Raw genomic sequence first — 72089 nt, 5'->3', positions numbered from 1 at the left:
CCTGGAAAGGCAAATCAGCGCTACAAAGAAGTCTCGCTTCCCATCGGTCAAAAGGGCCATGCTGAATAAAGTGTCAAAACCAGAAATGCAAAACAGGCCATGGAGAAACGGGAGCCTGGCTACGCTGATGGGCGGGATGTAAATTGCCAACAGCCACTCTGGAGAAGTGCACGGTGTGTCCTGAAACATCGAAAAAAATCGGCTTAGGGAGCATAGGGCACTTCCACTCATGGGCGTATAAATTGGGAAAACTAAAAATCAGCAAGACACAGGCACCCCAAAGTTTAGGGCTGCTCTGTTGACAAGAACCTCCACTTCGTTACACCTTAAATATCCCAGGAAAGAGAAAAATGGATAAAGAAGTTGTGGTCCTTATGTACAATGGAATATCACTCAGCCATGAAATCAACGTCATAAGGCTAGTAGCAGCAAGATGAGTGGATTTAGGTAGGACGATTCTAAGTGAAATAAGTCACACAGAAAAAGATACTTATCATAAGATATCACTTATAGAGGGAATATAAAAACCGCTACCCTTGAACTGAATTACAAATCAGAGCAGGGTCACACGTTTAGAAAACACACTATGGCTGCTTAACGGGAAAGGTGAGGTGGGGTGATGCATAAAACAAGGGTTTCCAATTAGCTCAGATACCGTTCCATAAACCCAATAGGTAATAGACAAGACCTACTCCTTGCTCAGTGAATTGGACTCAACACCCCCTATTCACCGCCCAAGAATATATCTGACTAGTAAGAATCTTAAAACCTATGCATTGATATCTCTCTGTAAGTGAGTCAAGTGAGTGTAAAGCGGCAAAAACACAGCAGTGAAAAGCAGGTAAACCCCATTATAAAAATCAATTACTTTTAAAAACCCGTGAAACAAAGACAGTGAAAGAGAGAGAAATTCTTACAAAATTCGTTCAGGGGCTGTGATGCCACCTGGATTGACCATATCTAGACCCACAGTTGATTGAGACATAAGGGTGGACACTCTTGGGGCTGAGAGGTTTGGTGAGGTTGGGTGAGCAAACGCAGACCCTTTAAAGTAATACTGCGTGGTACCCATCCCATGGGTCCCAAATCTCCAGGTTCAAGGGCATCTTCCTACATCGAAAGCATGCATGAGAAACCCAGAAGATGGTACACCGTGTGATCCGGAAAGGTTTTCAAAACGCACCTCATTTCTCATCTCCTTGTGCTCGGGTTTGCCATTCCAGCCGCTTTACTAGCAATCTCCCTCCTTGGAGAATCAGCACCTTTAACCTCCTGTTCCGTACAGGTTGCAATTTGTCCTGAGGATGAACGGGAAGAGGGGGAACCAATGAGAGACTAGCTCTAGGTGTTGGGACAGGCACAGGTCACTCTATTTTCCCATCAGGAAGAAGAATTAACCACAGGCTCAGCCTGCCGCCCGGGACCAGAATAGGGCCTGAAGCAATCCTGCGCTTTTGCGGCCAGCTCCCAAGAAAGCGAGTTGAAAAATGGAGCTCAGGGGCACTGCAATTCACAAACCTGCAGACTTATAAATGATGACTCTCGTCCACAAATATACTGAGGGAAGGCAACGAAGAGGATTGGAAAGCAAGGCAGAATTGCAGGAAACAGATTTCAGGAGGGAGATTCGAATCGCCTTTAAAGCACAGGAAAAGCGGCAAAACCTCGACAATGATGCCCTTGGCCAAAAAGGGCGTATGCGTTTTTTCCTGAATATATTCAGGAAAAAACGCATACGCCCTTTTTGGCCAACCAAGCAACCTGGAAAGGCAAATCAGCGCTACAAAGAAGTCTCGCTTCCCATCGGTCAAAAGGGCCATGCTGAATAAAGTGTCAAAACCAGAAATGCAAAACAGGCCATGGAGAAACGGGAGCCTGGCTACGCTGATGGGCGGGATGTAAATTGCCAACAGCCACTCTGGAGAAGTGCACGGTGTGTCCTGAAACATCGAAAAAAATCGGCATAGGGAGCATAGGGCACTTCTACTCATGGGCGTATAAATTGGGAAAACTAAAAATCAGCAAGACACAGGCACCCCAAAGTTTAGGGCTGCTCTGTTGACAAGAACCTCCACTTCGTTACACCTTAAATATCCCAGGAAAGAGAAAAATGGATAAAGAAGTTGTGGTCCTTATGTACAATGGAATATCACTCAGCCATGAAATCAACGTCATAAGGCTAGTAGCAGCAAGATGAGTGGATTTAGGTAGGACGATTCTAAGTGAAATAAGTCACACAGAAAAAGATACTTATCATAAGATATCACTTATAGAGGGAATATAAAAACCGCTACCCTTGAACTGAATTACAAATCAGAGCAGGGTCACACGTTTAGAAAACACACTATGGCTGCTTAACGGGAAAGGTGAGGTGGGGTGATGCATAAAACAAGGGTTTCAAATTAGCTCAGATACCGTTCCATAAACCCAATAGGTAATAGACAAGACCTACTCCTTGCTCAGTGAATTGGACTCAACACCCCCTATTCACCGCCCAAGAATATATCTGACTAGTAAGAATCTTAAAACCTATGCATTGATATCTCTCTGTAAGTGAGTCAAGTGGGTGTAAAACGGCAAAAACACAGCAGTGAAAAGCAGGTAAACCCCATTATAAAAATCAATTACTTTTAAAAACCCGTGAAACAAAGACAGTGAAAGAGAGAGAAATTCTTACAAAATTCGTTCAGGGGCTGTGATGCCACCTGGATTGACCATATCTAGACCCACAGTTGATTGAGACATAAGGGTGGACACTCTTGGGGCTGAGAGGTTTGGTGAGGTTGGGTGAGCAAACGCAGACCCTTTAAAGTAATACTGCGTGGTACCCATCCCATGGGTCCCAAATCTCCAGGTTCAAGGGCATCTTCCTACATCGAAAGCATGCATGAGAAACCCAGAAGATGGTACACCGTGTGATCCGGAAAGGTTTTCAAAACGCACCTCATTTCTCATCTCCTTGTGCTCGGGTTTGCCATTCCAGCCGCTTTACTAGCAATCTCCCTCCTTGGAGAATCAGCACCTTTAACCTCCTGTTCCGTACAGGTTGCAATTTGTCCTGAGGATGAACGGGAAGAGGGGGAACCAATGAGAGACTAGCTCTAGGTGTTGGGACAGGCACAGGTCACTCTATTTTCCCATCAGCAAGAAGAATTAACCACAGGCTCAGCCTGCCGCCCGGGACCAGAATAGGGCCTGAAGCAATCCTGCGCTTTTGCGGCCAGCTCCCAAGAAAGCGAGTTGAAAAATGGAGCTCAGGGGCACTGCAATTCACAAACCTGCAGACTTATAAATGATGACTCTCGTCCACAAATATACTGAGGGAAGGCAACGAAGAGGATTGGAAAGCAAGGTAGAATTGCAGGAAACAGATTTCAGGAGGGAGATTCGAATCGCCTTTAAAGCACAGGAAAAGCGGCAAAACCTCGACAATGATGCCCTTGGCCAAAAAGGGCGTATGCGTTTTTTCCTGAATATATTCAGGAAAAAACGCATACGCCCTTTTTGGCCAACCAAGCAACCTGGAAAGGCAAATCAGCGCTACAAAGAAGTCTCGCTTCCCATCGGTCAAAAGGGCCATGCTGAATAAAGTGTCAAAACCAGAAATGCAAAACAGGCCATGGAGAAACGGGAGCCTGGCTACGCTGATGGGCGGGATGTAAATTGCCAACAGCCACTCTGGAGAAGTGCACGGTGTGTCCTGAAACATCGAAAAAAATCGGCTTAGGGAGCATAGGGCACTTCCACTCATGGGCGTATAAATTGGGAAAACTAAAAATCAGCAAGACACAGGCACCCCAAAGTTTAGGGCTGCTCTGTTGACAAGAACCTCCACTTCGTTACACCTTAAATATCCCAGGAAAGAGAAAAATGGATAAAGAAGTTGTGGTCCTTATGTACAATGGAATATCACTCAGCCATGAAATCAACGTCATAAGGCTAGTAGCAGCAAGATGAGTGGATTTAGGTAGGACGATTCTAAGTGAAATAAGTCACACAGAAAAAGATACTTATCATAAGATATCACTTATAGAGGGAATATAAAAACCGCTACCCTTGAACTGAATTACAAATCAGAGCAGGGTCACACGTTTAGAAAACACACTATGGCTGCTTAACGGGAAAGGTGAGGTGGGGTGATGCATAAAACAAGGGTTTCCAATTAGCTCAGATACCGTTCCATAAACCCAATAGGTAATAGACAAGACCTACTCCTTGCTCAGTGAATTGGACTCAACACCCCCTATTCACCGCCCAAGAATATATCTGACTAGTAAGAATCTTAAAACCTATGCATTGATATCTCTCTGTAAGTGAGTCAAGTGGGTGTAAAGCGGCAAAAACACAGCAGTGAAAAGCAGGTAAACCCCATTATAAAAATCAATTACTTTTAAAAACCCGTGAAACAAAGACAGTGAAAGAGAGAGAAATTCTTACAAAATTCGTTCAGGGGCTGTGATGCCACCTGGATTGACCATATCTAGACCCACAGTTGATTGAGACATAAGGGTGGACACTCTTGGGGCTGAGAGGTTTGGTGAGGTTGGGTGAGCAAACGCAGACCCTTTAAAGTAATACTGCGTGGTACCCATCCCATGGGTCCCAAATCTCCAGGTTCAAGAGCATCTTCCTTCATCGAAAGCATGCATGAGAAACCCAGAAGATGGTACACCGTGTGATCCGGAAAGGTTTTCAAAACACACCTCATTTCGCATCTCCTTGTGCTCGGGTTTGCCATTCCAGCCCCTTTACTAGCAATCTCCCTCCTTGGAGAATCAGCACCTTTAACCTCCTGTTCCGTACAGGTTGCAATTTGTCCTGAGGATGAACGGGAAGAGGGGGAACCAATGAGAGACTAGCTCTAGGTGTTGGGACAGGCACAGGTCACTCTATTTTCCCATCAGGAAGAAGAATTAACCACAGGCTCAGCCTGCCGCCCGGGACCAGAATAGGGCCTGAAGCAATCCTGCGCTTTTGCGGCCAGCTCCCAAGAAAGCGAGTTGAAAAATGGAGCTCAGGGGCACTGCAATTCACAAACCTGCAGACTTATAAATGATGACTCTCGTCCACAAATATATTGAGGGAAGGAAACGAAGAGGATTGGAAAGCAAGGCAGAATTGCAGGAAACAGATTTCAGGAGGGAGATTCGAATCGCCTTTAAAGCACAGGAAAAGCGGCAAAACCTCGACAATGATGCCCTTGGCCAAAAAGGGCGTATGCGTTTTTTCCTGAATATATTCAGGAAAAAACGCATACGCCCTTTTTGGCCAACCAAGCAACCTGGAAAGGCAAATCAGCGCTACAAAGAAGTCTCGCTTCCCATCGGTCAAAAGGGCCATGCTGAATAAAGTGTCAAAACCAGAAATGCAAAACAGGCCATGGAGAAACGGGAGCCTGGCTACGCTGATGGGCGGGATGTAAATTGCCAACAGCCACTCTGGAGAAGTGCACGGTGTGTCCTGAAACATCGAAAAAAATCGGCTTAGGGAGCATAGGGCACTTCCACTCATGGGCGTATAAATTGGGAAAACTAAAAATCAGCAAGACACAGGCACCCCAAAGTTTAGGGCTGCTCTGTTGACAAGAACCTCCACTTCGTTACACCTTAAATATCCCAGGAAAGAGAAAAATGGATAAAGAAGTTGTGGTCCTTATGTACAATGGAATATCACTCAGCCATGAAATCAACGTCATAAGGCTAGTAGCAGCAAGATGAGTGGATTTAGGTAGGACGATTCTAAGTGAAATAAGTCACACAGAAAAAGATACTTATCATAAGATATCACTTATAGAGGGAATATAAAAACCGCTACCCTTGAACTGAATTACAAATCAGAGCAGGGTCACACGTTTAGAAAACACACTATGGCTGCTTAACGGGAAAGGTGAGGTGGGGTGATGCATAAAACAAGGGTTTCCAATTAGCTCAGATACCGTTCCATAAACCCAATAGGTAATAGACAAGACCTACTCCTTGCTCAGTGAATTGGACTCAACACCCCCTATTCACCGCCCAAGAATATATCTGACTAGTAAGAATCTTAAAACCTATGCATTGATATCTCTCTGTAAGTGAGTCAAGTGGGTGTAAAGCGGCAAAAACACAGCAGTGAAAAGCAGGTAAACCCCATTATAAAAATCAATTACTTTTAAAAACCCGTGAAACAAAGACAGTGAAAGAGAGAGAAATTCTTACAAAATTCGTTCAGGGGCTGTGATGCCACCTGGATTGACCATATCTAGACCCACAGTTGATTGAGACATAAGGGTGGACACTCTTGGGGCTGAGAGGTTTGGTGAGGTTGGGTGAGCAAACGCAGACCCTTTAAAGTAATACTGCGTGGTACCCATCCCATGGGTCCCAAATCTCCAGGTTCAAGGGCATCTTCCTTCATCGAAAGCATGCATGAGAAACCCAGAAGATGGTACACCGTGTGATCCGGAAAGGTTTTCAAAACACACCTCATTTCGCATCTCCTTGTGCTCGGGTTTGCCATTCCAGCCCCTTTACTAGCAATCTCCCTCCTTGGAGAATCAGCACCTTTAACCTCCTGTTCCGTACAGGTTGCAATTTGTCCTGAGGATGAACGGGAAGAGGGGGAACCAATGAGAGACTAGCTCTAGGTGTTGGGACAGGCACAGGTCACTCTATTTTCCCATCAGGAAGAAGAATTAACCACAGGCTCAGCCTGCCGCCCGGGACCAGAATAGGGCCTGAAGCAATCCTGCGCTTTTGCGGCCAGCTCCCAAGAAAGCGAGTTGAAAAATGGAGCTCAGGGGCACTGCAATTCACAAACCTGCAGACTTATAAATGATGACTCTCGTCCACAAATATATTGAGGGAAGGAAACGAAGAGGATTGGAAAGCAAGGCAGAATTGCAGGAAACAGATTTCAGGAGGGAGATTCGAATCGCCTTTAAAGCACAGGAAAAGCGGCAAAACCTCGACAATGATGCCCTTGGCCAAAAAGGGCGTATGCGTTTTTTCCTGAATATATTCAGGAAAAAACGCATACGCCCTTTTTGGCCAACCAAGCAACCTGGAAAGGCAAATCAGCGCTACAAAGAAGTCTCGCTTCCCATCGGTCAAAAGGGCCATGCTGAATAAAGTGTCAAAACCAGAAATGCAAAACAGGCCATGGAGAAACGGGAGCCTGGCTACGCTGATGGGCGGGATGTAAATTGCCAACAGCCACTCTGGAGAAGTGCACGGTGTGTCCTGAAACATCGAAAAAAATCGGCTTAGGGAGCATAGGGCACTTCCACTCATGGGCGTATAAATTGGGAAAACTAAAAATCAGCAAGACACAGGCACCCCAAAGTTTAGGGCTGCTCTGTTGACAAGAACCTCCACTTCGTTACACCTTAAATATCCCAGGAAAGAGAAAAATGGATAAAGAAGTTGTGGTCCTTATGTACAATGGAATATCACTAAGCCATGAAATCAACGTCATAAGGCTAGTAGCAGCAAGATGAGTGGATTTAGGTAGGACGATCCTAAGTGAAATAAGTCACACAGAAAAAGATACTTATCATAAGATATCACTTATAGAGGGAATATAAAAACCGCTACCCTTGAACTGAATTACAAATCAGAACAGGGTAACACGTTTAGAAAACACACTATGGCTGCTTAACGGGAAAGGTGAGGTGGGGTGATGCATAAAACAAGGGTTTCCAATTAGCTCAGATACCGTTCCATAAACCCAATAGGTAATAGACAAGACCTCCTCCTTGCTCAGTGAATTGGACTCAACACCCCCTATTCACCGCCCAAGAATATATCTGACTAGTAAGAATCTTAAAACCTATGCATTGATATCTCTCTGTAAGTGAGTCAAGTGGGTGTAAAGCGGCAAAAACACAGCAGTGAAAAGCAGGTAAACCCCATTATAAAAATCAATTACTTTTAAAAACCCGTGAAACAAAGACAGTGAAAGAGAGAGAAATTCTTACAAAATTCGTTCAGGGGCTGTGATGCCACCTGGATTGACCATATCTAGACCCACAGTTGATTGAGACATAAGGGTGGACACTCTTGGGGCTGAGAGGTTTGGTGAGGTTGGGTGAGCAAACGCAGACCCTTTAAAGTAATACTGCGTGGTACCCATCCCATGGGTCCCAAATCTCCAGGTTCAAGGGCATCTTCCTACATCGAAAGCATGCATGAGAAACCCAGAAGATGGTACACCGTGTGATCCGGAAAGGTTTTCAAAACGCACCTCATTTCTCATCTCCTTGTGCTCGGGTTTGCCATTCCAGCCGCTTTACTAGCAATCTCCCTCCTTGGAGAATCAGCACCTTTAACCTCCTGTTCCGTACAGGTTGCAATTTGTCCTGAGGATGAACGGGAAGAGGGGGAACCAATGAGAGACTAGCTCTAGGTGTTGGGACAGGCACAGGTCACTCTATTTTCCCATCAGGAAGAAGAATTAACCACAGGCTCAGCCTGCCGCCCGGGACCAGAATAGGGCCTGAAGCAATCCTGCGCTTTTGCGGCCAGCTCCCAAGAAAGCGAGTTGAAAAATGGAGCTCAGGGGCACTGCAATTCACAAACCTGCAGACTTATAAATGATGACTCTCGTCCACAAATATACTGAGGGAAGGCAACGAAGAGGATTGGAAAGCAAGGCAGAATTGCAGGAAACAGATTTCAGGAGGGAGATTCGAATCGCCTTTAAAGCACAGGAAAAGCGGCAAAACCTCGACAATGATGCCCTTGGCCAAAAAGGGCGTATGCGTTTTTTCCTGAATATATTCAGGAAAAAACGCATACGCCCTTTTTGGCCAACCAAGCAACCTGGAAAGGCAAATCAGCGCTACAAAGAAGTCTCGCTTCCCATCGGTCAAAAGGGCCATGCTGAATAAAGTGTCAAAACCAGAAATGCAAAACAGGCCATGGAGAAACGGGAGCCTGGCTACGCTGATGGGCGGGATGTAAATTGCCAACAGCCACTCTGGAGAAGTGCACGGTGTGTCCTGAAACATCGAAAAAAATCGGCTTAGGGAGCATAGGGCACTTCTACTCATGGGCGTATAAATTGGGAAAACTAAAAATCAGCAAGACACAGGCACCCCAAAGTTTAGGGCTGCTCTGTTGACAAGAACCTCCACTTCGTTACACCTTAAATATCCCAGGAAAGAGAAAAATGGATAAAGAAGTTGTGGTCCTTATGTACAATGGAATATCACTCAGCCATGAAATCAACGTCATAAGGCTAGTAGCAGCAAGATGAGTGGATTTAGGTAGGACGATTCTAAGTGAAATAAGTCACACAGAAAAAGATACTTATCATAAGATATCACTTATAGAGGGAATATAAAAACCGCCACCCTTGAACTGAATTACAAATCAGAGCAGGGTCACACGTTTAGAAAACACACTATGGCTGCTTAACGGGAAAGGTGAGGTGGGGTGATGCTTAAAACAAGGGTTTCAAATTAGCTCAGATACCGTTCCATAAACCCAATAGGTAATAGGCAAGACCTACTCCTTGCTCAGTGAATTGGACTCAACACCCCCTATTCACCGCCCAAGAATATATCTGACTAGTAAGAATCTTAAAACCTATGCATTGATATCTCTCTGTAAGTGAGTCAAGTGGGTGTAAAACGGCAAAAACACAGCAGTGAAAAGCAGGTAAACCCCATTATAAAAATCAATTACTTTTAAAAACCCGTGAAACAAAGACAGTGAAAGAGAGAGAAATTCTTACAAAATTCGTTCAGGGGCTGTGATGCCACCTGGATTGACCATATCTAGACCCACAGTTGATTGAGACATAAGGGTGGACACTCTTGGGGCTGAGAGGTTTGGTGAGGTTGGGTGAGCAAACGCAGACCCTTTAAAGTAATACTGCGTGGTACCCATCCCATGGGTCCCAAATCTCCAGGTTCAAGGGCATCTTCCTACATCGAAAGCATGCATGAGAAACCCAGAAGATGGTACACCGTGTGATCCGGAAAGGTTTTCAAAACGCACCTCATTTCTCATCTCCTTGTGCTCGGGTTTGCCATTCCAGCCGCTTTACTAGCAATCTCCCTCCTTGGAGAATCAGCACCTTTAACCTCCTGTTCCGTACAGGTTGCAATTTGTCCTGAGGATGAACGGGAAGAGGGGGAACCAATGAGAGACTAGCTCTAGGTGTTGGGACAGGCACAGGTCACTCTATTTTCCCATCAGGAAGAAGAATTAACCACAGGCTCAGCCTGCCGCCCGGGACCAGAATAGGGCCTGAAGCAATCCTGCGCTTTTGCGGCCAGCTCCCAAGAAAGCGAGTTGAAAAATGGAGCTCAGGGGCACTGCAATTCACAAACCTGCAGACTTATAAATGATGACTCTCGTCCACAAATATACTGAGGGAAGGCAACGAAGAGGATTGGAAAGCAAGGCAGAATTGCAGGAAACAGATTTCAGGAGGGAGATTCGAATCGCCTTTAAAGCACAGGAAAAGCGGCAAAACCTCGACAATGATGCCCTTGGCCAAAAAGGGCGTATGCGTTTTTTCCTGAATATATTCAGGAAAAAACGCATACGCCCTTTTTGGCCAACCAAGCAACCTGGAAAGGCAAATCAGCGCTACAAAGAAGTCTCGCTTCCCATCGGTCAAAAGGGCCATGCTGAATAAAGTGTCAAAACCAGAAATGCAAAACAGGCCATGGAGAAACGGGAGCCTGGCTACGCTGATGGGCGGGATGTAAATTGCCAACAGCCACTCTGGAGAAGTGCACGGTGTGTCCTGAAACATCGAAAAAAATCGGCTTAGGGAGCATAGGGCACTTCCACTCATGGGCGTATAAATTGGGAAAACTAAAAATCAGCAAGACACAGGCACCCCAAAGTTTAGGGCTGCTCTGTTGACAAGAACCTCCACTTCGTTACACCTTAAATATCCCAGGAAAGAGAAAAATGGATAAAGAAGTTGTGGTCCTTATGTACAATGGAATATCACTCAGCCATGAAATCAACGTCATAAGGCTAGTAGCAGCAAGATGAGTGGATTTAGGTAGGACGATTCTAAGTGAAATAAGTCACACAGAAAAAGATACTTATCATAAGATATCACTTATAGAGGGAATATAAAAACCGCTACCCTTGAACTGAATTACAAATCAGAGCAGGGTCACACGTTTAGAAAACACACTATGGCTGCTTAACGGGAAAGGTGAGGTGGGGTGATGCATAAAACAAGGGTTTCAAATTAGCTCAGATACCGTTCCATAAACCCAATAGGTAATAGACAAGACCTACTCCTTGCTCAGTGAATTGGACTCAACACCCCCTATTCACCGCCCAAGAATATATCTGACTAGTAAGAATCTTAAAACCTATGCATTGATAACTCTCTGTAAGTGAGGCAAGTGGGTGTAAAGCGGCAAAAACACAGCAGTGAAAAGCAGGTAAACCCCATTATAAAAATCAATTACTTTTAAAAATCCGTGAAACAAAGACAGTGAAAGAGAGAGAAATTCTTACAAAATTCGTTCAGGGGCTGTGATGCCAACTGGATTGACCATATCTAGACCCACAGCTGATTGAGACATAAGGGTGGACACTCTTGGGGCTGAGAGGTTTGGTGAGGTTGGGTGAGCAAACGCTGACCCTTTAAAGTAATACTGCGTGGTACCCATCCCATGGGTCCCAAATCTCCAGGTTCAAGGGCATCTTCCTACATCGAAAGCATGCATGAGAAACCCAGAAGATGGTACACCGTGTGATCCGGAAACGTTTTCAAAACGCACCTCATTTCTCATCTCCTTGTGCTCGGGTTTGCCATTCCAGCCGCTTTACTAGCAATCTCCCTCCTTGGAGAATCAGCACCTTTAACCTCCTGTTCCGTACAGGTTGCAATTTGTCCTGAGGATGAACGGGAAGAGGGGGAACCAATGAGAGACTAGCTCTAGGTGTTGGGACAGGCACAGGTCACTCTATTTTCCCATCAGGAAGAAGAATTAACCACAGGCTCAGCCTGCCGCCCGGGACCAGAATAGGGCCTGAAGCAATCCTGCGCTTTTGCGGCCAGCTCCCAAGAAAGCGAGTTGAAAAATGGAGCTCAGGGGCACTGCAATTCACAAACCTGCAGACTTATAAATGATGACTCTCGTCCACAAATATATTGAGGGAAGGCAACGAAGAGGATTGGAAAGCAAGGCAGAATTGCAGGAAACAGATTTCAGGAGGGAGATTCGAATCGCCTTTAAAGCACAGGAAAAGCGGCAAAACCTCGACAATGATGCCCTTGGCCAAAAAGGGCGTATGCGTTTTTTCCTGAATATATTCAGGAAAAAACGCATACGCCCTTTTTGGCCAACCAAGCAACCTGGAAAGGCAAATCAGCGCTACAAAGAAGTCTCGCTTCCCATCGGTCAAAAGGGCCATGCTGAATAAAGTGTCAAATCCAGAAATGCAAAACAGGCCATGGAGAAACGGGAGCCTGGCTACGCTGATGGGCGGGATGTAAATTGCCAACAGCCACTCTGGAGAAGTGCACGGTGTGTCCTGAAACATCGAAAAAAATCAGCTTAGGGAGCATAGGGCACTTCCACTCATGGGCGTATAAATTGGGAAAACTAAAAATCAGCAAGACACAGGCACCCCAAAGTTTAGGGCTGCTCTGTTGACAAGAACCTCCACTTCGTTACACCTTAAATATCCCAGGAAAGAGAAAAATGGATAAAGAAGTTGTGGTCCTTATGTACAATGGAATATCACTCAGCCATGAAATCAACGTCATAAGGCTAGTAGCAGCAAGATGAGTGGATTTAGGTAGGACGATTCTAAGTGAAATAAGTCACACAGAAAAAGATACTTATCATAAGATATCACTTATAGAGGGAATATAAAAACCGCTACCCTTGAACTGAATTACAAATCAGAGCAGGGTCACACGTTTAGAAAACACACTATGGCTGCTTAACGGGAAAGGTGAGGTGGGGTGATGCATAAAACAAGGGTTTCAAATTAGCTCAGATACCGTTCCATAAACCCAATAGGTAATAGACAAGACCTACTCCTTGCTCAGTGAATTGGACTCAACACCCCCTATTCACCGCCCAAGAATATATCTGACTAGTAAGAATCTTAAAACCTATGCATTGATATCTCTCTGTAAGTGAGGCAAGTGGGTGTAAAGCGGCAAAAACACAGCAGTGAAAAGCAGGTAAACCCCATTATAAAAATCAATTACTTTTAAAAACCCGTGAAACAAAGACAGTGAAAGAGAGAGAAATTCTTACAAAATTCGTTCAGGGGCTGTGATGCCACCTCGATTGACCATATCTAGACCCACAGTTGATTGAGACATAAGGGTGGACACTCTTGGGGCTGAGAGGTTTGGTGAGGTTGGGTGAGCAAACGCAGACCCTTTAAAGTAATACTGCGTGGTACCCATCCCATGGGTCCCAAATCTCCAGGTTCAAGGGCATCTTCCTACATCGAAAGCATGCATGAGAAACCCAGAAGATGGTACACCGTGTGATCCGGAAACGTTTTCAAAACGCACCTCATTTCTCATCTCCTTGTGCTCGGGTTTGCCATTCCAGCCGCTTTACTAGCAATCTCCCTCCTTGGAGAATCAGCACCTTTAACCTCCTTTTCCGTACAGGTTGCAATTTGTCCTGAGGATGAACGGGAAGAGGGGGAACCAATGAGAGACTAGCTCTAGGTGTTGGGACAGGCACAGGTCACTCTATTTTCCCATCAGGAAGAAGAATTAACCACAGGCTCAGCCTGCCGCCCGGGACCAGAATAGGGCCTGAAGCAATCCTGCGCTTTTGCGGCCAGCTCCCAAGAAAGCGAGTTGAAAAATGGAGCTCAGGGGCACTGCAATTCACAAACCTGCAGACTTATAAATGATGACTCTCGTCCACAAATATATTGAGGGAAGGCAACGAAGAGGATTGGAAAGCAAGGCAGAATTGCAGGAAACAGATTTCAGGAGGGAGATTCGAATCGCCTTTAAAGCACAGGAAAAGCGGCAAAACCTCGACAATGATGCCCTTGGCCAAAAAGGGCGTATGCGTTTTTTCCTGAATATATTCAGGAAAAAACGCATACGCCCTTTTTGGCCAACCAAGCAACCTGGAAAGGCAAATCAGCGCTACAAAGAAGTCTCGCTTCCCATCGGTCAAAAGGGCCATGCTGAATAAAGGGTCAAAACCAGAAATGCAAAACAGGCCATGGAGAAACGGGAGCCTGGCTACGCTGATGGGCGGGATGTAAATTACCAACAGCCACTCTGGAGAAGTGCACGGTGTGTCCTGAAACATCGAAAAAAATCAGCTTAGGGAGCATAGGGCACTTCCACTCATGGGCGTATAAATTGGGAAAACTAAAAATCAGCAAGACACAGGCACCCCAAAGTTTAGGGCTGCTCTGTTGACAAGAACCTCCACTTCGTTACACCTTAAATATCCCAGGAAAGAGAAAAATGGATAAAGAAGTTGTGGTCCTTATGTACAATGGAATATCACTCAGCCATGAAATCAACGTCATAAGGCTAGTAGCAGCAAGATGAGTGGATTTAGGTAGGACGATTCTAAGTGAAATAAGTCACACAGAAAAAGATACTTATCATAAGATATCACTTATAGAGGGAATATAAAAACCGCTACCCTTGAACTGAATTACAAATCAGAGCAGGGTCACACGTTTAGAAAACACACTATGGCTGCTTAACGGGAAAGGTGAGGTGGGGTGATGCATAAAACAAGGGTTTCAAATTAGCTCAGATACCGTTCCATAAACCCAATAGGTAATAGACAAGACCTACTCCTTGCTCAGTGAATTGGACTCAACACCCCCTATTCACCGCCCAAGAATATATCTGACTAGTAAGAATCTTAAAACCTATGCATTGATATCTCTCTGTAAGTGAGGCAAGTGGGTGTAAAGCGGCAAAAACACAGCAGTGAAAAGCAGGTAAACCCCATTATAAAAATCAATTACTTTTAAAAACCCGTGAAACAAAGACAGTGAAAGAGAGAGAAATTCTTACAAAATTCGTTCAGGGGCTGTGATGCCACCTCGATTGACCATATCTAGACCCACAGTTGATTGAGACATAAGGGTGGACACTCTTGGGGCTGAGAGGTTTGGTGAGGTTGGGTGAGCAAACGCAGACCCTTTAAAGTAATACTGCGTGGTACCCATCCCATGGGTCCCAAATCTCCAGGTTCAAGGGCATCTTCCTACATCGAAAGCATGCATGAGAAACCCAGAAGATGGTACACCGTGTGATCCGGAAAGGTTTTCAAAACGCACCTCATTTCTCATCTCCTTGTGCGCGGGTTTGCCATTCCAGCCGCTTTACTAGCAATCTCCCTCCTTGGAGAATCAGCACCTTTAACCTCCTGTTCCGTACAGGTTGCAATTTGTCCTGAGGATGAACGGGAAGAGGGGGAACCAATGAGAGACTAGCTCTAGGTGTTGGGACAGGCACAGGTCACTCTATTTTCCCATCAGGAAGAAGAATTAACCACAGGCTCAGCCTGCCGCCCGGGACCAGAATAGGGCCTGAAGCAATCCTGCGCTTTTGCGGCCAGCTCCCAAGAAAGCGAGTTGAAAAATGGAGCTCAGGGGCACTGCAATTCACAAACCTGCAGACTTATAAATGATGACTCTCGTCCACAAATATATTGAGGGAAGGCAACGAAGAGGATTGGAAAGCAAGGCAGAATTGCAGGAAACAGATTTCAGGAGGGAGATTCGAATCGCCTTTAAAGCTCAGGAAAAGCGGCAAAACCTCGACAATGATGCCCTTGGCCAAAAAGGGCGTATGCGTTTTTTCCTGAATATATTCAGGAAAAAACGCATACGCCCTTTTTGGCCAACCAAGCAACCTGGAAAGGCAAATCAGCGCTACAAAGAAGTCTCGCTTCCCATCGGTCAAAAGGGCCATGCTGAATAAAGGGTCAAAACCAGAAATGCAAAACAGGCCATGGAGAAACGGGAGCCTGGCTACGCTGATGGGCGGGATGTAAATTACCAACAGCCACTCTGGAGAAGTGCACGGTGTGTCCTGAAACATCGAAAAAAATCAGCTTAGGGAGCATAGGGCACTTCCACTCATGGGCGTATAAATTGGGAAAACTAAAAATCAGCAAGACACAGGCACCCCAAAGTTTAGGGCTGCTCTGTTGACAAGAACCTCCACTTCGTTACACCTTAAATATCCCAGGAAAGAGAAAAATGGATAAAGAAGTTGTGGTCCTTATGTACAATGGAATATCACTCAGCCATGAAATCAACGTCATAAGGCTAGTAGCAGCAAGATGAGTGGATTTAGGTAGGACGATTCTAAGTGAAATAAGTCACACAGAAAAAGATACTTATCATAAGATATCACTTATAGAGGGAATATAAAAACCGCTACCCTTGAACTGAATTACAAATCAGAGCAGGGTCACACGTTTAGAAAACACACTATGGCTGCTTAACGGGAAAGGTGAGGTGGGGTGATGCATAAAACAAGGGTTTCAAATTAGCTCAGATACCGTTCCATAAATCCAATAGGTAATAGACAAGACCTACTCCTTGCTCAGTGAATTGGACTCAACACCCCCTATTCACCGCCCAAGAATATATCTGACTAGTAAGAATCTTAAAACCTATGCATTGATATCTCTCTGTAAGTGAGGCAAGTGGGTGTAAAGCGGCAAAAACACAGCAGTGAAAAGCAGGTAAACCCCATTATAAAAATCAATTACTTTTAAAAACCCGTGAAACAAAGACAGTGAAAGAGAGAGAAATTCTTACAAAATTCGTTCAGGGGCTGTGATGCCACCTCGATTGACCATATCTAGACCCACAGCTGATTGAGACATAAGGGTGGACACTCTTGGGGCTGAGAGGTTTGGTGAGGTTGGGTGAGCAAACGCAGACCCTTTAAAGTAATACTGCGTGGTACCCATCCCATGGGTCCCAAATCTCCAGGTTCAAGGGCATCTTCCTACATCGAAAACATGCATGAGAAACCCAGAAGATGGTACACCGTGTGATCCGGAAAGGTTTTCAAAACGCACCTCATTTCTCATCTCCTTGTGCTCGGGTTTGCCATTCCAGCCGCTTTACTAGCAATCTCCCTCCTTGGAGAATCAGCACCTTTAACCTCCTGTTCCGTACAGGTTGCAATTTGTCCTGAGGATGAACGGGAAGAGGGGGAACCAATGAGAGACTAGCTCTAGGTGTTGGGACAGGCACAGGTCACTCTATTTTCCCATCAGGAAGAAGAATTAACCACAGGCTCAGCCTGCCGCCCGGGACCAGAATAGGGCCTGAAGCAATCCTGCGCTTTTGCGGCCAGCTCCCAAGAAAGCGAGTTGAAAAATGGAGCTCAGGGGCACTGCAATTCACAAACCTGCAGACTTATAAATGATGACTCTCGTCCACAAATATATTGAGGGAAGGAAACGAAGAGGATTGGAAAGCAAGGCAGAATTGCAGGAAACAGATTTCAGGAGGGAGATTCGAATCGCCTTTAAAGCACAGGAAAAGCGGCAAAACCTCGACAATGATGCCCTTGGCCAAAAAGGGCGTATGCGTTTTTTCCTGAATATATTCAGGAAAAAACGCATACGCCCTTTTTGGCCAACCAAGCAACCTGGAAAGGCAAATCAGCGCTACAAAGAAGTCTCGCTTCCCATCGGTCAAAAGGGCCATGCTGAATAAAGTGTCAAAACCAGAAATGCAAAACAGGCCATGGAGAAACGGGAGCCTGGCTACGCTGATGGGCGGGATGTAAATTGCCAACAGCCACTCTGGAGAAGTGCACGGTGTGTCCTGAAACATCGAAAAAAATCAGCTTAGGGAGCATAGGGCACTTCCACTCATGGGCGTATAAATTGGGAAAACTAAAAATCAGCAAGACACAGGCACCCCAAAGTTTAGGGCTGCTCTGTTGACAAGAACCTCCACTTCGTTACACCTTAAATATCCCAGGAAAGAGAAAAATGGATAACGAAGTTGTGGTCCTTATGTACAATGGAATATCACTCAGCCATGAAATCAACGTCATAAGGCTAGTAGCAGCAAGATGAGTGGATTTAGGTAGGACGATTCTAAGTGAAATAAGTCACACAGAAAAAGATACTTATCATAAGATATCACTTATAGAGGGAATATAAAAACCGCTACCCTTGAACTGAATTACAAATCAGAGCAGGGTCACACGTTTAGAAAACACACTATGGCTGCTTAACGGGAAAGGTGAGGTGGGGTGATGCATAAAACAAGGGTTTCAAATTAGCTCAGATACCGTTCCATAAACCCAATAGGTAATAGACAAGACCTACTCCTTGCTCAGTGAATTGGACTCAACACCCCCTATTCACCGCCCAAGAATATATCTGACTAGTAAGAATCTTAAAACCTATGCATTGATATCTCTCTGTAAGTGAGGCAAGTGGGTGTAAAGCGGCAAAAACACAGCAGTGAAAAGCAGGTAAACCCCATTATAAAAATCAATTACTTTTAAAAACCCGTGAAACAAAGACAGTGAAAGAGAGAGAAATTCTTACAAAATTCGTTCAGGGGCTGTGATGCCACCTGGATTGACCATATCTAGACCCACAGTTGATTGAGACATAAGGGTGGACACTCTTGGGGCTGAGAGGTTTGGTGAGGTTGGGTGAGCAAACGCAGACCCTTTAAAGTAATACTGCGTGGTACCCATCCCATGGGTCCCAAATCTCCAGGTTCAAGGGCATCTTCCTACATCGAAAGCATGCATGAGAAACCCAGAAGATGGTACACCGTGTGATCCGGAAACGTTTTCAAAACGCACCTCATTTCTCATCTCCTTGTGCTCGGGTTTGCCATTCCAGCCGCTTTACTAGCAATCTCCCTCCTTGGAGAATCAGCACCTTTAACCTCCTTTTCCGTACAGGTTGCAATTTGTCCTGAGGATGAACGGGAAGAGGGGGAACCAATGAGAGACTAGCTCTAGGTGTTGGGACAGGCACAGGTCACTCTATTTTCCCATCAGGAAGAAGAATTAACCACAGGCTCAGCCTGCCGCCCGGGACCAGAATAGGGCCTGAAGCAATCCTGCGCTTTTGCGGCCAGCTCCCAAGAAAGCGAGTTGAAAAATGGAGCTCAGGGGCACTGCAATTCACAAACCTGCAGACTTATAAATGATGACTCTCGTCCACAAATATATTGAGGGAAGGCAACGAAGAGGATTGGAAAGCAAGGCAGAATTGCAGGAAACAGATTTCAGGAGGGAGATTCGAATCGCCTTTAAAGCACAGGAAAAGCGGCAAAACCTCGACAATGATGCCCTTGGCCAAAAAGGGCGTATGCGTTTTTTCCTGAATATATTCAGGAAAAAACGCATACGCCCTTTTTGGCCAACCAAGCAACCTGGAAAGGCAAATCAGCGCTACAAAGAAGTCTCGCTTCCCATCGGTCAAAAGGGATATGCTGAATAAAGGGTCAAAACCAGAAATGCAAAACAGGCCATGGAGAAACGGGAGCCTGGCTACGCTGATGGGCGGGATGTAAATTACCAACAGCCACTCTGGAGAAGTGCACGGTGTGTCCTGAAACATCGAAAAAAATCAGCTTAGGGAGCATAGGGCACTTCCACTCATGGGCGTATAAATTGGGAAAACTAAAAATCAGCAAGACACAGGCACCCCAAAGTTTAGGGCTGCTCTGTTGACAAGAACCTCCACTTCCTTACACCTTAAATATCCCAGGAAAGAGAAAAATGGATAAAGAAGTTGTGGTCCTTATGTACAATGGAATATCACTCAGCCATGAAATCAACGTCATAAGGCTAGTAGCAGCAAGATGAGTGGATTTAGGTAGGACGATTCTAAGTGAAATAAGTCACACAGAAAAAGATACTTATCATAAGATATCACTTATAGAGGGAATATAAAAACCGCTACCCTTGAACTGAATTACAAATCAGAGCAGGGTCACACGTTTAGAAAACACACTATGGCTGCTTAACGGGAAAGGTGAGGTGGGGTGATGCATAAAACAAGGGTTTCAAATTAGCTCAGATACCGTTCCATAAACCCAATAGGTAATAGACAAGACCTACTCCTTGCTCAGTGAATTGGACTCAACACCCCCTATTCACCGCCCAAGAATATATCTGACTAGTAAGAATCTTAAAACCTATGCATTGATATCTCTCTGTAAGTGAGGCAAGTGGGTGTAAAGCGGCAAAAACACAGCAGTGAAAAGCAGGTAAACCCCATTATAAAAATCAATTACTTTTAAAAATCCGTGAAACAAAGACAGTGAAAGAGAGAGAAATTCTTACAAAATTCGTTCAGGGGCTGTGATGCCAACTGGATTGACCATATCTAGACCCACAGATGATTGAGACATAAGGGTGGACACTCTTGGGGCTGAGAGGTTTGGTGAGGTTGGGTGAGCAAACGCTGACCCTTTAAAGTAATACTGCGTGGTACCCATCCCATGGGTCCCAAATCTCCAGGTTCAAGGGCATCTTCCTACATCGAAAGCATGCATGAGAAACCCAGAAGATGGTACACCGTGTGATCCGGAAACGTTTTCAAAACGCACCTCATTTCTCATCTCCTTGTGCTCGGGTTTGCCATTCCAGCCGCTTTACTAGCAATCTCCCTCCTTGGAGAATCAGCACCTTTAACCTCCTGTTCCGTACAGGTTGCAATTTGTCCTGAGGATGAACGGGAAGAGGGGGAACCAATGAGAGACTAGCTCTAGGTGTTGGGACAGGCACAGGTCACTCTATTTTCCCATCAGGAAGAAGAATTAACCACAGGCTCAGCCTGCCGCCCGGGACCAGAATAGGGCCTGAAGCAATCCTGCGCTTTTGCGGCCAGCTCCCAAGAAAGCGAGTTGAAAAATGGAGCTCAGGGGCACTGCAATTCACAAACCTGCAGACTTATAAATGATGACTCTCGTCCACAAATATATTGAGGGAAGGCAACGAAGAGGATTGGAAAGCAAGGCAGAATTGCAGGAAACAGATTTCAGGAGGGAGATTCGAATCGCCTTTAAAGCACAGGAAAAGCGGCAAAACCTCGACAATGATGCCCTTGGCCAAAAAGGGCGTATGCGTTTTTTCCTGAATATATTCAGGAAAAAACGCATACGCCCTTTTTGGCCAACCAAGCAACCTGGAAAGGCAAATCAGCGCTACAAAGAAGTCTCGCTTCCCATCGGTCAAAAGGGCCATGCTGAATAAAGTGTCAAATCCAGAAATGCAAAACAGGCCATGGAGAAACGGGAGCCTGGCTACGCTGATGGGCGGGATGTAAATTGCCAACAGCCACTCTGGAGAAGTGCACGGTGTGTCCTGAAACATCGAAAAAAATCAGCTTAGGGAGCATAGGGCACTTCCACTCATGGGCGTATAAATTGGGAAAACTAAAAATCAGCAAGACACAGGCACCCCAAAGTTTAGGGCTGCTCTGTTGACAAGAACCTCCACTTCGTTACACCTTAAATATCCCAGGAAAGAGAAAAATGGATAAAGAAGTTGTGGTCCTTATGTACAATGGAATATCACTCAGCCATGAAATCAACGTCATAAGGCTAGTAGCAGCAAGATGAGTGGATTTAGGTAGGACGATTCTAAGTGAAATAAGTCACACAGAAAAAGATACTTATCATAAGATATCACTTATAGAGGGAATATAAAAACCGCTACCCTTGAACTGAATTACAAATCAGAGCAGGGTCACACGTTTAGAAAACACACTATGGCTGCTTAACGGGAAAGGTGAGGTGGGGTGATGCATAAAACAAGGGTTTCAAATTAGCTCAGATACCGTTCCATAAACCCAATAGGTAATAGACAAGACCTACTCCTTGCTCAGTGAATTGGACTCAACACCCCCTATTCACCGCCCAAGAATATATCTGACTAGTAAGAATCTTAAAACCTATGCATTGATATCTCTCTGTAAGTGAGGCAAGTGGGTGTAAAGCGGCAAAAACACAGCAGTGAAAAGCAGGTAAACCCCATTATAAAAATCAATTACTTTTAAAAACCCGTGAAACAAAGACAGTGAAAGAGAGAGAAATTCTTACAAAATTCGTTCAGGGGCTGTGATGCCACCTCGATTGACCATATCTAGACCCACAGTTGATTGAGACATAAGGGTGGACACTCTTGGGGCTGAGAGGTTTGGTGAGGTTGGGTGAGCAAACGCAGACCCTTTAAAGTAATACTGCGTGGTACCCATCCCATGGGTCCCAAATCTCCAGGTTCAAGGGCATCTTCCTACATCGAAAGCATGCATGAGAAACCCAGAAGATGGTACACCGTGTGATCCGGAAACGTTTTCAAAACGCACCTCATTTCTCATCTCCTTGTGCTCGGGTTTGCCATTCCAGCCGCTTTACTAGCAATCTCCCTCCTTGGAGAATCAGCACCTTTAACCTCCTTTTCCGTACAGGTTGCAATTTGTCCTGAGGATGAACGGGAAGAGGGGGAACCAATGAGAGACTAGCTCTAGGTGTTGGGACAGGCACAGGTCACTCTATTTTCCCATCAGGAAGAAGAATTAACCACAGGCTCAGCCTGCCGCCCGGGACCAGAATAGGGCCTGAAGCAATCCTGCGCTTTTGCGGCCAGCTCCCAAGAAAGCGAGTTGAAAAATGGAGCTCAGGGGCACTGCAATTCACAAACCTGCAGACTTATAAATGATGACTCTCGTCCACAAATATATTGAGGGAAGGCAACGAAGAGGATTGGAAAGCAAGGCAGAATTGCAGGAAACAGATTTCAGGAGGGAGATTCGAATCGCCTTTAAAGCACAGGAAAAGCGGCAAAACCTCGACAATGATGCCCTTGGCCAAAAAGGGCGTATGCGTTTTTTCCTGAATATATTCAGGAAAAAACGCATACGCCCTTTTTGGCCAACCAAGCAACCTGGAAAGGCAAATCAGCGCTACAAAGAAGTCTCGCTTCCCATCGGTCAAAAGGGATATGCTGAATAAAGGGTCAAAACCAGAAATGCAAAACAGGCCATGGAGAAACGGGAGCCTGGCTACGCTGATGGGCGGGATGTAAATTACCAACAGCCACTCTGGAGAAGTGCACGGTGTGTCCTGAAACATCGAAAAAAATCAGCTTAGGGAGCATAGGGCACTTCCACTCATGGGCGTATAAATTGGGAAAACTAAAAATCAGCAAGACACAGGCACCCCAAAGTTTAGGGCTGCTCTGTTGACAAGAACCTCCACTTCCTTACACCTTAAATATCCCAGGAAAGAGAAAAATGGATAAAGAAGTTGTGGTCCTTATGTACAATGGAATATCACTCAGCCATGAAATCAACGTCATAAGGCTAGTAGCAGCAAGATGAGTGGATTTAGGTAGGACGATTCTAAGTGAAATAAGTCACACAGAAAAAGATACTTATCATAAGATATCACTTATAGAGGGAATATAAAAACCGCTACCCTTGAACTGAATTACAAATCAGAGCAGGGTCACACGTTTAGAAAACACACTATGGCTGCTTAACGGGAAAGGTGAGGTGGGGTGATGCATAAAACAAGGGTTTCAAATTAGCTCAGATACCGTTCCATAAACCCAATAGGTAATAGACAAGACCTACTCCTTGCTCAGTGAATTGGACTCAACACCCCCTATTCACCGCCCAAGAATATATCTGACTAGTAAGAATCTTAAAACCTATGCATTGATATCTCTCTGTAAGTGAGGCAAGTGGGTGTAAAGCGGCAAAAACACAGCAGTGAAAAGCAGGTAAACCCCATTATAAAAATCAATTACTTTTAAAAATCCGTGAAACAAAGACAGTGAAAGAGAGAGAAATTCTTACAAAATTCGTTCAGGGGCTGTGATGCCAACTGGATTGACCATATCTAGACCCACAGATGATTGAGACATAAGGGTGGACACTCTTGGGGCTGAGAGGTTTGGTGAGGTTGGGTGAGCAAACGCTGACCCTTTAAAGTAATACTGCGTGGTACCCATCCCATGGGTCCCAAATCTCCAGGTTCAAGGGCATCTTCCTACATCGAAAGCATGCATGAGAAACCCAGAAGATGGTACACCGTGTGATCCGGAAACGTTTTCAAAACGCACCTCATTTCTCATCTCCTTGTGCTCGGGTTTGCCATTCCAGCCGCTTTACTAGCAATCTCCCTCCTTGGAGAATCAGCACCTTTAACCTCCTGTTCCGTACAGGTTGCAATTTGTCCTGAGGATGAACGGGAAGAGGGGGAACCAATGAGAGACTAGCTCTAGGTGTTGGGACAGGCACAGGTCACTCTATTTTCCCATCAGGAAGAAGAATTAACCACAGGCTCAGCCTGCCGCCCGGGACCAGAATAGGGCCTGAAGCAATCCTGCGCTTTTGCGGCCAGCTCCCAAGAAAGCGAGTTGAAAAATGGAGCTCAGGGGCACTGCAATTCACAAACCTGCAGACTTATAAATGATGACTCTCGTCCACAAATATATTGAGGGAAGGCAACGAAGAGGATTGGAAAGCAAGGCAGAATTGCAGGAAACAGATTTCAGGAGGGAGATTCGAATCGCCTTTAAAGCACAGGAAAAGCGGCAAAACCTCGACAATGATGCCCTTGGCCAAAAAGGGCGTATGCGTTTTTTCCTGAATATATTCAGGAAAAAACGCATACGCCCTTTTTGGCCAACCAAGCAACCTGGAAAGGCAAATCAGCGCTACAAAGAAGTCTCGCTTCCCATCGGTCAAAAGGGCCATGCTGAATAAAGTGTCAAATCCAGAAATGCAAAACAGGCCATGGAGAAACGGGAGCCTGGCTACGCTGATGGGCGGGATGTAAATTGCCAACAGCCACTCTGGAGAAGTGCACGGTGTGTCCTGAAACATCGAAAAAAATCAGCTTAGGGAGCATAGGGCACTTCCACTCATGGGCGTATAAATTGGGAAAACTAAAAATCAGCAAGACACAGGCACCCCAAAGTTTAGGGCTGCTCTGTTGACAAGAACCTCCACTTCGTTACACCTTAAATATCCCAGGAAAGAGAAAAATGGATAAAGAAGTTGTGGTCCTTATGTACAATGGAATATCACTCAGCCATGAAATCAACGTCATAAGGCTAGTAGCAGCAAGATGAGTGGATTTAGGTAGGACGATTCTAAGTGAAATAAGTCACACAGAAAAAGATACTTATCATAAGATATCACTTATAGAGGGAATATAAAAACCGCTACCCTTGAACTGAATTACAAATCAGAGCAGGGTCACACGTTTAGAAAACACACTATGGCTGCTTAACGGGAAAGGTGAGGTGGGGTGATGCATAAAACAAGGGTTTCAAATTAGCTCAGATACCGTTCCATAAACCCAATAGGTAATAGACAAGACCTACTCCTTGCTCAGTGAATTGGACTCAACACCCCCTATTCACCGCCCAAGAATATATCTGACTAGTAAGAATCTTAAAACCTATGCATTGATATCTCTCTGTAAGTGAGGCAAGTGGGTGTAAAGCGGCAAAAACACAGCAGTGAAAAGCAGGTAAACCCCATTATAAAAATCAATTACTTTTAAAAACCCGTGAAACAAAGACAGTGAAAGAGAGAGAAATTCTTACAAAATTCGTTCAGGGGCTGTGATGCCACCTCGATTGACCATATCTAGACCCACAGTTGATTGAGACATAAGGGTGGACACTCTTGGGGCTGAGAGGTTTGGTGAGGTTGGGTGAGCAAACGCAGACCCTTTAAAGTAATACTGCGTGGTACCCATCCCATGGGTCCCAAATCTCCAGGTTCAAGGGCATCTTCCTACATCGAAAGCATGCATGAGAAACCCAGAAGATGGTACACCGTGTGATCCGGAAACGTTTTCAAAACGCACCTCATTTCTCATCTCCTTGTGCTCGGGTTTGCCATTCCAGCCGCTTTACTAGCAATCTCCCTCCTTGGAGAATCAGCACCTTTAACCTCCTTTTCCGTACAGGTTGCAATTTGTCCTGAGGATGAACGGGAAGAGGGGGAACCAATGAGAGACTAGCTCTAGGTGTTGGGACAGGCACAGGTCACTCTATTTTCCCATCAGGAAGAAGAATTAACCACAGGCTCAGCCTGCCGCCCGGGACCAGAATAGGGCCTGAAGCAATCCTGCGCTTTTGCGGCCAGCTCCCAAGAAAGCGAGTTGAAAAATGGAGCTCAGGGGCACTGCAATTCACAAACCTGCAGACTTATAAATGATGACTCTCGTCCACAAATATATTGAGGGAAGGCAACGAAGAGGATTGGAAAGCAAGGCAGAATTGCAGGAAACAGATTTCAGGAGGGAGATTCGAATCGCCTTTAAAGCACAGGAAAAGCGGCAAAACCTCGACAATGTTGCCCTTGGCCAAAAAGGGCGTATGCGTTTTTTCCTGAATATATTCAGGAAAAAACGCATACGCCCTTTTTGGCCAACCAAGCAACCTGGAAAGGCAAATCAGCGCTACAAAGAAGTCTCGCTTCCCATCGGTCAAAAGGGCCATGCTGAATAAAGGGTCAAAACCAGAAATGCAAAACAGGCCATGGAGAAACGGGAGCCTGGCTACGCTGATGGGCGGGATGTAAATTACCAACAGCCACTCTGGAGAAGTGCACGGTGTGTCCTGAAACATCGAAAAAAATCAGCTTAGGGAGCATAGGGCACTTCCACTCATGGGCGTATAAATTGGGAAAACTAAAAATCAGCAAGACACAGGCACCCCAAAGTTTAGGGCTGCTCTGTTGACAAGAACCTCCACTTCGTTACACCTTAAATATCCCAGGAAAGAGAAAAATGGATAAAGAAGTTGTGGTCCTTATGTACAATGGAATATCACTCAGCCATGAAATCAACGTCATAAGGCTAGTAGCAGCAAGATGAGTGGATTTAGGTAGGACGATTCTAAGTGAAATAAGTCACACAGAAAAAGATACTTATCATAAGATATCACTTATAGAGGGAATATAAAAACCGCTACCCTTGAACTGAATTACAAATCAGAGCAGGGTCACACGTTTAGAAAACACACTATGGCTGCTTAACGGGAAAGGTGAGGTGGGGTGATGCATAAAACAAGGGTTTCAAATTAGCTCAGATACCGTTCCATAAACCCAATAGGTAATAGACAAGACCTACTCCTTGCTCAGTGAATTGGACTCAACACCCCCTATTCACCGCCCAAGAATATATCTGACTAGTAAGAATCTTAAAACCTATGCATTGATATCTCTCTGTAAGTGAGGCAAGTGGGTGTAAAGCGGCAAAAACACAGCAGTGAAAAGCAGGTAAACCCCATTATAAAAATCAATTACTTTTAAAAACCCGTGAAACAAAGACAGTGAAAGAGAGAGAAATTCTTACAAAATTCGTTCAGGGGCTGTGATGCCACCTCGATTGACCATATCTAGACCCACAGTTGATTGAGACATAAGGGTGGACACTCTTGGGGCTGAGAGGTTTGGTGAGGTTGGGTGAGCAAACGCAGACCCTTTAAAGTAATACTGCGTGGTACCCATCCCATGGGTCCCAAATCTCCAGGTTCAAGGGCATCTTCCTACATCGAAAGCATGCATGAGAAACCCAGAAGATGGTACACCGTGTGATCCGGAAACGTTTTCAAAACGCACCTCATTTCTCAACTCCTTGTGCTCGGGTTTGCCATTCCAGCCGCTTTACTAGCAATCTCCCTCCTTGGAGAATCAGCACCTTTAACCTCCTGTTCCGTACAGGTTGCAATTTGTCCTGAGGATGAACGGGAAGAGGGGGAACCAATGAGAGACTAGCTCTAGGTGTTGGGACAGGCACAGGTCACTCTATTTTCCCATCAGGAAGAAGAATTAACCACAGGCTCAGCCTGCCGCCCGGGACCAGAATAGGGCCTGAAGCAATCCTGCGCTTTTGCGGCCAGCTCCCAAGAAAGCGAGTTGAAAAATGGAGCTCAGGGGCACTGCAATTCACAAACCTGCAGACTTATAAATGATGACTCTCGTCCACAAATATATTGAGGGAAGGAAACGAAGAGGATTGGAAAGCAAGGCAGAATTGCAGGAAACAGATTTCAGGAGGGAGATTCGAATCGCCTTTAAAGCACAGGAAAAGCGGCAAAACCTCGACAATGATGCCCTTGGCCAAAAAGGGCGTATGCGTTTTTTCCTGAATATATTCAGGAAAAAACGCATACGCCCTTTTTGGCCAACCAAGCAACCTGGAAAGGCAAATCAGCGCTACAAAGAAGTCTCGCTTCCCATCGGTCAAAAGGGCCATGCTGAATAAAGTGTCAAAACCAGAAATGCAAAACAGGCCATGGAGAAACGGGAGCCTGGCTACGCTGATGGGCGGGATGTAAATTGCCAACAGCCACTCTGGAGAAGTGCACGGTGTGTCCTGAAACATCGAAAAAAATCAGCTTAGGGAGCATAGGGCACTTCCACTCATGGGCGTATAAATTGGGAAAACTAAAAATCAGCAAGACACAGGCACCCCAAAGTTTAGGGCTGCTCTGTTGACAAGAACCTCCACTTCGTTACACCTTAAATATCCCAGGAAAGAGAAAAATGGATAACGAAGTTGTGGTCCTTATGTACAATGGAATATCACTCAGCCATGAAATCAACGTCATAAGGCTAGTAGCAGCAAGATGAGTGGATTTAGGTAGGACGATTCTAAGTGAAATAAGTCACACAGAAAAAGATACTTATCATAAGATATCACTTATAGAGGGAATATAAAAACCGCTACCCTTGAACTGAATTACAAATCAGAGCAGGGTCACACGTTTAGAAAACACACTATGGCTGCTTAACGGGAAAGGTGAGGTGGGGTGATGCATAAAACAAGGGTTTCAAATTAGCTCAGATACCGTTCCATAAACCCAATAGGTAATAGACAAGACCTACTCCTTGCTCAGTGAATTGGACTCAACACCCCCTATTCACCGCCCAAGAATATATCTGACTAGTAAGAATCTTAAAACCTATGCATTGATATCTCTCTGTAAGTGAGGCAAGTGGGTGTAAAGCGGCAAAAACACAGCAGTGAAAAGCAGGTAAACCCCATTATAAAAATCAATTACTTTTAAAAACCCGTGAAACAAAGACAGTGAAAGAGAGAGAAATTCTTACAAAATTCGTTCAGGGGCTGTGATGCCACCTGGATTGACCATATCTAGACCCACAGTTGATTGAGACATAAGGGTGGACACTCTTGGGGCTGAGAGGTTTGGTGAGGTTGGGTGAGCAAACGCAGACCCTTTAAAGTAATACTGCGTGGTACCCATCCCATGGGTCCCAAATCTCCAGGTTCAAGGGCATCTTCCTACATCGAAAGCATGCATGAGAAACCCAGAAGATGGTACACCGTGTGATCCGGAAACGTTTTCAAAACGCACCTCATTTCTCATCTCCTTGTGCTCGGGTTTGCCATTCCAGCCGCTTTACTAGCAATCTCCCTCCTTGGAGAATCAGCACCTTTAACCTCCTTTTCCGTACAGGTTGCAATTTGTCCTGAGGATGAACGGGAAGAGGGGGAACCAATGAGAGACTAGCTCTAGGTGTTGGGACAGGCACAGGTCACTCTATTTTCCCATCAGGAAGAAGAATTAACCACAGGCTCAGCCTGCCGCCCGGGACCAGAATAGGGCCTGAAGCAATCCTGCGCTTTTGCGGCCAGCTCCCAAGAAAGCGAGTTGAAAAATGGAGCTCAGGGGCACTGCAATTCACAAACCTGCAGACTTATAAATGATGACTCTCGTCCACAAATATATTGAGGGAAGGCAACGAAGAGGATTGGAAAGCAAGGCAGAATTGCAGGAAACAGATTTCAGGAGGGAGATTCGAATCGCCTTTAAAGCACAGGAAAAGCGGCAAAACCTCGACAATGATGCCCTTGGCCAAAAAGGGCGTATGCGTTTTTTCCTGAATATATTCAGGAAAAAACGCATACGCCCTTTTTGGCCAACCAAGCAACCTGGAAAGGCAAATCAGCGCTACAAAGAAGTCTCGCTTCCCATCGGTCAAAAGGGATATGCTGAATAAAGGGTCAAAACCAGAAATGCAAAACAGGCCATGGAGAAACGGGAGCCTGGCTACGCTGATGGGCGGGATGTAAATTACCAACAGCCACTCTGGAGAAGTGCACGGTGTGTCCTGAAACATCGAAAAAAATCAGCTTAGGGAGCATAGGGCACTTCCACTCATGGGCGTATAAATTGGGAAAACTAAAAATCAGCAAGACACAGGCACCCCAAAGTTTAGGGCTGCTCTGTTGACAAGAACCTCCACTTCCTTACACCTTAAATATCCCAGGAAAGAGAAAAATGGATAAAGAAGTTGTGGTCCTTATGTACAATGGAATATCACTCAGCCATGAAATCAACGTCATAAGGCTAGTAGCAGCAAGATGAGTGGATTTAGGTAGGACGATTCTAAGTGAAATAAGTCACACAGAAAAAGATACTTATCATAAGATATCACTTATAGAGGGAATATAAAAACCGCTACCCTTGAACTGAATTACAAATCAGAGCAGGGTCACACGTTTAGAAAACACACTATGGCTGCTTAACGGGAAAGGTGAGGTGGGGTGATGCATAAAACAAGGGTTTCAAATTAGCTCAGATACCGTTCCATAAACCCAATAGGTAATAGACAAGACCTACTCCTTGCTCAGTGAATTGGACTCAACACCCCCTATTCACCGCCCAAGAATATATCTGACTAGTAAGAATCTTAAAACCTATGCATTGATATCTCTCTGTAAGTGAGGCAAGTGGGTGTAAAGCGGCAAAAACACAGCAGTGAAAAGCAGGTAAACCCCATTATAAAAATCAATTACTTTTAAAAATCCGTGAAACAAAGACAGTGAAAGAGAGAGAAATTCTTACAAAATTCGTTCAGGGGCTGTGATGCCAACTGGATTGACCATATCTAGACCCACAGATGATTGAGACATAAGGGTGGACACTCTTGGGGCTGAGAGGTTTGGTGAGGTTGGGTGAGCAAACGCTGACCCTTTAAAGTAATACTGCGTGGTACCCATCCCATGGGTCCCAAATCTCCAGGTTCAAGGGCATCTTCCTACATCGAAAGCATGCATGAGAAACCCAGAAGATGGTACACCGTGTGATCCGGAAACGTTTTCAAAACGCACCTCATTTCTCATCTCCTTGTGCTCGGGTTTGCCATTCCAGCCGCTTTACTAGCAATCTCCCTCCTTGGAGAATCAGCACCTTTAACCTCCTGTTCCGTACAGGTTGCAATTTGTCCTGAGGATGAACGGGAAGAGGGGGAACCAATGAGAGACTAGCTCTAGGTGTTGGGACAGGCACAGGTCACTCTATTTTCCCATCAGGAAGAAGAATTAACCACAGGCTCAGCCTGCCGCCCGGGACCAGAATAGGGCCTGAAGCAATCCTGCGCTTTTGCGGCCAGCTCCCAAGAAAGCGAGTTGAAAAATGGAGCTCAGGGGCACTGCAATTCACAAACCTGCAGACTTATAAATGATGACTCTCGTCCACAAATATATTGAGGGAAGGCAACGAAGAGGATTGGAAAGCAAGGCAGAATTGCAGGAAACAGATTTCAGGAGGGAGATTCGAATCGCCTTTAAAGCACAGGAAAAGCGGCAAAACCTCGACAATGATGCCCTTGGCCAAAAAGGGCGTATGCGTTTTTTCCTGAATATATTCAGGAAAAAACGCATACGCCCTTTTTGGCCAACCAAGCAACCTGGAAAGGCAAATCAGCGCTACAAAGAAGTCTCGCTTCCCATCGGTCAAAAGGGCCATGCTGAATAAAGTGTCAAATCCAGAAATGCAAAACAGGCCATGGAGAAACGGGAGCCTGGCTACGCTGATGGGCGGGATGTAAATTGCCAACAGCCACTCTGGAGAAGTGCACGGTGTGTCCTGAAACATCGAAAAAAATCAGCTTAGGGAGCATAGGGCACTTCCACTCATGGGCGTATAAATTGGGAAAACTAAAAATCAGCAAGACACAGGCACCCCAAAGTTTAGGGCTGCTCTGTTGACAAGAACCTCCACTTCGTTACACCTTAAATATCCCAGGAAAGAGAAAAATGGATAAAGAAGTTGTGGTCCTTATGTACAATGGAATATCACTCAGCCATGAAATCAACGTCATAAGGCTAGTAGCAGCAAGATGAGTGGATTTAGGTAGGACGATTCTAAGTGAAATAAGTCACACAGAAAAAGATACTTATCATAAGATATCACTTATAGAGGGAATATAAAAACCGCTACCCTTGAACTGAATTACAAATCAGAGCAGGGTCACACGTTTAGAAAACACACTATGGCTGCTTAACGGGAAAGGTGAGGTGGGGTGATGCATAAAACAAGGGTTTCAAATTAGCTCAGATACCGTTCCATAAACCCAATAGGTAATAGACAAGACCTACTCCTTGCTCAGTGAATTGGACTCAACACCCCCTATTCACCGCCCAAGAATATATCTGACTAGTAAGAATCTTAAAACCTATGCATTGATATCTCTCTGTAAGTGAGGCAAGTGGGTGTAAAGCGGCAAAAACACAGCAGTGAAAAGCAGGTAAACCCCATTATAAAAATCAATTACTTTTAAAAACCCGTGAAACAAAGACAGTGAAAGAGAGAGAAATTCTTACAAAATTCGTTCAGGGGCTGTGATGCCACCTCGATTGACCATATCTAGACCCACAGTTGATTGAGACATAAGGGTGGACACTCTTGGGGCTGAGAGGTTTGGTGAGGTTGGGTGAGCAAACGCAGACCCTTTAAAGTAATACTGCGTGGTACCCATCCCATGGGTCCCAAATCTCCAGGTTCAAGGGCATCTTCCTACATCGAAAGCATGCATGAGAAACCCAGAAGATGGTACACCGTGTGATCCGGAAACGTTTTCAAAACGCACCTCATTTCTCATCTCCTTGTGCTCGGGTTTGCCATTCCAGCCGCTTTACTAGCAATCTCCCTCCTTGGAGAATCAGCACCTTTAACCTCCTTTTCCGTACAGGTTGCAATTTGTCCTGAGGATGAACGGGAAGAGGGGGAACCAATGAGAGACTAGCTCTAGGTGTTGGGACAGGCACAGGTCACTCTATTTTCCCATCAGGAAGAAGAATTAACCACAGGCTCAGCCTGCCGCCCGGGACCAGAATAGGGCCTGAAGCAATCCTGCGCTTTTGCGGCCAGCTCCCAAGAAAGCGAGTTGAAAAATGGAGCTCAGGGGCACTGCAATTCACAAACCTGCAGACTTATAAATGATGACTCTCGTCCACAAATATATTGAGGGAAGGCAACGAAGAGGATTGGAAAGCAAGGCAGAATTGCAGGAAACAGATTTCAGGAGGGAGATTCGAATCGCCTTTAAAGCACAGGAAAAGCGGCAAAACCTCGACAATGATGCCCTTGGCCAAAAAGGGCGTATGCGTTTTTTCCTGAATATATTCAGGAAAAAACGCATACGCCCTTTTTGGCCAACCAAGCAACCTGGAAAGGCAAATCAGCGCTACAAAGAAGTCTCGCTTCCCATCGGTCAAAAGGGATATGCTGAATAAAGGGTCAAAACCAGAAATGCAAAACAGGCCATGGAGAAACGGGAGCCTGGCTACGCTGATGGGCGGGATGTAAATTACCAACAGCCACTCTGGAGAAGTGCACGGTGTGTCCTGAAACATCGAAAAAAATCAGCTTAGGGAGCATAGGGCACTTCCACTCATGGGCGTATAAATTGGGAAAACTAAAAATCAGCAAGACACAGGCACCCCAAAGTTTAGGGCTGCTCTGTTGACAAGAACCTCCACTTCCTTACACCTTAAATATCCCAGGAAAGAGAAAAATGGATAAAGAAGTTGTGGTCCTTATGTACAATGGAATATCACTCAGCCATGAAATCAACGTCATAAGGCTAGTAGCAGCAAGATGAGTGGATTTAGGTAGGACGATTCTAAGTGAAATAAGTCACACAGAAAAAGATACTTATCATAAGATATCACTTATAGAGGGAATATAAAAACCGCTACCCTTGAACTGAATTACAAATCAGAGCAGGGTCACACGTTTAGAAAACACACTATGGCTGCTTAACGGGAAAGGTGAGGTGGGGTGATGCATAAAACAAGGGTTTCAAATTAGCTCAGATACCGTTCCATAAACCCAATAGGTAATAGACAAGACCTACTCCTTGCTCAGTGAATTGGACTCAACACCCCCTATTCACCGCCCAAGAATATATCTGACTAGTAAGAATCTTAAAACCTATGCATTGATATCTCTCTGTAAGTGAGGCAAGTGGGTGTAAAGCGGCAAAAACACAGCAGTGAAAAGCAGGTAAACCCCATTATAAAAATCAATTACTTTTAAAAATCCGTGAAACAAAGACAGTGAAAGAGAGAGAAATTCTTACAAAATTCGTTCAGGGGCTGTGATGCCAACTGGATTGACCATATCTAGACCCACAGATGATTGAGACATAAGGGTGGACACTCTTGGGGCTGAGAGGTTTGGTGAGGTTGGGTGAGCAAACGCTGACCCTTTAAAGTAATACTGCGTGGTACCCATCCCATGGGTCCCAAATCTCCAGGTTCAAGGGCATCTTCCTACATCGAAAGCATGCATGAGAAACCCAGAAGATGGTACACCGTGTGATCCGGAAACGTTTTCAAAACGCACCTCATTTCTCATCTCCTTGTGCTCGGGTTTGCCATTCCAGCCGCTTTACTAGCAATCTCCCTCCTTGGAGAATCAGCACCTTTAACCTCCTGTTCCGTACAGGTTGCAATTTGTCCTGAGGATGAACGGGAAGAGGGGGAACCAATGAGAGACTAGCTCTAGGTGTTGGGACAGGCACAGGTCACTCTATTTTCCCATCAGGAAGAAGAATTAACCACAGGCTCAGCCTGCCGCCCGGGACCAGAATAGGGCCTGAAGCAATCCTGCGCTTTTGCGGCCAGCTCCCAAGAAAGCGAGTTGAAAAATGGAGCTCAGGGGCACTGCAATTCACAAACCTGCAGACTTATAAATGATGACTCTCGTCCACAAATATATTGAGGGAAGGCAACGAAGAGGATTGGAAAGCAAGGCAGAATTGCAGGAAACAGATTTCAGGAGGGAGATTCGAATCGCCTTTAAAGCACAGGAAAAGCGGCAAAACCTCGACAATGATGCCCTTGGCCAAAAAGGGCGTATGCGTTTTTTCCTGAATATATTCAGGAAAAAACGCATACGCCCTTTTTGGCCAACCAAGCAACCTGGAAAGGCAAATCAGCGCTACAAAGAAGTCTCGCTTCCCATCGGTCAAAAGGGCCATGCTGAATAAAGTGTCAAATCCAGAAATGCAAAACAGGCCATGGAGAAACGGGAGCCTGGCTACGCTGATGGGCGGGATGTAAATTGCCAACAGCCACTCTGGAGAAGTGCACGGTGTGTCCTGAAACATCGAAAAAAATCAGCTTAGGGAGCATAGGGCACTTCCACTCATGGGCGTATAAATTGGGAAAACTAAAAATCAGCAAGACACAGGCACCCCAAAGTTTAGGGCTGCTCTGTTGACAAGAACCTCCACTTCGTTACACCTTAAATATCCCAGGAAAGAGAAAAATGGATAAAGAAGTTGTGGTCCTTATGTACAATGGAATATCACTCAGCCATGAAATCAACGTCATAAGGCTAGTAGCAGCAAGATGAGTGGATTTAGGTAGGACGATTCTAAGTGAAATAAGTCACACAGAAAAAGATACTTATCATAAGATATCACTTATAGAGGGAATATAAAAACCGCTACCCTTGAACTGAATTACAAATCAGAGCAGGGTCACACGTTTAGAAAACACACTATGGCTGCTTAACGGGAAAGGTGAGGTGGGGTGATGCATAAAACAAGGGTTTCAAATTAGCTCAGATACCGTTCCATAAACCCAATAGGTAATAGACAAGACCTACTCCTTGCTCAGTGAATTGGACTCAACACCCCCTATTCACCGCCCAAGAATATATCTGACTAGTAAGAATCTTAAAACCTATGCATTGATATCTCTCTGTAAGTGAGGCAAGTGGGTGTAAAGCGGCAAAAACACAGCAGTGAAAAGCAGGTAAACCCCATTATAAAAATCAATTACTTTTAAAAACCCGTGAAACAAAGACAGTGAAAGAGAGAGAAATTCTTACAAAATTCGTTCAGGGGCTGTGATGCCACCTCGATTGACCATATCTAGACCCACAGTTGATTGAGACATAAGGGTGGACACTCTTGGGGCTGAGAGGTTTGGTGAGGTTGGGTGAGCAAACGCAGACCCTTTAAAGTAATACTGCGTGGTACCCATCCCATGGGTCCCAAATCTCCAGGTTCAAGGGCATCTTCCTACATCGAAAGCATGCATGAGAAACCCAGAAGATGGTACACCGTGTGATCCGGAAACGTTTTCAAAACGCACCTCATTTCTCATCTCCTTGTGCTCGGGTTTGCCATTCCAGCCGCTTTACTAGCAATCTCCCTCCTTGGAGAATCAGCACCTTTAACCTCCTTTTCCGTACAGGTTGCAATTTGTCCTGAGGATGAACGGGAAGAGGGGGAACCAATGAGAGACTAGCTCTAGGTGTTGGGACAGGCACAGGTCACTCTATTTTCCCATCAGGAAGAAGAATTAACCACAGGCTCAGCCTGCCGCCCGGGACCAGAATAGGGCCTGAAGCAATCCTGCGCTTTTGCGGCCAGCTCCCAAGAAAGCGAGTTGAAAAATGGAGCTCAGGGGCACTGCAATTCACAAACCTGCAGACTTATAAATGATGACTCTCGTCCACAAATATATTGAGGGAAGGCAACGAAGAGGATTGGAAAGCAAGGCAGAATTGCAGGAAACAGATTTCAGGAGGGAGATTCGAATCGCCTTTAAAGCACAGGAAAAGCGGCAAAACCTCGACAATGTTGCCCTTGGCCAAAAAGGGCGTATGCGTTTTTTCCTGAATATATTCAGGAAAAAACGCATACGCCCTTTTTGGCCAACCAAGCAACCTGGAAAGGCAAATCAGCGCTACAAAGAAGTCTCGCTTCCCATCGGTCAAAAGGGCCATGCTGAATAAAGGGTCAAAACCAGAAATGCAAAACAGGCCATGGAGAAACGGGAGCCTGGCTACGCTGATGGGCGGGATGTAAATTACCAACAGCCACTCTGGAGAAGTGCACGGTGTGTCCTGAAACATCGAAAAAAATCAGCTTAGGGAGCATAGGGCACTTCCACTCATGGGCGTATAAATTGGGAAAACTAAAAATCAGCAAGACACAGGCACCCCAAAGTTTAGGGCTGCTCTGTTGACAAGAACCTCCACTTCGTTACACCTTAAATATCCCAGGAAAGAGAAAAATGGATAAAGAAGTTGTGGTCCTTATGTACAATGGAATATCACTCAGCCATGAAATCAACGTCATAAGGCTAGTAGCAGCAAGATGAGTGGATTTAGGTAGGACGATTCTAAGTGAAATAAGTCACACAGAAAAAGATACTTATCATAAGATATCACTTATAGAGGGAATATAAAAACCGCTACCCTTGAACTGAATTACAAATCAGAGCAGGGTCACACGTTTAGAAAACACACTATGGCTGCTTAACGGGAAAGGTGAGGTGGGGTGATGCATAAAACAAGGGTTTCAAATTAGCTCAGATACCGTTCCATAAACCCAATAGGTAATAGACAAGACCTACTCCTTGCTCAGTGAATTGGACTCAACACCCCCTATTCACCGCCCAAGAATATATCTGACTAGTAAGAATCTTAAAACCTATGCATTGATATCTCTCTGTAAGTGAGGCAAGTGGGTGTAAAGCGGCAAAAACACAGCAGTGAAAAGCAGGTAAACCCCATTATAAAAATCAATTACTTTTAAAAACCCGTGAAACAAAGACAGTGAAAGAGAGAGAAATTCTTACAAAATTCGTTCAGGGGCTGTGATGCCACCTCGATTGACCATATCTAGACCCACAGTTGATTGAGACATAAGGGTGGACACTCTTGGGGCTGAGAGGTTTGGTGAGGTTGGGTGAGCAAACGCAGACCCTTTAAAGTAATACTGCGTGGTACCCATCCCATGGGTCCCAAATCTCCAGGTTCAAGGGCATCTTCCTACATCGAAAGCATGCATGAGAAACCCAGAAGATGGTACACCGTGTGATCCGGAAACGTTTTCAAAACGCACCTCATTTCTCATCTCCTTGTGCTCGGGTTTGCCATTCCAGCCGCTTTACTAGCAATCTCCCTCCTTGGAGAATCAGCACCTTTAACCTCCTGTTCCGTACAGGTTGCAATTTGTCCTGAGGATGAACGGGAAGAGGGGGAACCAATGAGAGACTAGCTCTAGGTGTTGGGACAGGCACAGGTCACTCTATTTTCCCATCAGGAAGAAGAATTAACCACAGGCTCAGCCTGCCGCCCGGGACCAGAATAGGGCCTGAAGCAATCCTGCGCTTTTGCGGCCAGCTCCCAAGAAAGCGAGGTGAAAAATGGAGCTCAGGGGCACTGCAATTCACAAACCTGCAGACTTATAAATGATGACTCTCGTCCACAAATATATTGAGGGAAGGCAAAGAAGAGGATTGGAAAGCAAGGCAGAATTGCAGGAAACAGATTTCAGGAGGGAGATTCGAATCGCCTTTAAAGCACAGGAAAAGCGGCAAAACCTCGACAATGATGCCCTTGGCCAAAAAGGGCGTATGCGTTTTTTCCTGAATATATTCAGGAAAAAACGCATACGCCCTTTTTGGCCAACCAAGCAACCTGGAAAGGCAAATCAGCGCTACAAAGAAGTCTCGCTTCCCATCGGTCAAAAGGGCCATGCTGAATAAAGGGTCAAAACCAGAAATGCAAAACAGGCCATGGAGAAACGGGAGCCTGGCTACGCTGATGGGCGGGATGTAAATTACCAACAGCCACTCTGGAGAAGTGCACGGTGTGTCCTGAAACATCGAAAAAAATCAGCTTAGGGAGCATAGGGCACTTCCACTCATGGGCGTATAAATTGGGAAAACTAAAAATCAGCAAGACACAGGCACCCCAAAGTTTAGGGCTGCTCTGTTGACAAGAACCTCCACTTCGTTACACCTTAAATATCCCAGGAAAGAGAAAAATGGATAAAGAAGTTGTGGTCCTTATGTACAATGGAATATCACTCAGCCATGAAATCAACGTCATAAGGCTAGTAGCAGCAAGATGAGTGGATTTAGGTAGGACGATTCTAAGTGAAATAAGTCACACAGAAAAAGATACTTATCATAAGATATCACTTATAGAGGGAATATAAAAACCGCTACCCTTGAACTGAATTACAAATCAGAGCAGGGTCACACGTTTAGAAAACACACTATGGCTGCTTAACGGGAAAGGTGAGGTGGGGTGATGCATAAAACAAGGGTTTCAAATTAGCTCAGATACCGTTCCATAAACCCAATAGGTAATAGACAAGACCTACTCCTTGCTCAGTGAATTGGACTCAACACCCCCTATTCACCGCCCAAGAATATATCTGACTAGTAAGAATCTTAAAACCTATGCATTGATATCTCTCTGTAAGTGAGTCAAGTGGGTGTAAAGCGGCAAAAACACAGCAGTGAAAAGCAGGTAAACCCCATTATAAAAATCAATTACTTTTAAAAACCCGTGAAACAAAGACAGTGAAAGAGAGAGAAATTCTTACAAAATTCGTTCAGGGGCTGTGATGCCACCTCGATTGACCATATCTAGACCCACAGCTGATTGAGACATAAGGGTGGACACTCTTGGGGCTGAGAGGTTTGGTGAGGTTGGGTGAGCAAACGCAGACCCTTTAAAGTAATACTGCGTGGTACCCATCCCATGGGTCCCAAATCTCCAGGTTCAAGGGCATCTTCCTACATCGAAAACATGCATGAGAAACCCAGAAGATGGTACACCGTGTGATCCGGAAAAGTTTTCAAAACGCACCTCATTTCTCATCTCCTTGTGCTCGGGTTTGCCATTCCAGCCGCTTTACTAGCAATCTCCCTCCTTGGAGAATCAGCACCTTTAACCTCCTGTTCCGTACAGGTTGCAATTTGTCCTGAGGATGAACGGGAAGAGGGGGAACCAATGAGAGACTAGCTCTAGGTGTTGGGACAGGCACAGGTCACTCTATTTTCCCATCAGGAAGAAGAATTAACCACAGGCTCAGCCTGCCGCCCGGGACCAGAATAGGGCCTGAAGCAATCCTGCGCTTTTGCGGCCAGCTCCCAAGAAAGCGAGTTGAAAAATGGAGCTCAGGGGCACTGCAATTCACAAACCTGCAGACTTATAAATGATGACTCTCGTCCACAAATATATTGAGGGAAGGCAACGAAGAGGATTGGAAAGCAAGGCAGAATTGCAGGAAACAGATTTCAGGAGGGAGATTCGAATCGCCTTTAAAGCACAGGAAAAGCGGCAAAACCTCGACAATGATGCCCTTGGCCAAAAAGGGCGTATGCGTTTTTTCCTGAATATATTCAGGAAAAAACGCATACGCCCTTTTTGGCCAACCAAGCAACCTGGAAAGGCAAATCAGCGCTACAAAGAAGTCTCGCTTCCCATCGGTCAAAAGGGATATGCTGAATAAAGGGTCAAAACCAGAAATGCAAAACAGGCCATGGAGAAACGGGAGCCTGGCTACGCTGATGGGCGGGATGTAAATTACCAACAGCCACTCTGGAGAAGTGCACGGTGTGTCCTGAAACATCGAAAAAAATCAGCTTAGGGAGCATAGGGCACTTCCACTCATGGGCGTATAAATTGGGAAAACTAAAAATCAGCAAGACACAGGCACCCCAAAGTTTAGGGCTGCTCTGTTGACAAGAACCTCCACTTCGTTACACCTTAAATATCCCAGGAAAGAGAAAAATGGATAAAGAAGTTGTGGTCCTTATGTACAATGGAATATCACTCAGCCATGAAATCAACGTCATAAGGCTAGTAGCAGCAAGATGAGTGGATTTAGGTAGGACGATTCTAAGTGAAATAAGTCACACAGAAAAAGATACTTATCATAAGATATCACTTATAGAGGGAATATAAAAACCGCTACCCTTGAACTGAATTACAAATCAGAGCAGGGTCACACGTTTAGAAAACACACTATGGCTGCTTAACGGGAAAGGTGAGGTGGGGTGATGCATAAAACAAGGGTTTCAAATTAGCTCAGATACCGTTCCATAAACCCAATAGGTAATAGACAAGACCTACTCCTTGCTCAGTGAATTGGACTCAACACCCCCTATTCACCGCCCAAGAATATATCTGACTAGTAAGAATCTTAAAACCTATGCATTGATATCTCTCTGTAAGTGAGGCAAGTGGGTGTAAAGCGGCAAAAACACAGCAGTGAAAAGCAGGTAAACCCCATTATAAAAATCAATTACTTTTAAAAATCCGTGAAACAAAGACAGTGAAAGAGAGAGAAATTCTTACAAAATTCGTTCAGGGGCTGTGATGCCAACTGGATTGACCATATCTAGACCCACAGCTGATTGAGACATAAGGGTGGACACTCTTGGGGCTGAGAGGTTTGGTGAGGTTGGGTGAGCAAACGCTGACCCTTTAAAGTAATACTGCGTGGTACCCATCCCATGGGTCCCAAATCTCCAGGTTCAAGGGCATCTTCCTACATCGAAAGCATGCATGAGAAACCCAGAAGATGGTACACCGTGTGATCCGGAAACGTTTTCAAAACGCACCTCATTTCTCATCTCCTTGTGCTCGGGTTTGCCATTCCAGCCGCTTTACTAGCAATCTCCCTCCTTGGAGAATCAGCACCTTTAACCTCCTGTTCCGTACAGGTTGCAATTTGTCCTGAGGATGAACGGGAAGAGGGGGAACCAATGAGAGACTAGCTCTAGGTGTTGGGACAGGCACAGGTCACTCTATTTTCCCATCAGGAAGAAGAATTAACCACAGGCTCAGCCTGCCGCCCGGGACCAGAATAGGGCCTGAAGCAATCCTGCGCTTTTGCGGCCAGCTCCCAAGAAAGCGAGTTGAAAAATGGAGCTCAGGGGCACTGCAATTCACAAACCTGCAGACTTATAAATGATGACTCTCGTCCACAAATATATTGAGGGAAGGCAACGAAGAGGATTGGAAAGCAAGGCAGAATTGCAGGAAACAGATTTCAGGAGGGAGATTCGAATCGCCTTTAAAGCACAGGAAAAGCGGCAAAACCTCGACAATGATGCCCTTGGCCAAAAAGGGCGTATGCGTTTTTTCCTGAATATATTCAGGAAAAAACGCATACGCCCTTTTTGGCCAACCAAGCAACCTGGAAAGGCAAATCAGCGCTACAAAGAAGTCTCGCTTCCCATCGGTCAAAAGGGCCATGCTGAATAAAGTGTCAAATCCAGAAATGCAAAACAGGCCATGGAGAAACGGGAGCCTGGCTACGCTGATGGGCGGGATGTAAATTGCCAACAGCCACTCTGGAGAAGTGCACGGTGTGTCCTGAAACATCGAAAAAAATCAGCTTAGGGAGCATAGGGCACTTCCACTCATGGGCGTATAAATTGGGAAAACTAAAAATCAGCAAGACACAGGCACCCCAAAGTTTAGGGCTGCTCTGTTGACAAGAACCTCCACTTCGTTACACCTTAAATATCCCAGGAAAGAGAAAAATGGATAAAGAAGTTGTGGTCCTTATGTACAATGGAATATCACTCAGCCATGAAATCAACGTCATAAGGCTAGTAGCAGCAAGATGAGTGGATTTAGGTAGGACGATTCTAAGTGAAATAAGTCACACAGAAAAAGATACTTATCATAAGATATCACTTATAGAGGGAATATAAAAACCGCTACCCTTGAACTGAATTACAAATCAGAGCAGGGTCACACGTTTAGAAAACACACTATGGCTGCTTAACGGGAAAGGTGAGGTGGGGTGATGCATAAAACAAGGGTTTCAAATTAGCTCAGATACCGTTCCATAAACCCAATAGGTAATAGACAAGACCTACTCCTTGCTCAGTGAATTGGACTCAACACCCCCTATTCACCGCCCAAGAATATATCTGACTAGTAAGAATCTTAAAACCTATGCATTGATATCTCTCTGTAAGTGAGGCAAGTGGGTGTAAAGCGGCAAAAACACAGCAGTGAAAAGCAGGTAAACCCCATTATAAAAATCAATTACTTTTAAAAACCCGTGAAACAAAGACAGTGAAAGAGAGAGAAATTCTTACAAAATTCGTTCAGGGGCTGTGATGCCACCTCGATTGACCATATCTAGACCCACAGTTGATTGAGACATAAGGGTGGACACTCTTGGGGCTGAGAGGTTTGGTGAGGTTGGGTGAGCAAACGCAGACCCTTTAAAGTAATACTGCGTGGTACCCATCCCATGGGTCCCAAATCTCCAGGTTCAAGGGCATCTTCCTACATCGAAAGCATGCATGAGAAACCCAGAAGATGGTACACCGTGTGATCCGGAAAGGTTTTCAAAACGCACCTCATTTCTCATCTCCTTGTGCTCGGGTTTGCCATTCCAGCCGCTTTACTAGCAATCTCCCTCCTTGGAGAATCAGCACCTTTAACCTCCTGTTCCGTACAGGTTGCAATTTGTCCTGAGGATGAACGGGAAGAGGGGGAACCAATGAGAGACTAGCTCTAGGTGTTGGGACAGGCACAGGTCACTCTATTTTCCCATCAGGAAGAAGAATTAACCACAGGCTCAGCCTGCCGCCCGGGACCAGAATAGGGCCTGAAGCAATCCTGCGCTTTTGCGGCCAGCTCCCAAGAAAGCGAGTTGAAAAATGGAGCTCAGGGGCACTGCAATTCACAAACCTGCAGACTTATAAATGATGACTCTCGTCCACAAATATATTGAGGGAAGGAAACGAAGAGGATTGGAAAGCAAGGCAGAATTGCAGGAAACAGATTTCAGGAGGGAGATTCGAATCGCCTTTAAAGCACAGGAAAAGCGGCAAAACCTCGACAATGATGCCCTTGGCCAAAAAGGGCGTATGCGTTTTTTCCTGAATATATTCAGGAAAAAACGCATACGCCCTTTTTGGCCAACCAAGCAACCTGGAAAGGCAAATCAGCGCTACAAAGAAGTCTCGCTTCCCATCGGTCAAAAGGGCCATGCTGAATAAAGGGTCAAAACCAGAAATGCAAAACAGGCCATGGAGAAACGGGAGCCTGGCTACGCTGATGGGCGGGATGTAAATTGCCAACAGCCACTCTGGAGAAGTGCACGGTGTGTCCTGAAACATCGAAAAAAATCAGCTTAGGGAGCATAGGGCACTTCCACTCATGGGCGTATAAATTGGGAAAACTAAAAATCAGCAAGACACAGGCACCCCAAAGTTTAGGGCTGCTCTGTTGACAAGAACCTCCACTTCGTTACACCTTAAATATCCCAGGAAAGAGAAAAATGGATAAAGAAGTTGTGGTCCTTATGTACAATGGAATATCACTCAGCCATGAAATCAACGTCATAAGGCTAGTAGCAGCAAGATGAGTGGATTTAGGTAGGACGATTCTAAGTGAAATAAGTCACACAGAAAAAGATACTTATCATAAGATATCACTTATAGAGGGAATATAAAAACCGCTACCCTTGAACTGAATTACAAATCAGAGCAGGGTCACACGTTTAGAAAACACACTATGGCTGCTTAACGGGAAAGGTGAGGTGGGGTGATGCATAAAACAAGGGTTTCAAATTAGCTCAGATACCGTTCCATAAACCCAATAGGTAATAGACAAGACCTACTCCTTGCTCAGTGAATTGGACTCAACACCCCCTATTCACCGCCCAAGAATATATCTGACTAGTAAGAATCTTAAAACCTATGCATTGATATCTCTCTGTAAGTGAGGCAAGTGGGTGTAAAGCGGCAAAAACACAGCAGTGAAAAGCAGGTAAACCCCATTATAAAAATCAATTACTTTTAAAAACCCGTGAAACAAAGACAGTGAAAGAGAGAGAAATTCTTACAAAATTCGTTCAGGGGCTGTGATGCCACCTCGATTGACCATATCTAGACCCACAGTTGATTGAGACATAAGGGTGGACACTCTTGGGGCTGAGAGGTTTGGTGAGGTTGGGTGAGCAAACGCAGACCCTTTAAAGTAATACTGCGTGGTACCCATCCCATGGGTCCCAAATCTCCAGGTTCAAGGGCATCTTCCTACATCGAAAGCATGCATGAGAAACCCAGAAGATGGTACACCGTGTGATCCGGAAACGTTTTCAAAACGCACCTCATTTCTCATCTCCTTGTGCTCGGGTTTGCCATTCCAGCCGCTTTACTAGCAATCTCCCTCCTTGGAGAATCAGCACCTTTAACCTCCTTTTCCGTACAGGTTGCAATTTGTCCTGAGGATGAACGGGAAGAGGGGGAACCAATGAGAGACTAGCTCTAGGTGTTGGGACAGGCACAGGTCACTCTATTTTCCCATCAGGAAGAAGAATTAACCACAGGCTCAGCCTGCCGCCCGGGACCAGAATAGGGCCTGAAGCAATCCTGCGCTTTTGCGGCCAGCTCCCAAGAAAGCGAGTTGAAAAATGGAGCTCAGGGGCACTGCAATTCACAAACCTGCAGACTTATAAATGATGACTCTCGTCCACAAATATATTGAGGGAAGGCAACGAAGAGGATTGGAAAGCAAGGCAGAATTGCAGGAAACAGATTTCAGGAGGGAGATTCGAATCGCCTTTAAAGCACAGGAAAAGCGGCAAAACCTCGACAATGATGCCCTTGGCCAAAAAGGGCGTATGCGTTTTTTCCTGAATATATTCAGGAAAAAACGCATACGCCCTTTTTGGCCAACCAAGCAACCTGGAAAGGCAAATCAGCGCTACAAAGAAGTCTCGCTTCCCATCGGTCAAAAGGGCCATGCTGAATAAAGGGTCAAAACCAGAAATGCAAAACAGGCCATGGAGAAACGGGAGCCTGGCTACGCTGATGGGCGGGATGTAAATTGCCAACAGCCACTCTGGAGAAGTGCACGGTGTGTCCTGAAACATCGAAAAAAATCAGCTTAGGGAGCATAGGGCACTTCCACTCATGGGCGTATAAATTGGGAAAACTAAAAATCAGCAAGACACAGGCACCCCAAAGTTTAGGGCTGCTCTGTTGACAAGAACCTCCACTTCGTTACACCTTAAATATCCCAGGAAAGAGAAAAATGGATAAAGAAGTTGTGGTCCTTATGTACAATGGAATATCACTCAGCCATGAAATCAACGTCATAAGGCTAGTAGCAGCAAGATGAGTGGATTTAGGTAGGACGATTCTAAGTGAAATAAGTCACACAGAAAAAGATACTTATCATAAGATATCACTTATAGAGGGAATATAAAAACCGCTACCCTTGAACTGAATTACAAATCAGAGCAGGGTCACACGTTTAGAAAACACACTATGGCTGCTTAACGGGAAAGGTGAGGTGGGGTGATGCATAAAACAAGGGTTTCAAATTAGCTCAGATACCGTTCCATAAACCCAATAGGTAATAGACAAGACCTACTCCTTGCTCAGTGAATTGGACTCAACACCCCCTATTCACCGCCCAAGAATATATCTGACTAGTAAGAATCTTAAAACCTATGCATTGATATCTCTCTGTAAGTGAGGCAAGTGGGTGTAAAGCGGCAAAAACACAGCAGTGAAAAGCAGGTAAACCCCATTATAAAAATCAATTACTTTTAAAAACCCGTGAAACAAAGACAGTGAAAGAGAGAGAAATTCTTACAAAATTCGTTCAGGGGCTGTGATGCCACCTCGATTGACCATATCTAGACCCACAGTTGATTGAGACATAAGGGTGGACACTCTTGGGGCTGAGAGGTTTGGTGAGGTTGGGTGAGCAAACGCAGACCCTTTAAAGTAATACTGCGTGGTACCCATCCCATGGGTCCCAAATCTCCAGGTTCAAGGGCATCTTCCTACATCGAAAGCATGCATGAGAAACCCAGAAGATGGTACACCGTGTGATCCGGAAACGTTTTCAAAACGCACCTCATTTCTCATCTCCTTGTGCTCGGGTTTGCCATTCCAGCCGCTTTACTAGCAATCTCCCTCCTTGGAGAATCAGCACCTTTAACCTCCTTTTCCGTACAGGTTGCAATTTGTCCTGAGGATGAACGGGAAGAGGGGGAACCAATGAGAGACTAGCTCTAGGTGTTGGGACAGGCACAGGTCACTCTATTTTCCCATCAGGAAGAAGAATTAACCACAGGCTCAGCCTGCCGCCCGGGACCAGAATAGGGCCTGAAGCAATCCTGCGCTTTTGCGGCCAGCTCCCAAGAAAGCGAGGTGAAAAATGGAGCTCAGGGGCACTGCAATTCACAAACCTGCAGACTTATAAATGATGACTCTCGTCCACAAATATATTGAGGGAAGGCAACGAAGAGGATTGGAAAGCAAGGCAGAATTGCAGGAAACAGATTTCAGGAGGGAGATTCGAATCGCCTTTAAAGCACAGGAAAAGCGGCAAAACCTCGACAATGATGCCCTTGGCCAAAAAGGGCGTATGCGTTTTTTCCTGAATATATTCAGGAAAAAACGCATACGCCCTTTTTGGCCAACCAAGCAACCTGGAAAGGCAAATCAGCGCTACAAAGAAGTCTCGCTTCCCATCGGTCAAAAGGGCCATGCTGAATAAAGGGTCAAAACCAGAAATGCAAAACAGGCCATGGAGAAACGGGAGCCTGGCTACGCTGATGGGCGGGATGTAAATTACCAACAGCCACTCTGGAGAAGTGCACGGTGTGTCCTGAAACATCGAAAAAAATCAGCTTAGGGAGCATAGGGCACTTCCACTCATGGGCGTATAAATTGGGAAAACTAAAAATCAGCAAGACACAGGCACCCCAAAGTTTAGGGCTGCTCTGTTGACAAGAACCTCCACTTCGTTACACCTTAAATATCCCAGGAAAGAGAAAAATGGATAAAGAAGTTGTGGTCCTTATGTACAATGGAATATCACTCAGCCATGAAATCAACGTCATAAGGCTAGTAGCAGCAAGATGAGTGGATTTAGGTAGGACGATTCTAAGTGAAATAAGTCACACAGAAAAAGATACTTATCATAAGATATCACTTATAGAGAGAATATAAAAACCGCTACCCTTGAACTGAATTACAAATCAGAGCAGGGTCACACGTTTAGAAAACACACTATGGCTGCTTAACGGGAAAGGTGAGGTGGGGTGATGCATAAAACAAGGGTTTCAAATTAGCTCAGATACCGTTCCATAAACCCAATAGGTAATAGACAAGACCTACTCCTTGCTCAGTGAATTGGACTCAACACCCCCTATTCACCGCCCAAGAATATATCTGACTAGTAAGAATCTTAAAACCTATGCATTGATATCTCTCTGTAAGTGAGGCAAGTGGGTGTAAAGCGGCAAAAACACAGCAGTGAAAAGCAGGTAAACCCCATTATAAAAATCAATTACTTTTAAAAACCCGTGAAACAAAGACAGTGAAAGAGAGAGAAATTCTTACAAAATTCGTTCAGGGGCTGTGATGCCACCTCGATTGACCATATCTAGACCCACAGTTGATTGAGACATAAGGGTGGACACTCTTGGGGCTGAGAGGTTTGGTGAGGTTGGGTGAGCAAACGCAGACCCTTTAAAGTAATACTGCGTGGTACCCATCCCATGGGTCCCAAATCTCCAGGTTCAAGGGCATCTTCCTACATCGAAAGCATGCATGAGAAACCCAGAAGATGGTACACCGTGTGATCCGGAAACGTTTTCAAAACGCACCTCATTTCTCATCTCCTTGTGCTCGGGTTTGCCATTCCAGCCGCTTTACTAGCAATCTCCCTCCTTGGAGAATCAGCACCTTTAACCTCCTTTTCCGTACAGGTTGCAATTTGTCCTGAGGATGAACGGGAAGAGGGGGAACCAATGAGAGACTAGCTCTAGGTGTTGGGACAGGCACAGGTCACTCTATTTTCCCATCAGGAAGAAGAATTAACCACAGGCTCAGCCTGCCGCCCGGGACCAGAATAGGGCCTGAAGCAATCCTGCGCTTTTGCGGCCAGCTCCCAAGAAAGCGAGGTGAAAAATGGAGCTCAGGGGCACTGCAATTCACAAACCTGCAGACTTATAAATGATGACTCTCGTCCACAAATATATTGAGGGAAGGCAACGAAGAGGATTGGAAAGCAAGGCAGAATTGCAGGAAACAGATTTCAGGAGGGAGATTCGAATCGCCTTTAAAGCACAGGAAAAGCGGCAAAACCTCGACAATGATGCCCTTGGCCAAAAAGGGCGTATGCGTTTTTTCCTGAATATATTCAGGAAAAAACGCATACGCCCTTTTTGGCCAACCAAGCAACCTGGAAAGGCAAATCAGCGCTACAAAGAAGTCTCGCTTCCCATCGGTCAAAAGGGCCATGCTGAATAAAGTGTCAAAACCAGAAATGCAAAACAGGCCATGGAGAAACGGGAGCCTGGCTACGCTGATGGGCGGGATGTAAATTACCAACAGCCACTCTGGAGAAGTGCACGGTGTGTCCTGAAACATCGAAAAAAATCAGCTTAGTGAGCATAGGGCACTTCCACTCATGGGCGTATAAATTGGGAAAACTAAAAATCAGCAAGACACAGGCACCCCAAAGTTTAGGGCTGCTCTGTTGACAAGAACCTCCACTTCGTTACACCTTAAATATCCCAGGAAAGAGAAAAATGGATAAAGAAGTTGTGGTCCTTATGTACAATGGAATATCACTCAGCCATGAAATCAACGTCATAAGGCTAGTAGCAGCAAGATGAGTGGATTTAGGTAGGACGATTCTAAGTGAAATAAGTCACACAGAAAAAGATACTTATCATAAGATATCACTTATAGAGGGAATATAAAAACCGCTACCCTTGAACTGAATTACAAATCAGAGCAGGGTCACACGTTTAGAAAACACACTATGGCTGCTTAACGGGAAAGGTGAGGTGGGGTGATGCATAAAACAAGGGTTTCAAATTAGCTCAGATACCGTTCCATAAACCCAATAGGTAATAGACAAGACCTACTCCTTGCTCAGTGAATTGGACTCAACACCCCCTATTCACCGCCCAAGAATATATCTGACTAGTAAGAATCTTAAAACCTATGCATTGATATCTCTCTGTAAGTGAGGCAAGTGGGTGTAAAGCGGCAAAAACACAGCAGTGAAAAGCAGGTAAACCCCATTATAAAAATCAATTACTTTTAAAAACCCGTGAAACAAAGACAGTGAAAGAGAGAGAAATTCTTACAAAATTCGTTCAGGGGCTGTGATGCCACCTCGATTGACCATATCTAGACCCACAGCTGATTGAGACATAAGGGTGGACACTCTTGGGGCTGAGAGGTTTGGTGAGGTTGGGTGAGCAAACGCAGACCCTTTAAAGTAATACTGCGTGGTACCCATCCCATGGGTCCCAAATCTCCAGGTTCAAGGGCATCTTCCTACATCGAAAACATGCATGAGAAACCCAGAAGATGGTACACCGTGTGATCCGGAAAGGTTTTCAAAACGCACCTCATTTCTCATCTCCTTGTGCTCGGGTTTGCCATTCCAGCCGCTTTACTAGCAATTTCCCTCCTTGGAGAATCAGCACCTTTAACCTCCTGTTCCGTACAGGTTGCAATTTGTCCTGAGGATGAACGGGAAGAGGGGGAACCAATGAGAGACTAGCTCTAGGTGTTGGGACAGGCACAGGTCACTCTATTTTCCCATCAGGAAGAAGAATTAACCACAGGCTCAGCCTGCCGCCCGGGACCAGAATAGGGCCTGAAGCAATCCTGCGCTTTTGCGGCCAGCTCCCAAGAAAGCGAGTTGAAAAATGGAGCTCAGGGGCACTGCAATTCACAAACCTGCAGACTTATAAATGATGACTCTCGTCCACAAATATATTGAGGGAAGGCAACGAAGAGGATTGGAAAGCAAGGCAGAATTGCAGGAAACAGATTTCAGGAGGGAGATTCGAATCGCCTTTAAAGCACAGGAAAAGCGGCAAAACCTCGACAATGATGCCCTTGGCCAAAAAGGGCGTATGCGTTTTTTCCTGAATATATTCAGGAAAAAATGCATACGCCCTTTTTGGCCAACCAAGCAACCTGGAAAGGCAAATCAGCGCTACAAAGAAGTCTCGCTTCCCATCGGTCAAAAGGGCCATGCTGAATAAAGGGTCAAAACCAGAAATGCAAAACAGGCCATGGAGAAACGGGAGCCTGGCTACGCTGATGGGCGGGATGTAAATTGCCAACAGCCACTCTGGAGAAGTGCACGGTGTGTCCTGAAACATCGAAAAAAATCAGCTTAGGGAGCATAGGGCACTTCCACTCATGGGCGTATAAATTGGGAAAACTAAAAATCAGCAAGACACAGGCACCCCAAAGTTTAGGGCTGCTCTGTTGACAAGAACCTCCACTTCGTTACACCTTAAATATCCCAGGAAAGAGAAAAATGGATAAAGAAGTTGTGGTCCTTATGTACAATGGAATATCACTCAGCCATGAAATCAACGTCATAAGGCTAGTAGCAGCAAGATGAGTGGATTTAGGTAGGACGATTCTAAGTGAAATAAGTCACACAGAAAAAGATACTTATCATAAGATATCACTTATAGAGGGAATATAAAAACCGCTACCCTTGAACTGAATTACAAATCAGAGCAGGGTCACACGTTTAGAAAACACACTATGGCTGCTTAACGGGAAAGGTGAGGTGGGGTGATGCATAAAACAAGGGTTTCAAATTAGCTCAGATACCGTTCCATAAACCCAATAGGTAATAGACAAGACCTACTCCTTGCTCAGTGAATTGGACTCAACACCCCCTATTCACCGCCCAAGAATATATCTGACTAGTAAGAATCTTAAAACCTATGCATTGATATCTCTCTGTAAGTGAGGCAAGTGGGTGTAAAGCGGCAAAAACACAGCAGTGAAAAGCAGGTAAACTCCATTATAAAAATCAATTACTTTTAAAAATCCGTGAAACAAAGACAGTGAAAGAGAGAGAAATTCTTACAAAATTCGTTCAGGGGCTGTGATGCCAAGTGGATTGACCATATCTAGACCCACAGCTGATTGAGACATAAGGGTGGACACTCTTGGGGCTGAGAGGTTTGGTGAGGTTGGGTGAGCAAACGCTGACCCTTTAAAGTAATACTGCGTGGTACCCATCCCATGGGTCCCAAATCTCCAGGTTCAAGGGCATCTTCCTACATCGAAAGCATGCATGAGAAACCCAGAAGATGGTACACCGTGTGATCCGGAAAGGTTTTCAAAACGCACCTCATTTCTCATCTCCTTGTGCTCGGGTTTGCCATTCCAGCCGCTTTACTAGCAATCTCCCTCCTTGGAGAATCAGCACCTTTAACCTCCTGTTCCGTACAGGTTGCAATTTGTCCTGAGGATGAACGGGAAGAGGGGGAACCAATGAGAGACTAGCTCTAGGTGTTGGGACAGGCACAGGTCACTCTATTTTCCCATCAGGAAGAAGAATTAACCACAGGCTCAGCCTGCCGCCCGGGACCAGAATAGGGCCTGAAGCAATCCTGCGCTTTTGCGGCCAGCTCCCAAGAAAGCGAGTTGAAAAATGGAGCTCAGGGGCACTGCAATTCACAAACCTGCAGACTTATAAATGATGACTCTCGTCCACAAATATATTGAGGGAAGGCAACGAAGAGGATTGGAAAGCAAGGCAGAATTGCAGGAAACAGATTTCAGGAGGGAGATTCGAATCTCCTTTAAAGCACAGGAAAAGCGGCAAAACCTCGACAATGATGCCCTTGGCCAAAAAGGGCGTATGCGTTTTTTGCTGAATATATTCAGGAAAAAACGCATACGCCCTTTTTGGCCAACCAAGCAACCTGGAAAGGCAAATCAGCGCTACAAAGAAGTCTCGCTTCCCATCGGTCAAAAGGGCCATGCTGAATAAAGTGTCAAAACCAGAAATGCAAAACAGGCCATGGAGAAACGGGAGCCTGGCTACGCTGATGGGCGGGATGTAAATTACCAACAGCCACTCTGGAGAAGTGCACGGTGTGTCCTGAAACATCGAAAAAAATCAGCTTAGGGAGCATAGGGCACTTCCACTCATGGGCGTATAAATTGGGAAAACTAAAAATCAGCAAGACACAGGCACCCCAAAGTTTAGGGCTGCTCTGTTGACAAGAACCTCCACTTCGTTACACCTTAAATATCCCAGGAAAGAGAAAAATGGATAAAGAAGTTGTGGTCCTTATGTACAATGGAATATCACTCAGCCATGAAATCAACGTCATAAGGCTAGTAGCAGCAAGATGAGTGGATTTAGGTAGGACGATTCTAAGTGAAATAAGTCACACAGAAAAAGATACTTATCATAAGATATCACTTATAGAGGGAATATAAAAACCGCTACCCTTGAACTGAATTACAAATCAGAGCAGGGTCACACGTTTAGAAAACACACTATGGCTGCTTAACGGGAAAGGTGAGGTGGGGTGATGCATAAAACAAGGGTTTCAAATTAGCTCAGATACCGTTCCATAAACCCAATAGGTAATAGACAAGACCTACTCCTTGCTCAGTGAATTGGACTCAACACCCCCTATTCACCGCCCAAGAATATATCTGACTAGTAAGAATCTTAAAACCTATGCATTGATATCTCTCTGTAAGTGAGGCAAGTGGGTGTAAAGCGGCAAAAACACAGCAGTGAAAAGCAGGTAAACCCCATTATAAAAATCAATTACTTTTAAAAATCCGTGAAACAAAGACAGTGAAAGAGAGAGAAATTCTTACAAAATTCGTTCAGGGGCTGTGATGCCAACTGGATTGACCATATCTAGACCCACAGCTGATTGAGACATAAGGGTGGACACTCTTGGGGCTGAGAGGTTTGGTGAGGTTGGGTGAGCAAACGCTGACCCTTTAAAGTAATACTGCGTGGTACCCATCCCATGGGTCCCAAATCTCCAGGTTCAAGGGCATCTTCCTACATCGAAAGCATGCATGAGAAACCCAGAAGATGGTACACCGTGTGATCCGGAAAGGTTTTCAAAACGCACCTCATTTCTCATCTCCTTGTGCTCGGGTTTGCCATTCCAGCCGCTTTACTAGCAATCTCCCTCCTTGGAGAATCAGCACCTTTAACCTCCTGTTCCGTACAGGTTGCAATTTGTCCTGAGGATGAACGGGAAGAGGGGGAACCAATGAGAGACTAGCTCTAGGTGTTGGGACAGGCACAGGTCACTCTATTTTCCCATCAGGAAGAAGAATTAACCACAGGCTCAGCCTGCCGCCCGGGACCAGAATAGGGCCTGAAGCAATCCTGCGCTTTTGCGGCCAGCTCCCAAGAAAGCGAGTTGAAAAATGGAGCTCAGGGGCACTGCAATTCACAAACCTGCAGACTTATAAATGATGACTCTCGTCCACAAATATATTGAGGGAAGGCAACGAAGAGGATTGGAAAGCAAGGCAGAATTGCAGGAAACAGATTTCAGGAGGGAGATTCGAATCGCCTTTAAAGCACAGGAAAAGCGGCAAAACCTCGACAATGATGCCCTTGGCCAAAAAGGGCGTATGCGTTTTTTCCTGAATATATTCAGGAAAAAACGCATACGCCCTTTTTGGCCAACCAAGCAACCTGGAAAGGCAAATCAGCGCTACAAAGAAGTCTCGCTTCCCATCGGTCAAAAGGGCCATGCTGAAAAAAGGGTCAAAACCAGAAATGCAAAACAGGCCATGGAGAAACGGGAGCCTGGCTACGCTGATGGGCGGGATGTAAATTACCAACAGCCACTCTGGAGAAGTGCACGGTGTGTCCTGAAACATCGAAAAAAATCAGCTTAGGGAGCATAGGGCACTTCCACTCATGGGCGTATAAATTGGGAAAACTAAAAATCAGCAAGACACAGGCACCCCAAAGTTTAGGGCTGCTCTGTTGACAAGAACCTCCACTTCGTTACACCTTAAATATCCCAGGAAAGAGAAAAATGGATAAAGAAGTTGTGGTCCTTATGTACAATGGAATATCACTCAGCCATGAAATCAACGTCATAAGGCTAGTAGCAGCAAGATGAGTGGATTTAGGTAGGACGATTCTAAGTGAAATAAGTCACACAGAAAAAGATACTTATCATAAGATATCACTTATAGAGGGAATATAAAAACCGCTACCCTTGAACTGAATTACAAATCAGAGCAGGGTCACACGTTTAGAAAACACACTATGGCTGCTTAACGGGAAAGGTGAGGTGGGGTGATGCATAAAACAAGGGTTTCAAATTAGCTCAGATACCGTTCCATAAACCCAATAGGTAATAGACAAGACCTACTCCTTGCTCAGTGAATTGGACTCAACACCCCCTATTCACCGCCCAAGAATATATCTGACTAGTAAGAATCTTAAAACCTATGCATTGATATCTCTCTGTAAGTGAGGCAAGTGGGTGTAAAGCGGCAAAAACACAGCAGTGAAAAGCAGGTAAACCCCATTATAAAAATCAATTACGGGCTTCCCTGGTGGCTCAGTGGTTGAGAGTCTGCCTGCTAATGCAGGGGACACGGGTTCGCGCCCTGGTCTGGGAAGATCCCACATGCCGCGGAGCAACTAGGCCCGTGAGCCAAAACTGCTGAGCCTGCGCGTCTGGAGCCTGTGCTCCTCAACAAGAGAGGCCACGAGAGTGAGAGGCCCGCGCACCGCGATGAAGAGTGGCCCCCGCTTGCCGCAACTACAGAAAGCCCTAGCACAGAAACGAAGACCCAACATAGCAATCAATCAATCAATCAATAAATAAATCTTTAAAAAAAAAAAAAAAAAAAAAAAAAATCAATTACTTTTAAAAACCCGTGAAACAAAGACAGTGAAAGAGAGAGAAATTCTTACAAAATTCGTTCAGGGGCTGTGATGCCACCTGGATTGACCATATCTAGACCCACAGTTGATTGAGACATAAGGGTGGACACTCTTGGGGCTGAGAGGTTTGGTGAGGTTGGGTGAGCAAACGCAGACCCTTTAAAGTAATACTGCGTGGTACCCATCCCATGGGTCCCAAATCTCCAGGTTCAAGGGCATCTTCCTACATGGAAAGCATGCATGAGAAACCCAGAAGATGGTACACCGTGTGATCCGGAAAGGTTTTCAAAACGCACCTCATTTCTCATCTCCTTGTGCTCGGGTTTGCCATTCCAGCCGCTTTACTAGCAATCTCCCTCCTTGGAGAATCAGCACCTTTAACCTCCTGTTCCGTACAGGTTGCAATTTGTCCTGAGGATGAACGGGAAGAGGGGGAACCAATGAGAGACTAGCTCTAGGTGTTGGGACAGGCACAGGTCACTCTATTTTCCCATCAGGAAGAAGAATTAACCACAGGCTCAGCCTGCCGCCCGGGACCAGAATAGGGCCTGAAGCAATCCTGCGCTTTTGCGGCCAGCTCCCAAGAAAGCGAGTTGAAAAATGGAGCTCAGGGGCACTGCAATTCACAAACCTGCAGACTTATAAATGATGACTCTCGTCCACAAATATATTGAGGGAAGGCAACGAAGAGGATTGGAAAGCAAGGCAGAATTGCAGGAAACAGATTTCAGGAGGGAGATTCGAATCGCCTTTAAAGCACAGGAAAAGCGGCAAAACCTCGACAATGATGCCCTTGGCCAAAAAGGGCGTATGCGTTTTTTCCTGAATATATTCAGGAAAAAACGCATACGCCCTTTTTGGCCAACCAAGCAACCTGGAAAGGCAAATCAGCGCTACAAAGAAGTCTCGCTTCCCATCGGTCAAAAGGGCCATGCTGAATAAAGGGTCAAAACCAGAAATGCAAAACAGGCCATGGAGAAACGGGAGCCTGGCTACGCTGATGGGCGGGATGTAAATTGCCAACAGCCACTCTGGAGAAGTGCACGGTGTGTCCTGAAACATCGAAAAAAATCAGCTTAGGGAGCATAGGGCACTTCCACTCATGGGCGTATAAATTGGGAAAACTAAAAATCAGCAAGACACAGGCACCCCAAAGTTTAGGGCTGCTCTGTTGACAAGAACCTCCACTTCGTTACACCTTAAATATCCCAGGAAAGAGAAAAATGGATAAAGAAGTTGTGGTCCTTATGTACAATGGAATATCACTCAGCCATGAAATCAACGTCATAAGGCTAGTAGCAGCAAGATGAGTGGATTTAGGTAGGACGATTCTAAGTGAAATAAGTCACACAGAAAAAGATACTTATCATAAGATATCACTTATAGAGGGAATATAAAAACCGCTACCCTTGAACTGAATTACAAATCAGAGCAGGGTCACACGTTTAGAAAACACACTATGGCTGCTTAACGGGAAAGGTGAGGTGGGGTGATGCATAAAACAAGGGTTTCAAATTAGCTCAGATACCGTTCCATAAACCCAATAGGTAATAGACAAGACCTACTCCTTGCTCAGTGAATTGGACTCAACACCCCCTATTCACCGCCCAAGAATATATCTGACTAGTAAGAATCTTAAAACCTATGCATTGATATCTCTCTGTAAGTGAGGCAAGTGGGTGTAAAGCGGCAAAAACACAGCAGTGAAAAGCAGGTAAACCCCATTATAAAAATCAATTACGTTTAAAAACCCGTGAAACAAAGACAGTGAAAGAGAGAGAAATTCTTACAAAATTCGTTCAGGGGCTGTGATGCCACCTGGATTGACCATATCTAGACCCACAGTTGATTGAGACATAAGGGTGGACACTCTTGGGGCTGAGAGGTTTGGTGAGGTTGGGTGAGCAAACGCAGACCCTTTAAAGTAATACTGCGTGGTACCCATCCCATGGGTCCCAAATCTCCAGGTTCAAGGGCATCTTCCTACATCGAAAGCATGCATGAGAAACCCAGAAGATGGTACACCGTGTGATCCGGAAAGGTTTTCAAAACGCACCTCATTTCTCATCTCCTTGTGCTCGGGTTTGCCATTCCAGCCTCTTTACTAGCAATCTCCCTCCTTGGAGAATCAGCACCTTTAACCTCCTGTTCCGTACAGGTTGCAATTTGTCCTGAGGATGAACGGGAAGAGGGGGAACCAATGAGAGACTAGCTCTAGGTGTTGGGACAGGCACAGGTCACTCTATTTTCCCATCAGGAAGAAGAATTAACCACAGGCTCAGCCTGCCGCCCGGGACCAGAATAGGGCCTGAAGCAATCCTGCGCTTTTGCGGCCAGCTCCCAAGAAAGCGAGTTGAAAAATGGAGCTCAGGGGCACTGCAATTCACAAACCTGCAGACTTATAAATGATGACTCTCGTCCACAAATATATTGAGGGAAGGCAACGAAGAGGATTGGAAAGCAAGGCAGAATTGCAGGAAACAGATTTCAGGAGGGAGATTCGAATCGCCTTTAAAGCACAGGAAAAGCGGCAAAACCTCGACAATGATGCCCTTGGCCAAAAAGGGCGTATGCGTTTTTTCCTGAATATATTCAGGAAAAAACGCATACGCCCTTTTTGGCCAACCAAGCAACCTGGAAAGGCAAATCAGCGCTACAAAGAAGTCTCGCTTCCCATCGGTCAAAAGGGCCATGCTGAATAAAGGGTCAAAACCAGAAATGCAAAACAGGCCATGGAGAAACGGGAGCCTGGCTACGCTGATGGGCGGGATGTAAATTGCCAACAGCCACTCTGGAGAAGTGCACGGTGTGTCCTGAAACATCGAAAAAAATCAGCTTAGGGAGCATAGGGCACTTCCACTCATGGGCGTATAAATTGGGAAAACTAAAAATCAGCAAGACACAGGCACCCCAAAGTTTAGGGCTGCTCTGTTGACAAGAACCTCCACTTCGTTACACCTTAAATATCCCAGGAAAGAGAAAAATGGATAAAGAAGTTGTGGTCCTTATGTACAATGGAATATCACTCAGCCATGAAATCAACGTCATAAGGCTAGTAGCAGCAAGATGAGTGGATTTAGGTAGGACGATTCTAAGTGAAATAAGTCACACAGAAAAAGATACTTATCATAAGATATCACTTATAGAGGGAATATAAAAACCGCTACCCTTGAACTGAATTACAAATCAGAGCAGGGTCACACGTTTAGAAAACACACTATGGCTGCTTAACGGGAAAGGTGAGGTGGGGTGATGCATAAAACAAGGGTTTCAAATTAGCTCAGATACCGTTCCATAAACCCAATAGGTAATAGACAAGACCTACTCCTTGCTCAGTGAATTGGACTCAACACCCCCTATTCACCGCCCAAGAATATATCTGACTAGTAAGAATCTTAAAACCTATGCATTGATATCTCTCTGTAAGTGAGGCAAGTGGGTGTAAAGCGGCAAAAACACAGCAGTGAAAAGCAGGTAAACCCCATTATAAAAATGAATTACTTTTAAAAACCCGTGAAACAAAGACAGTGAAAGAGAGAGAAATTCTTACAAAATTCGTTCAGGGGCTGTGATGCCACCTGGATTGACCATATCTAGACCCACAGCTGATTGAGACATAAGGGTGGACACTCTTGGGGCTGAGAGGTTTGGTGAGGTTGGGTGAGCAAACGCAGACCCTTTAAAGTAATACTGCGTGGTACCCATCCCATGGGTCCCAAATCTCCAGGTTCAAGGGCATCTTCCTACATCGAAAGCATGCATGAGAAACCCAGAAGATGGTACACCGTGTGATCCAAAAAGGTTTTCAAAACGCACCTCATTTCTCATCTCCTTGTGCTCGGGTTTGCCATTCCAGCCGCTTTACTAGCAATCTCCCTCCTTGGAGAATCAGCACCTTTAACCTCCTGTTCCGTACAGGTTGCAATTTGTCCTGAGGATGAACGGGAAGAGGGGGAACCAATGAGAGACTAGCTCTAGGTGTTGGGACAGGCACAGGTCACTCTATTTTCCCATCAGGAAGAAGAATTAACCACAGGCTCAGCCTGCCGCCCGGGACCAGAATAGGGCCTGAAGCAATCCTGCGCTTTTGCGGCCAGCTCCCAAGAAAGCGAGTTGAAAAATGGAGCTCAGGGGCACTGCAATTCACAAACCTGCAGACTTATAAATGATGACTCTCGTCCACAAATATATTGAGGGAAGGAAACGAAGAGGATTGGAAAGCAAGGCAGAATTGCAGGAAACAGATTTCAGGAGGGAGATTCGAATCGCCTTTAAAGCACAGGAAAAGCGGCAAAACCTCGACAATGATGCCCTTGGCCAAAAAGGGCGTATGCGTTTTTTCCTGAATATATTCAGGAAAAAACGCATACGCCCTTTTTGGCCAACCAAGCAACCTGGAAAGGCAAATCAGCGCTACAAAGAAGTCTCGCTTCCCATCGGTCAAAAGGGCCATGCTGAATAAAGTGTCAAAACCAGAAATGCAAAACAGGCCATGGAGAAACGGGAGCCTGGCTACGCTGATGGGCGGGATGTAAATTGCCAACAGCCACTCTGGAGAAGTGCACGGTGTGTCCTGAAACATCGAAAAAACTCAGCTTAGGGAGCATAGGGCACTTCCACTCATGGGCGTATAAATTGGGAAAACTAAAAATCAGCAAGACACAGGCACCCCAAAGTTTAGGGCTGCTCTGTTGACAAGAACCTCCACTTCGTTACACCTTAAATATCCCAGGAAAGAGAAAAATGGATAAAGAAGTTGTGGTCCTTATGTACAATGGAATATCACTCAGCCATGAAATCAACGTCATAAGGCTAGTAGCAGCAAGATGAGTGGATTTAGGTAGGACGAATCTAAGTGAAATAAGTCACACAGAAAAAGATACTTATCATAAGATATCACTTATAGAGGGAATATAAAAACCGCTACCCTTGAACTGAATTACAAATCAGAGCAGGGTCACACGTTTAGAAAACACACTATGGCTGCTTAACGGGAAAGGTGAGGTGGGGTGATGCATAAAACAAGGGTTTCAAATTAGCTCAGATACCGTTCCATAAACCCAATAGGTAATAGACAAGACCTACTACTTGCTCAGTGAATTGGACTCAACACCCCCTATTCACCGCCCAAGAATATATCTGACTAGTAAGAATCTTAAAACCTATGCATTGATATCTCTCTGTAAGTGAGTCAAGTGGGTGTAAAGCGGCAAAAACACAGCAGTGAAAAGCAGGTAAACCCCATTATAAAAATCAATTACTTTTAAAAACCCGTGAAACAAAGACAGTGAAAGAGAGAGAAATTCTTACAAAATTCGTTCAGGGGCTGTGATGCCACCTGGATTGACCATATCTAGACCCACAGCTGATTGAGACATAAGGGTGGACACTCTTGGGGCTGAGAGGTTTGGTGAGGTTGGGTGAGCAAACGCAGACCCTTTAAAGTAATACTGCGTGGTACCCATCCCATGGGTCCCAAATCTCCAGGTTCAAGGGCATCTTCCTACATCGAAAGCATGCATGAGAAACCCAGAAGATGGTACACCGTGTGATCCGGAAAGGTTTTCAAAACGCACCTCATTTCTCATCTCCTTGTGCTCGGGTTTGCCATTCCAGCCGCTTTACTAGCAATCTCCCTCCTTGGAGAATCAGCACCTTTAACCTCCTGTTCCGTACAGGTTGCAATTTGTCCTGAGGATGAACGGGAAGAGGGGGAACCAATGAGAGACTAGCTCTAGGTGTTGGGACAGGCACAGGTCACTCTATTTTCCCATCAGGAAGAAGAATTAACCACAGGCTCAGCCTGCCGCCCGGGACCAGAATAGGGCCTGAAGCAATCCTGCGCTTTTGCGGCCAGCTCCCAAGAAAGCGAGTTGTAAAATGGAGCTCAGGGGCACTGCAATTCACAAACCTGCAGACTTATAAATGATGACTCTCGTCCACAAATATATTGAGGGAAGGCAACGAAGAGGATTGGAAAGCAAGGCAGAATTGCAGGAAAGAGATTTCACGAGGGAGATTCGAATCGCCTTTAAAGCACAGGAAAAGCGGCAAAACCTCGACAATGATGCCCTTGGCCAAAAAGGGCGTATGCGTTTTTTCCTGAATATATTCAGGAAAAAACGCATACGCCCTTTTTGGCCAACCAAGCAACCTGGAAAGGCAAATCAGCGCTACAAAGAAGTCTCGCTTCCCATCGGTCAAAAGGGCCATGCTGAATAAAGTGTCAAAACCAGAAATGCAAAACAGGCCATGGAGAAACGGGAGCCTGGTTACGCTGATGGGCGGGATGTAAATTGCCAACAGCCACTCTGGAGAAGTGCACGGTGTGTCCTGAAACATCGAAAAAAATCAGCTGAGGGAGCATAGGGCACTTCCACTCATGGGCGTATAAATTGGGAAAACTAAAAATCAGCAAGACACAGGCACCCCAAAGTTTAGGGCTGCTCTGTTGACAAGAACCTCCACTTCGTTACACCTTAAATATCCCAGGAAAGAGAAAAATGGATAAAGAAGTTGTGGTCCTTATGTACAATGGAATATCACTCAGCCATGAAATCAACGTCATAAGGCTAGTAGCAGCAAGATGAGTGGATTTAGGTAGGACGATTCTAAGTGAAATAAGTCACACAGAAAAAGATACTTATCATAAGATATCACTTATAGAGGGAATATAAAAACCGCTACCCTTGAACTGAATTACAAATCAGAGCAGGGTAACACGTTTAGAAAACACACTATGGCTGCTTAACGGGAAAGGTGAGGTGGGGTGATGCATAAAACAAGGGTTTCAAATTAGCTCAGATACCGTTCCATAAACCCAATAGGTAATAGACAAGACCTACTCCTTGCTCAGTGAATTGGACTCAACACCCCCTATTCACCGCCCAAGAATATATCTGACTAGTAAGAATCTTAAAACCTATGCATTGATATCTCTCTGTAAGTGAGTCAAGTGGGTGTAAAGCGGCAAAAACACAGCAGTGAAAAGCAGGTAAACCCCATTATAAAAATCAATTACTTTTAAAAACCCGTGAAACAAAGACAGTGAAAGAGAGAGAAATTCTTACAAAATTCGTTCAGGGGCTGTGATGCCACCTGGATTGACCATATCTAGACCCACAGTTGATTGAGACATAAGGGTGGACACTCTTGGGGCTGAGAGGTTTGGTGAGGTTGGGTGAGCAAACGCAGACCCTTTAAAGTAATACTGCGTGGTACCCATCCCATGGGTCCCAAATCTCCAGGTTCAAGGGCATCTTCCTACATCGAAAGCATGCATGAGAAACCCAGAAGATGGTACACCGTGTGATCCGGAAAGGTTTTCAAAACGCACCTCATTTCTCATCTCCTTGTGCTCGGGTTTGCCATTCCAGCCGCTTTACTAGCAATCTCCCTCCTTGGAGAATCAGCACCTTTAACCTCCTGTTCCGTACAGGTTGCAATTTGTCCTGAGGATGAACGGGAAGAGGGGGAACCAATGAGAGACTAGCTCTAGGTGTTGGGACAGGCACAGGTCACTCTATTTTCCCATCAGGAAGAAGAATTAACCACAGGCTCAGCCTGCCGCCCGGGACCAGAATAGGGCCTGAAGCAATCCTGCGCTTTTGCGGCCAGCTCCCAAGAAAGCGAGTTGAAAAATGGAGCTCAGGGGCACTGCAATTCACAAACCTGCAGACTTATAAATGATGACTCTCGTCCACAAATATATTGAGGGAAGGCAACGAAGAGGATTGGAAAGCAAGGCAGAATTGCAGGAAACAGATTTCAGGAGGGAGATTCGAATCGCCTTTAAAGCACAGGAAAAGCGGCAAAACCTCGACAATGATGCCCTTGGCCAAAAAGGGCGTATGCGTTTTTTTCCTGAATATATTCAGGAAAAAACGCATACGCCCTTTTTGGCCAACCAAGCAACCTGGAAAGGCAAATCAGCGCTACAAAGAAGTCTCGCTTCCCATCGGTCAAAAGGGCCATGCTGAATAAAGTGTCAAAACCAGAAATGCAAAACAGGCCATGGAGAAACGGGAGCCTGGCTACGCTGATGGGCGGGATGTAAATTGCCAACAGCCACTCTGGAGAAGTGCACGGTGTGTCCTGAAACATCGAAAAAAATCGGCTTAGGGAGCATAGGGCACTTCCACTCATGGGCGTATAAATTGGGAAAACTAAAAATCAGCAAGACACAGGCACCCCAAAGTTTAGGGCTGCTCTGTTGACAAGAACCTCCACTTCGTTACACCTTAAATATCCCAGGAAAGAGAAAAATGGATAAAGAAGTTGTGGTCCTTATGTACAATGGAATATCACTCAGCCATGAAATCAACGTCATAAGGCTAGTAGCAGCAAGATGAGTGGATTTAGGTAGGACGATTCTAAGTGAAATAAGTCACACAGAAAAAGATACTTATCATAAGATATCACTTATAGAGGGAATATAAAAACCGCTACCCTTGAACTGAATTACAAATCAGAGCAGGGTCACACGTTTAGAAAACACACTATGGCTGCTTAACGGGAAAGGTGAGGTGGGGTGATGCATAAAACAAGGGTTTCAAATTAGCTCAGATACCGTTCCATAAACCCAATAGGTAATAGACAAGACCTACTCCTTGCTCAGTGAATTGGACTCAACACCCCCTATTCACCGCCCAAGAATATATCTGACTAGTAAGAATCTTAAAACCTATGCATTGATATCTCTCTGTAAGTGAGTCAAGTGGGTGTAAAGCGGCAAAAACACAGCAGTGAAAAGCAGGTAAACCCCATTATAAAAATCAATTACTTTTAAAAACCCGTGAAACAAAGACAGTGAAAGAGAGAGAAATTCTTACAAAATTCGTTCAGGGGCTGTGATGCCACCTGGATTGACCATATCTAGACCCACAGTTGATTGAGACATAAGGGTGGACACTCTTGGGGCTGAGAGGTTTGGTGAGGTTGGGTGAGCAAACGCAGACCCTTTAAAGTAATACTGCGTGGTACCCATCCCATGGGTCCCAAATCTCCAGGTTCAAGGGCATCTTCCTACATCGAAAGCATGCATGAGAAACCCAGAAGATGGTACACCGTGTGATCCGGAAAGGTTTTCAAAACGCACCTCATTTCTCATCTCCTTGTGCTCGGGTTTGCCATTCCAGCCGCTTTACTAGCAATCTCCCTCCTTGGAGAATCAGCACCTTTAACCTCCTGTTCCGTACAGGTTGCAATTTGTCCTGAGGATGAACGGGAAGAGGGGGAACCAATGAGAGACTAGCTCTAGGTGTTGGGACAGGCACAGGTCACTCTATTTTCCCATCAGGAAGAAGAATTAACCACAGGCTCAGCCTGCCGCCCGGGACCAGAATAGGGCCTGAAGCAATCCTGCGCTTTTGCGGCCAGCTCCCAAGAAAGCGAGTTGAAAAATGGAGCTCAGGGGCACTGCAATTCACAAACCTGCAGACTTATAAATGATGACTCTCGTCCACAAATATATTGAGGGAAGGCAACGAAGAGGATTGGAAAGCAAGGCAGAATTGCAGGAAACAGATTTCAGGAGGGAGATTCGAATCGCCTTTAAAGCACAGGAAAAGCGGCAAAACCTCGACAATGATGCCCTTGGCCAAAAAGGGCGTATGCGTTTTTTCCTGAATATATTCAGGAAAAAACGCATACGCCCTTTTTGGCCAACCAAGCAACCTGGAAAGGCAAATCAGCGCTACAAAGAAGTCTCGCTTCCCATCGGTCAAAAGGGCCATGCTGAATAAAGTGTCAAAACCAGAAATGCAAAACAGGCCATGGAGAAACGGGAGCCTGGCTACGCTGATGGGCGGGATGTAAATTGCTAACAGCCACTCTGGAGAAGTGCACGGTGTGTCCTGAAACATCGAAAAAAATCGGCTTAGGGAGCATAGGGCACTTCCACTCATGGGCGTATAAATTGGGAAAACTAAAAATCAGCAAGACACAGGCACCCCAAAGTTTAGGGCTGCTCTGTTGACAAGAACCTCCACTTCGTTACACCTTAAATATCCCAGGAAAGAGAAAAATGGATAAAGAAGTTGTGGTCCTTATGTACAATGGAATATCACTCAGCCATGAAATCAACGTCATAAGGCTAGTAGCAGCAAGATGAGTGGATTTAGGTAGGACGATTCTAAGTGAAATAAGTCACACAGAAAAAGATACTTATCATAAGATATCACTTATAGAGGGAATATAAAAACCGCTACCCTTGAACTGAATTACAAATCAGAGCAGGGTCACACGTTTAGAAAACACACTATGGCTGCTTAACGGGAAAGGTGAGGTGGGGTGATGCATAAAACAAGGGTTTCAAATTAGCTCAGATACCGTTCCATAAACCCAATAGGTAATAGACAAGACCTACTCCTTGCTCAGTGAATTGGACTCAACACCCCCTATTCACCGCCCAAGAATATATCTGACTAGTAAGAATCTTAAAACCTATGCATTGATATCTCTCTGTAAGTGAGTCAAGTGGGTGTAAAGCGGCAAAAACACAGCAGTGAAAAGCAGGTAAACCCCATTATAAAAATCAATTACTTTTAAAAACCCGTGAAACAAAGACAGTGAAAGAGAGAGAAATTCTTACAAAATTCGTTCAGGGGCTGTGATGCCACCTGGATTGACCATATCTAGACCCACAGTTGATTGAGACATAAGGGTGGACACTCTTGGGGCTGAGAGGTTTGGTGAGGTTGGGTGAGCAAACGCAGACCCTTTAAAGTAATACTGCGTGGTACCCATCCCATGGGTCCCAAATCTCCAGGTTCAAGGGCATCTTCCTACATCGAAAGCATGCATGAGAAACCCAGAAGATGGTACACCGTGTGATCCGGAAAGGTTTTCAAAACGCACCTCATTTCTCATCTCCTTGTGCTCGGGTTTGCCATTCCAGCCGCTTTACTAGCAATCTCCCTCCTTGGAGAATCAGCACCTTTAACCTCCTGTTCCGTACAGGTTGCAATTTGTCCTGAGGATGAACGGGAAGAGGGGGAACCAATGAGAGACTAGCTCTAGGTGTTGGGACAGGCACAGGTCACTCTATTTTCCCATCAGGAAGAAGAATTAACCACAGGCTCAGCCTGCCGCCCGGGACCAGAATAGGGCCTGAAGCAATCCTGCGCTTTTGCGGCCAGCTCCCAAGAAAGCGAGTTGAAAAATGGAGCTCAGGGGCACTGCAATTCACAAACCTGCAGACTTATAAATGATGACTCTCGTCCACAAATATATTGAGGGAAGGCAACGAAGAGGATTGGAAAGCAAGGCAGAATTGCAGGAAACAGATTTCAGGAGGGAGATTCGAATCGCCTTTAAAGCACAGGAAAAGCGGCAAAACCTCGACAATGATGCCCTTGGCCAAAAAGGGCGTATGCGTTTTTTCCTGAATATATTCAGGAAAAAACGCATACGCCCTTTTTGGCCAACCAAGCAACCTGGAAAGGCAAATCAGCGCTACAAAGAAGTCTCGCTTCCCATCGGTCAAAAGGGCCATGCTGAATAAAGTGTCAAAACCAGAAATGCAAAACAGGCCATGGAGAAACGGGAGCCTGGCTACGCTGATGGGCGGGATGTAAATTGCCAACAGCCACTCTGGAGAAGTGCACGGTGTGTCCTGAAACATCGAAAAAAATCAGCTTAGGGAGCATAGGGCACTTCCACTCATGGGCGTATAAATTGGGAAAACTAAAAATCAGCAAGACACAGGCACCCCAAAGTTTAGGGCTGCTCTGTTGACAAGAACCTCCACTTCGTTACACCTTAAATATCCCAGGAAAGAGAAAAATGGATAAAGAAGTTGTGGTCCTTATGTACAATGGAATATCACTCAGCCATGAAATCAACGTCATAAGGCTAGTAGCAGCAAGATGAGTGGATTTAGGTAGGACGATCCTAAGTGAAATAAGTCACACAGAAAAAGATACTTATCATAAGATATCACTTATAGAGGGAATATAAAAACCGCTACCCTTGAACTGAATTACAAATCAGAACAGGGTAACACGTTTAGAAAACACACTATGGCTGCTTAACGGGAAAGGTGAGGTGGGGTGATGCATAAAACAAGGGTTTCCAATTAGCTCAGATACCGTTCCATAAACCCAATAGGTAATAGACAAGACCTCCTCCTTGCTCAGTGAATTGGACTCAACACCCCCTATTCACCGCCCAAGAATATATCTGACTAGTAAGAATCTTAAAACCTATGCATTGATATCTCTCTGTAAGTGAGTCAAGTGGGTGTAAAGCGGCAAAAACACAGCAGTGAAAAGCAGGTAAACCCCATTATAAAAATCAATTACTTTTAAAAACCCGTGAAACAAAGACAGTGAAAGAGAAATTCTTACAAAATTCGTTCAGGGGCTGTGATGCCACCTGGATTGACCATATCTAGACCCACAGTTGATTGAGACATAAGGGTGGACACTCTTGGGGCTGAGAGGTTTGGTGAGGTTGGGTGAGCAAACGCAGACCCTTTAAAGTAATACTGCGTGGTACCCATCCCATGGGTCCCAAATCTCCAGGTTCAAGGGCATCTTCCTACATCGAAAGCATGCATGAGAAACCCAGAAGATGGTACACCGTGTGATCCGGAAAGGTTTTCAAAACGCACCTCATTTCTCATCTCCTTGTGCTCGGGTTTGCCATTCCAGCCGCTTTACTAGCAATCTCCCTCCTTGGAGAATCAGCACCTTTAACCTCCTGTTCCGTACAGGTTGCAATTTGTCCTGAGGATGAACGGGAAGAGGGGGAACCAATGAGAGACTAGCTCTAGGTGTTGGGACAGGCACAGGTCACTCTATTTTCCCATCAGGAAGAAGAATTAACCACAGGCTCAGCCTGCCGCCCGGGACCAGAATAGGGCCTGAAGCAATCCTGCGCTTTTGCGGCCAGCTCCCAAGAAAGCGAGTTGAAAAATGGAGCTCAGGGGCACTGCAATTCACAAACCTGCAGACTTATAAATGATGACTCTCGTCCACAAATATACTGAGGGAAGGCAACGAAGAGGATTGGAAAGCAAGGCAGAATTGCAGGAAACAGATTTCAGGAGGGAGATTCGAATCGCCTTTAAAGCACAGGAAAAGCGGCAAAACCTCGACAATGATGCCCTTGGCCAAAAAGGGCGTATGCGTTTTTTCCTGAATATATTCAGGAAAAAACGCATACGCCCTTTTTGGCCAACCAAGCAACCTGGAAAGGCAAATCAGCGCTACAAAGAAGTCTCGCTTCCCATCGGTCAAAAGGGCCATGCTGAATAAAGTGTCAAAACCAGAAATGCAAAACAGGCCATGGAGAAACGGGAGCCTGGCTACGCTGATGGGCGGGATGTAAATTGCCAACAGCCACTCTGGAGAAGTGCACGGTGTGTCCTGAAACATCGAAAAAAATCGGCTTAGGGAGCATAGGGCACTTCTACTCATGGGCGTATAAATTGGGAAAACTAAAAATCAGCAAGACACAGGCACCCCAAAGTTTAGGGCTGCTCTGTTGACAAGAACCTCCACTTCGTTACACCTTAAATATCCCAGGAAAGAGAAAAATGGATAAAGAAGTTGTGGTCCTTATGTACAATGGAATATCACTCAGCCATGAAATCAACGTCATAAGGCTAGTAGCAGCAAGATGAGTGGATTTAGGTAGGACGATTCTAAGTGAAATAAGTCACACAGAAAAAGATACTTATCATAAGATATCACTTATAGAGGGAATATAAAAACCGCTACCCTTGAACTGAATTACAAATCAGAGCAGGGTCACACGTTTAGAAAACACACTATGGCTGCTTAACGGGAAAGGTGAGGTGGGGTGATGCATAAAACAAGGGTTTCAAATTAGCTCAGATACCGTTCCATAAACCCAATAGGTAATAGACAAGACCTACTCCTTGCTCAGTGAATTGGACTCAACACCCCCTATTCACCGCCCAAGAATATATCTGACTAGTAAGAATCTTAAAACCTATGCATTGATATCTCTCTGTAAGTGAGTCAAGTGGGTGTAAAACGGCAAAAACACAGCAGTGAAAAGCAGGTAAACCCCATTATAAAAATCAATTACTTTTAAAAACCCGTGAAACAAAGACAGTGAAAGAGAGAGAAATTCTTATAAAATTCGTTCAGGGGCTGTGATGCCACCTGGATTGACCATATCTAGACCCACAGTTGATTGAGACATAAGGGTGGACACTCTTGGGGCTGAGAGGTTTGGTGAGGTTGGGTGAGCAAACGCAGACCCTTTAAAGTAATACTGCGTGGTACCCATCCCATGGGTCCCAAATCTCCAGGTTCAAGGGCATCTTCCTACATCGAAAGCATGCATGAGAAACCCAGAAGATGGTACACCGTGTGATCCGGAAAGGTTTTCAAAACGCACCTCATTTCTCATCTCCTTGTGCTCGGGTTTGCCATTCCAGCCGCTTTACTAGCAATCTCCCTCCTTGGAGAATCAGCACCTTTAACCTCCTGTTCCGTACAGGTTGCAATTTGTCCTGAGGATGAACGGGAAGAGGGGGAACCAATGAGAGACTAGCTCTAGGTGTTGGGACAGGCACAGGTCACTCTATTTTCCCATCAGGAAGAAGAATTAACCACAGGCTCAGCCTGCCGCCCGGGACCAGAATAGGGCCTGAAGCAATCCTGCGCTTTTGCGGCCAGCTCCCAAGAAAGCGAGTTGAAAAATGGAGCTCAGGGGCACTGCAATTCACAAACCTGCAGACTTATAAATGATGACTCTCGTCCACAAATATACTGAGGGAAGGCAACGAAGAGGATTGGAAAGCAAGGCAGAATTGCAGGAAACAGATTTCAGGAGGGAGATTCGAATCGCCTTTAAAGCACAGGAAAAGCGGCAAAACCTCGACAATGATGCCCTTGGCCAAAAAGGGCGTATGCGTTTTTTCCTGAATATATTCAGGAAAAAACGCATACGCCCTTTTTGGCCAACCAAGCAACCTGGAAAGGCAAATCAGCGCTACAAAGAAGTCTCGCTTCCCATCGGTCAAAAGGGCCATGCTGAATAAAGTGTCAAAACCAGAAATGCAAAACAGGCCATGGAGAAACGGGAGCCTGGCTACGCTGATGGGCGGGATGTAAATTGCCAACAGCCACTCTGGAGAAGTGCACGGTGTGTCCTGAAACATCGAAAAAAATCGGCTTAGGGAGCATAGGGCACTTCCACTCATGGGCGTATAAATTGGGAAAACTAAAAATCAGCAAGACACAGGCACCCCAAAGTTTAGGGCTGCTCTGTTGACAAGAACCTCCACTTCGTTACACCTTAAATATCCCAGGAAAGAGAAAAATGGATAAAGAAGTTGTGGTCCTTATGTACAATGGAATATCACTCAGCCATGAAATCAACGTCATAAGGCTAGTAGCAGCAAGATGAGTGGATTTAGGTAGGACGATTCTAAGTGAAATAAGTCACACAGAAAAAGATACTTATCATAAGATATCACTTATAGAGGGAATATAAAAACCGCTACCCTTGAACTGAATTACAAATCAGAGCAGGGTCACACGTTTAGAAAACACACTATGGCTGCTTAACGGGAAAGGTGAGGTGGGGTGATGCATAAAACAAGGGTTTCCAATTAGCTCAGATACCGTTCCATAAACCCAATAGGTAATAGACAAGACCTACTCATTGCTCAGTGAATTGGACTCAACACCCCCTATTCACCGCCCAAGAATATATCTGACTAGTAAGAATCTTAAAACCTATGCATTGATATCTCTCTGTAAGTGAGTCAAGTGAGTGTAAAGCGGCAAAAACACAGCAGTGAAAAGCAGGTAAACCCCATTATAAAAATCAATTACTTTTAAAAACCCGTGAAACAAAGACAGTGAAAGAGAGAGAAATTCTTACAAAATTCGTTCAGGGGCTGTGATGCCACCTGGATTGACCATATCTAGACCCACAGTTGATTGAGACATAAGGGTGGACACTCTTGGGGCTGAGAGGTTTGGTGAGGTTGGGTGAGCAAACGCAGACCCTTTAAAGTAATACTGCGTGGTACCCATCCCATGGGTCCCAAATCTCCAGGTTCAAGGGCATCTTCCTACATCGAAAGCATGCATGAGAAACCCAGAAGATGGTACACCGTGTGATCCGGAAAGGTTTTCAAAACGCACCTCATTTCTCATCTCCTTGTGCTCGGGTTTGCCATTCCAGCCGCTTTACTAGCAATCTCCCTCCTTGGAGAATCAGCACCTTTAACCTCCTGTTCCGTACAGGTTGCAATTTGTCCTGAGGATGAACGGGAAGAGGGGGAACCAATGAGAGACTAGCTCTAGGTGTTGGGACAGGCACAGGTC

This window comes from Balaenoptera physalus (genome assembly GCF_965194825.1).
Source record: "Balaenoptera physalus genome assembly, chromosome: 14".
NCBI classification, from domain to species: Eukaryota; Metazoa; Chordata; class Mammalia; order Artiodactyla; family Balaenopteridae; genus Balaenoptera; species Balaenoptera physalus.
The sequence above is the reverse complement of the archived record's forward strand: the minus strand, read 5'-3'. Positions refer to the sequence as shown.